This window comes from Bufo bufo, chromosome 4 (genome assembly GCF_905171765.1).
Source record: "Bufo bufo chromosome 4, aBufBuf1.1, whole genome shotgun sequence".
Taxonomy (NCBI): domain Eukaryota; kingdom Metazoa; phylum Chordata; class Amphibia; order Anura; family Bufonidae; genus Bufo; species Bufo bufo.
The window spans coordinates 341,894,742-341,966,830 of NC_053392.1; positions in this window are offsets into that span (position 1 = coordinate 341,894,742).

The following is a 72,089-nucleotide window of genomic DNA, read 5'->3' on the forward strand; positions in this document are numbered from 1 at the left end:
CTCTGTTGTGAAGCACTTTTTTCAAGTCAAGCGGAGACTTCCGAGAAAGCATGTGGGTGGTGGATTTGTTTTAATCTTATTTTTTCAACCCCTTCAAATGTATAAATACCATAGTATTCATTTCATGAATGATGTGTATTTTTATTATAATGATGTAACCAAATGTTTGCAAAGCAACAATAATACATAGCACAATGAAAACCTCCATTCATTACCTCCAATTAAGCAACAGACATCAGTTATATGCACAGGTAACTGAGTTAAGACCTGTTCCTGGCTGAAAGATCTTCCAATAGAATATAATTAGTGAAAGCCAACACGTTTTTTTATTCGTGTACATAGCACTTCCATATTCCAAAGTGCTGTGAAGAGAATGTTATCATCCACATCAATCCCTGTCCCCATTGGGACTCTCCATCTAAATTCCAAATTAACCTGTTTCTGTAGTGTGGAAAAACTGGAATATCTGAGGGAAACCCATTCATGTGGAAAACATACAAACTCTATTGCCATTGGTTGGAATCAAACACAGTACTGCAGCATTTTAGTGACCTTTTAAAAACATTAGTTAATTTACATAACTATCAATCTGGGCAGCAGCAGAACCTCTGCGCTTGTGCGGCTACTCAGAGCAGCGACACAGTAGGGAGACTGTCAGGGTTGCGCGAGATATCCAGCCTTGTCAATCAAGAGGCGGGGAAGTCTTTTTTTGTAGCAGGGACAGCCCCTTGCAGCTCAAGAGCTCTTATGAACGAATCAATATGTATAAATCGATTCCCTCACCTCTAGTAAACAGCACTACTAAAGGAGATCACAATCATGTAATAAATAAAGCTGCTGTATTAGATCAGGTCCATGGAGACAGGACTATTGAACTGGTATAATAGACATCGTTGCTGGAATAACTGTAAGAGTACGGCCACACAGTCAGGTTTCAGTATGCAGTTTTGGAATCCAAAATCAGAAGTGCATCATAAAAGGAAAGAAAGTATTAAGGACATATATGACTTCTCTGAAGTGTGAATTCCCTGATCATGTTGCCATACACTTATTAACAGAATAAACAACAGAGCTAAAGTGCTCGAGCCTAAGACCAGTCATACACAATTCTATTATTGTTGTATGTTCATAGATATCGATAGAAATTGTGTGCATGTCCTCCACTATATTTTTTAAATCAATTCAAAAAGCTATCCATAAATTCTAAAAAAATAACAAAACAACACCTCTTTTCCTAATTTTGCATATAAAATAAGTAAAGGAATAAGTAAAAGTAAAAGTATCTTGGCTGAATAAACACCTGACATCTATTTTTAGCCCCCCTAGATTGCATATACTTCATTGATTTACCATTGCAGTCTAGGCAATCTTTTTGTCTTTTTGACCTGACATCTACGATACATGTGCGGTGGATGTTGGAAGGGAGTTAATTACATTGTTATCATTTCACACCCAATAATATCATGAGACAAAACATGAAATGTGGCATAGCTCAAAAAAATGATAAACCTTGGCAGCCAGTGACTAGCTGTACTGTAAGCTTCAGTTTGGTTTCTGCTTCCTGGATTTCATGGACCCTTTTTAAGACTGGGTCCCAATATCTGTTAAAGCCTCTGCAATTCTAACCCTTTATATGTATTTTAGCAACTACTGCATAGAAGTCACATTTACAACTTAGGCTACTTTCACACTAGCGTTTTGGCTTTCCGTTTGTGAGATCTGTCTTGGGCTCTCACAAGCGTCTTGAGCTCTCAGTTTTGCCCTAATGCATTCTGAATGGAAAAGGATCCGCTCTGAATGCATCAGTTTGCCTCCGTTCAGTCACCATTCCACTCTGGAGGCGGACACCAAAACGCTGCCTGCAGCGTTTTGCTGGCTGCCTGACGAAGTGGAGCCAAACGGATCCGTCCTGGCACACAATGTAAGTCAATGGGGACGGATCCGTTTTCTCTGACACAATCTGGCACAATAGAAAACAGATCCATCCCCCATTGACTTTCAATGGTGTTCAAGACGGATCCGTCATGGCTATAGAAGACATAATACAACCGGATCCATTTATGACGGATGCATGCGATTTTAATATTGTAACAGAAGCGTTTTTGCAGATCCATGACAGATCCGCAAAAAACGCTTGTGTAAAAGTAGCCTAAGGAACAAAGTCCAATAACGTCAATCTGTTATTTGTTGATATGCTATGTTTATCAAGGATATAAGAAGTACATAATTTTGGATCTAATTAAATTTGCAAGGGTTGGAGTTTCTGCCTTAAATATATTATCAGAATAGACCCTTCAACCCAAGATTCTATATGGCAGTGTACGGAGAACATGTACATTTCTTCCTGATCTATCCTGGTGACAGATGACAGTGGGGATGGTGGTTTACAAAGAGAATTTTTTATATCAGTTGTAAGAAGGTAAAAGGAATTATCGTGGATGATAGGTACATGTCACCGAGGTTCCTGGCCTCGGTGGAGTAAGAGCCAGTTTTTATGTGTCAGCAGCAGTTGCTGTTTGACACCTTGGTACTTAGCATGGCTGTAATAGCTATTCCGGGATGGCTCTTACTGGGAGTAGTCAAAGTGCTGGGTGGGTGACTACTCCCCACGTTCCAGGCCAGGTTTTGCCAGGCATAAAAACCAGCCAGCACTGCCAGGTAGAGGGGATTACCTCCGTCTGACAGTGGAGCTCAGGAGGTCTGTGTGCTGGGATCTGGGGCCTGTGCTGGACCGGAGACCCGTGTGTCAGAGGAACAGGACGCCTAAAGCCTGTATTTGAACTTTCTGAGGCAGAACTGCCACCAAGGTGACTTTTGTTTTATTAACTTGCCATTGGGTGTGAAGTAACACCAACACTGCAAAAGTGATTTTTTTGTTTTTGGTATCATGTGTGAATAGACACAGAATTTTGAATTACTAACTTGTATTTTGCCTCTGTACTGCGCCCGCCTATCCTAACTACCAGAACGAATCCCCACACAGTATTATCAGCCGACTGGTATAGGTCTAGATTTTGATGTACGTAAAAGGGAGTCTAGTGCTCCCACTTTGCAGCAAATGTTTTGTCAAAATTATGCAGCTGAGAATGAAACATTGAGGTATCTTTGCTGAGGCTCTTCCTTAAAGGAGTTGAGACATAAAACATATTCTAAATTTTTCAAACCAGCACATGGATCTAAATACTTTTGTAATTGCATGTGATTAAAAATGTATTATAGACAGTGAGTTATTCAATAAAATATATCTGTATAGCGCCACCTGTTTGTTCTTTTGCTTCATTTTTTGTCTGTCTCACCGAGCTGGTCAAACATGCTCAGTTTAAATCTTCATCTGCCACCAGCCATATGTTCTGTTAGAAGCTATGATAGTTACAGGGAGAGCTGCAGCAGAAAGGACACTACCCCTGACCTGCCAAGATGCAGATTACCTGGCAGAGCAACTGGAGCAATGAATAGTGAAATCTCTGGACTCATGTGAGGTACAGGTATGGTTCTAGCTTTGTTAGAACAAGATTGCCATGTACTATATGATGTCTGAGTTTAATCTTTTTACATCAATCATGGAGTTACACGCTCATGCATGCGATCGCAAAACACGCAAAAAATGCAGATGACGTCCGTGTGCATTCCGTATTTTGCGGAACGGACCAACTGGCCCCTAATAGAACAGTACTATGCTTGTCTGTAATGCGGACAATAATAGGACATGTTCTATTTTTTGCAGAACAGACATACAAATATACGGAAAAGGAATGCACACGTAATTTCCAGTTTTTTTGCAAACCCATAGAAATTAATGGCTCAGCATACGGTCAGCAGAAAAACGGAATGGGCATGGAAAGAAAATATGTTCATTTGCATAAGCCCTTAAACTAGTTGTCCAACCCATTATAGGCCAGCACTATCTAATCAACAGAGATCCAACTCTCCCCATCCCCACAATGACCTGTTCTGCTGTAACTCCAGGGCTGAAACTTGGTGCTGGAACTACACCAATAATTCATTTGTCGTGCAGTGGTTACTGCAGCACTGCTCCCATTCACTTCAATGGGAGTGACACTGCAGTATCCAGTTCCCTCTATTTAACCATGTACAGAAATTTGTAGTTCAGGTGTCAAGTTATGGTGCTGGAGCTTCTGGATACTGATGGCTTATTCTAAGGATAGATCATCACTTGTGATGAGTTGGACAATCCCTTTTAGTACTCAGGGACATTCAACCATTTTAAAGCCTATTAAGGTGTACCTTTAAAAACTTTTGATATGTCATAGCAACATATGAAAGGTTTGACTTGTGGGGATCTGAGTGCTAAGACCCCACAATTTGCTAGAACGAGGAAAAAGAAGCACTCTCTGTAGGAGACAAGCTCAATAGATAGTCTATGAACCTGTCTCCAGCAGCGAGGAGAGAGTGCTCTCTGTTTGAGCTCCTCCTTCTCCTCATTCTAGTAATCTACGTTAGCCTGAGCATTCAAATCCCAACTGATGAAAAACATTTGATGTGTCATTATAAGGTATTAAAAGTTTTTAGTCTTTTTTTTTAAAGTACAGCTACCTTTCTCAGTGACTCACAGGATGATACCAATACATAGAAAAAAAATCTTTACTCTCTTCTTCTTTTGGCCCACATCTGTGCATTTCTGATGTAAATCTTAATAAGCAATCTTGCTGGCATATGATGCATCAATATTTAAAAGGCACATGTCTCTAAATAATTGTGGCACATCCTCGAGAGATCTGTGTGTCAATGAGCAAGAGCTGGGGTAGATCTCAGTCTAATATGCATCAGTTTTCTGTCAACATATAAAATTTGTCAGGCCGCAGATGTCATTCATCAGCTCACTTTTTATAGAAAGTGGTGAGGGTATCAGAATAGGGGGGAAAATTGCAAATTATGAGACAAAAGGGTGTTTGCTCCAAAATTTTAGACTTTTCTACACCAGCACTGGCATAGCAATATATTCCCCCAACCTACTCTGATATGCCTACTTGCATTAGAATAGAATGGGACAACACTCCTCAAATATGGTATCCATCCACTATAGAAGACAGAAATACAAAGTCCTGTTAAGATTTTCACATGTGGAGCAAAGGCTAGCCATACGGTCTGATCACACAGAAGAGGTGAAAAGTTTCTCCAATTCAGTGAATTTCTCTTATTGTCCTTTTTAAAGGGGTTCTGTAGTTTTAACTGATGATCTATCCTCTGGATGGATCATCAGCATCTGATCGACGGGGGTCCAAGACCTGGGACCGCCGCCGTTCAGCTGTTTGAGAAGGCAACGGCGCTCCAGGAGCGTTGCAGCCTTCTCTCTGTTTCCCTCAGGCCCAGTGACATCACGACTAGTATCAATTGAATGGAGCTTGCCTCCTCAAACAGCTGATCGGCACGGGTCCTGGGTGCCAGAGGACAGATCATCAGTTTAAAAGAACTGCAGAACCCCTTTAAGGAAACATATTTTACCATTTAAGACAACAAAGGATAAACTTGAAATCTGTTAGGACACATACAGTACATCTCTAACATAACAAAATTGATTAATTTTAATCATCAAATGTTTTATATTTCACCATTTCACACTCAAATTACTATGGGTATTACAGTGGTCCTTACTGTACTTCAGATAACTTTCATAAGCATGCCATTAGCACTTCATTTTAATCATTGTGACAAGCAGGCATGAAATATGCTTACAGTTTTTAAAAGCATCACTGTGACTTCTAAGATCATGTAATAAAAAAAAAATGGAAATCACTGCTTACTTTAGCGTGTTGATGTCAGTGAATAAGAGCATATCATTTTGAGATTAGTAAAATAATCTAGACATGGTAATGTACACACATGCTCCGGGAAGCAAATATTAAACATTCATGTTGGGAACAGAAGCTAAAAATTATGCTGCTCACTTTTATTTTTTAACTTATATTTTATTTAAATGACAAATGGTGTTTGGTGCAATTTTTGTAAATGCTTGACAATTTGACAATGTACATTTTTGTACCATAAAAGACTTTAGAGGGATTTTTCATAACAGGAAGTTAGTTTTGCCTTTTGAGTCTGAGCTGGCATAATTTGGCTAAATTTATTAAACATTGTATGTTGTTTGATAAATTTGGTGCATCTTTAAATGCTGCAACAAATTTAAGAAACGCTCACCAATAACACCGCGAAACAATGATTTTTTTACTGAGAGAAAAACATGTGATTTATACTAAAATGAGTGTGCTGATTCCAAATATGAACTCGGAATTTGCCTGACATGTCTAGATTTTAAGTTATACATGCAAAGCCTATTCAGTTAAAATATTAATGCATTATATTGGAGATATTCCAATGGACATGTCCAGATCTGTTTGGACGCACTCAGGCTGATATCAGCAGTAAGTATATAAGGCAAGCTGGACAGATTTTGATAAAGTGGTCTGTTATAGTGATATCAGTTTTGAAACTTAAGATGGATAAACGCAAATATGTGTCACGGGTAATAGGGAAGGGGAAAACACCAGATACACACAAAAGAAATAGACAACAGTCTAGGCCTCAAAAGCTAAGGGAGAGGGAGGGTGACCTCCTAGTAACCCCTAGGCCTTTCCCTAACTCCTGCCAGTGTGAGCAGATCCTGATGGTGGAAATGCTCATACGCCGGATACCTATGCCCTGCTAAAACTGACGAGCCCTAGGTAGCAGGAGATGAGACAGCTGGTTCCTTTCCAGATAAAGAAACCCGCATCTCCCTGAGGCCTAGAACCAAAACACACCAGAGAACAAGAAACAGAACAGGCAACTAGTACTTAGCTTTAAGATGAATGGAGAAGCAGGAGATCCAAGACAAACAAGCTCTAGCAACTCCAAGAGGAAATATCAACCACATGGTCAGCAGGGTGAGGCGGACCTAAATAGAGCCTCATCACTGATAACAAGCAGAACTTGAGGAGAGGTGAGATCCTGCCAAACAACAACATACAAATAGGAAAACAGAGAGACGTGTCAGATAGCCTCACGTGCAGCAAGTCTATCCGATCTTCTCACCTCTGTCACAGGAGGGACCGTGACAATGTGTTAACGATCCAGACAATTTCTGCTACATATGTGGCAAAAACAAAAACTAAAAATGTCACATAATCTACCACCTCAGATGAACGCCGTAAAAATTCTTTTTTAGCAAAACATGCAATTTTTTTGTCACCTTACATCACAAAAAGTGTAATTCCAAGTGATCAAAATGAGACCCCAAAATAGTACCAATCAAACCATCATCTCTTCCTGCAAAAAATTAGACTCTACCTAAGACAATCGTCCAAAAAAAAAAAAAAATTGCTTTCAGAAAATAGAGACACTAAAATATGATATTTTTTCCCTTCAAAAATGCTTTTATAGTGTAAAACTGAAATAAATAAAAAAAAAGTATACATATTAGGCATCGTTGCTTCCGTAATAACCAGTTCTTTAAAAATATCACATGGCCTATTCCCTCAGGTGAACACCATAAAAAAATAAAAATAAAAACTACCAAAAGTGCAATTTTTTGTCACCATACATCAGAAAAAGTGTAATTCCAAGCGATCAAAAAGACATGTGTACCCCAATATAGTACCAATCAAACCATCATCTCTTCCCACAAAAAATTATTTATTTTCTTCAAAAATGCCTTTATTGAGTAAAACTGAAATACATAATTAGGTATTGCCGCATCTGTAAAAACCTGTTCTATAAAAATATCACATGATCTACCCCCTCAGTTTAATGCTGTTAAAAATAAATAAATAAAAACTGCCAAAATAGCCATTTTTTAGGTCACCTTGCCCCAAAAAAGAGTCATATTGAATTATCAAAAAATCATATGTATCCAAAAAGGTACCAATAAAAATGTCAGCTCTTCCTGCAAAAAAAGATTCCCTGCACAAGACAATTGACAGAAAATGAAATGAAATGTAGCTTTCAGAAAATGAAGACACAAAAACAATAATTTTGTTTTAAAAAATGCTTTATTATGTAAAACTGAAACAACAAAAAAAAAAATACACATATTTGGTATTGTCTCATCCGTATCAACCTGCTTTAAAAAAGTAACACATGACAATTTTGGAGTACATATAATTTTTGATTGCTCAATATTATCCTTTTGTGAGGCAAGGTAACCCAAAATGGCTATTTTTTTAAATTTTTTACAGAGTTCTCCTGATAGGATATATCAGGAGAACTCTGTAAAAAAAAAAAAAAAAAATAGCCATTTTGGGTTACCTTGCCTCACAAAAGCATAATATTGAGCAATCAAAAATTATATGTACTCCAAAATTGTACCAAAAAAACTGTCACCTCATCCCGTAGTTTACAACATCGGGTAACTTTTTGGGAGTTTCTACTTTAGGGGTGCATAAAGGGGTCTTCAAATGTGACATTGCAACTTAAAATTATCCTAGTGAAATCTGCCCTCCAAAACCCATATGGCGCTCCTTGCCTTCTGCACCCTGCTGTGTGCCTGTACAGCAGTTTATGACCACATATGGGGTGTTTCTATAAACTGCAGAATCAGGGTAATAAATATTGAATTTTCTTTGGCTGTTAAACCTTGCTATGTTACAGGGAAAAATAGATTAAAATGGAAAATCTGCAAAAACAGTAAAGATTTTGAAATTTCACCTCCATTTTCCTTTCATTCTTGTGGAACACCTAAAGGGTTAACAAAGTTTATAAAGTCATTTTGAATAACTTGAAGGGTGTAGTTTTTAAAATGGGTTCATTTATGGGTGGTTTCTACTATGTAAGCCCCCACATAGTGACTTCATAATTGAACTGGTCCTTAAAAAAGAGGGTTTTCAAAATTGTATTATAAATTTTAAGAATTGCTTCTAAAATTCTAACGTCCTAAAAAATAAAATTATGTTTACAAAATGATGCCAACATGAAGTAGACATCTGGGAAAGGTACAGTAACAACTCTTTTATGAGGTATCACAATCTGCTTTAACCTGTTAGAGACACAGGGTGTACAGGTACGGCCTGATGTCCTGGTACTTAAGGACACAGGGCGTACCTGTACATCCTGTGTAGTTCCGATCACCGCCACCCGGCGGGCGGTGATCGGAACAAGGTGCCTGTTCAAATCATTGAGCAGGCACTTTGGGTCAATGCGTGGAGGGGTCAGACCTGCAGTTTGCGGCTTTTACTGGAGGTTGCGGCGGGTGGTCCTAGGTGCCATCGGGTCCCAGTGCGGCTGTAGGGGGAACCCGATGGCATGGAAGGCAGCGCAATGCCTTCCTTAGGCATCGGTGCTGCCTTCCGGTGACGAGCCTTTGAGATCCAACCCCCTGGATCTCACAGGCCGGAAGTTGTATGAGTAATACACACTGTATTACTCATATAGCCAATGCATTCCAATACAGAAGTATTGGAATGCATTGTAAAGGGGATCATACCCCAAAAGTTGAAGTCACAAAGTGGGACAAAAAATAAAGTGAAAAAAAAGTTGGAAAAATAAAGTTTTCCCCCCCGATAAAATGTAAAGTTTCAAGTAAAGAAAAAAAAAACGTCATTTCCCCCAAATAAAGTAAATTGGTAAAAAATAGGGAGAAAAAAAAGTTTACATATTAGGTATCGCCGCGTCCATATCGACCGGCTCTATAAACATATCACATGACCTAACCCCTCAGAGGAACACCGTAAAAAAATAAAAAATAAAAACTGTGCTAAATAAACAATTTTTTGTTACCTTACATCACAAAAAGTACAACAGTAAGCGATCAAAAAGGCGTATGCCCACCAAAATAGTACCAATCTAACCGTCACATCATCCCGCAAAAATTGAGCCCCTACCTAAGACAATTGCCCAAAAAAAAAAAAACGATATACATATTAGGTATCGCCGCATCCGGAATAACCTGCTCTATAAAAATATCACATGACCTAACCCCTCAGGTGACCACCGTAAAAATTAACAATAAATACAGTGTAAAATAAGCAATTTTTTGTCATCTTACATCACAAAAAGTGTAATAGCAAGCGATCAAAAAGTCATATGCACCCCAAAATAGTGCCAATCAAAACGACATCTCATCCCGCAAAAAATTAGACCCTACCTAAGATTATCGCCCAAAAACTGAAAAAAACTATGGCTCTCAGACTATGGAGACACTAAAACATTATTTTTTTTGTTTCAAAAATTACATTATTGTGTAAAACTTACATAAATAAAAAAAGTATACATATTAGGTATCGCCGCATCCGTAATAAAATGCTCTATGAAAATATCACATGATCTAACCTGTCAGATGAATGTTGTAAATAACAAAAAAATAACGGTGCCAAAACAGCTATTTCTTGTTACCTTGGCTCACAACAAGTGTAATATAGAGCAACCAAAAATCATATATACCCTAAACTAGTACCAAGAAAACTGCCACCCTATCCCGTAGTTTCTAAAATGGGGTCACTGTTTTGTATTTTCTACTCTGGGGGTACATCAGGGGGGCTTCAAATGGGACATGGTGTCAAAAAAACAGTCCAGCAAAATTTGCCTTCCAAAAACCGTATGGCATTCCTTTCCTTCTGTGCCCTGCCGTGTGCCCGTACAACAGTTTACGACCACATATGGGTTGTTTCTGTAAACTAAAGAATCAGGGCCATAAATATTGTGTTTTGTTTGGCTGTTAACCCTTGCTTTGTAACTGGAAAAAAAATATAAAAATGGAAAATCTGCCAAAAAAGTAAAATTTGGAAATTGTATGTCTATTTTCAATTAATTCTTGTGGAACACCTAAAGGGTTAACAAAGTTAGTAAAATCAGTTTCGAATACCTTGAGGGGTGTAGTTTCTAAAATGGGGTCACTTTTTGGGAGTTTCTACTCTAGGGGTGCATCAGGGGGGCTTCAATTGGGACATGGTGTCAAAAAACCAGTCCAGCAATATCTGCCTTCCAAAAACCGTATGGCAATCCTTTCCTTCTGCGCCCTGCCGTGTGCCTGTACAGCAGTTTACGACCACATATGGGGTGTTTCTGTAAACTACAGAATCAGGGCCATAAATATTGAGTTTTGTTTGGCTGTTAACCCTTGCTTTGTAACTGGAAAAAAAATATTAAAATGGAAAATCTGCCAAAAAAGTGAAATTTTGAAATTGTATCTCTATTTTCCATTAATTCTTGTGGAACACCTAAAGGGTTAACAACGTTTGTAAAAATCAGTTTTGAATACCTTGAGGAGTGTAGTTTCTAGAATGGGGTCATTTTTGGGGGGTTTCTATTATGTACGCCTCACAAAGTGACTTCAGACCTGAACTGGTCCTTAAAAAGTGGGTTTTTGAAAATTTCAGAAAAATTTCAAGACTTGCTTCTAAACTTCTAAGCCTTGTAATATCCCCAAAAAATAAAATATCACTCCCAAAATGATCCAAAAAACGGAACAGCACCTTCTGAGACAAATCGCAGGTGCAAGCTACCCGGCAAAAATACAGCAAACAAAAAAAAGTAGCAGCATACCACTATATGCGCTAAGACTAAGTGAACAGGTTAATGTGTGAACAGGGTCAAATACATGACGCCATATAGTTACTGCAAAGCAGTGAAGAAGCTCTTAGCGCATATTATTGATCAAAAATATGTCGGGCCCACCTACCAGACGACAAGGTAGCTTCTTATCAGGTGGGACCTACTCTAACACGGAATGTCCAGCTCCATTGTTTCTCTGATTAAAAACACCAAGGGGTGGGGGATGGGCGGGGAGTGCTAAGTTCCAAAGAGGATGCCTAGTCCTCTATACTATATATATATCCAAAAAAAGGAACAGCACCTCCTGAGACAAATCGCAGGTGCAAGTTACCCGGCAATAATACAGCAAACAAAAAACAGTAGCAGCACACCACTATATGCGCTAAGACTAAGTGAACAGGTGAATGTGTGAACAGGGTCAAATACATGACGCCATATAGTTACTGCAAAGCAGTGAAGAAGCTCTTAGCACATATTATTGATCAAAAATATGTCGGGCCCACCTACCAGACGACAAGGTAGCTTCTTATCAGGTGGGACCTACTCTAACACAGAATGTCCAGCTCCATTGTTTCTCTGATTAAAAACACCAAGGGGTGAGGGATGGGCGGGGAGTGCTAAGTTCCAAAGAGGATGCCTAGTCCTCTATACTATATATATATCCAAAAAACGGAACATGAAGTAGACATATGGAGAATGTAAAGTAATAACTATTTTTGGAGGTATTACTATGTAATATAGAAGTAGAGAAATTTTTAATTTTTTTTTGTAAATTTGGTATTTTTTATAAATAAAAATGAATTTTTTGGACTCTGTTTTACCAGTGTCATGCAGTACAATATGTGACGAAAAAACTATCTCAGAATGGCCTGGATAAGTCAAAGCGTTTTAAAGTTTTTACCACATAAAGTGACACTGGTCAGATTTGCAAAAAATGGCCTGGTCCTTAAAGTGAAATATGGCCGTGTCCTTAAGGGGTTAAAAGCAGAGACATTCAAATTTAAAAATTAGTGATTTTTTCCAAATGTTCTTTAAATTTTTGCATTTTCTATAAAAAAAGGTGAAAAATCTTGACTCAAATTTACCACTAACATGACGTACAATATGTCACGAGAAAACAATGTCATAGAAACATAGAATGTGTCGGCAGATAAGACCCATTTGGCCCATCTAGTCTGCCCAATATACTGAATACTATGAATAGCCCCTGGTCCTATCTTATATGAAGGATGGGCTTATGCCTATCCCATGCATGCTTATATAAGTAAAAGCATTCCAGAGTTATTAACACATAAAGTGAAACATGTCAGATTTACAAAATGTGGCTAGGTCCTTATGGTGAAAACTGGCTTGGTCTTGATGGGGTTAAGCTGCACCCCCCTCCTCCCACTGCACCTCCTGGAGTGCAGGAAGCTGCGGTCCTGTCACTCACCTACCACTCAGCTCCCTGCGCTTCTCCCCTCCTTCAGGCCAGTGGCTCACAGAATGGTGAAGCAAGGAGACTTCTCCCTGCTCCACCATTCAGCCTGCTGCCGGCAGATCGTGCTGCCAGCCTGTGTGGGAGGAGCCTGCATCCTGGGAATCTGCATAAGCTCTTCCCACACAGGGCTGCAAAGCGATCTGTGTCTGCAGGGGAGAGAGGACTGCAAGCTTCAGGAACAGGACAGATGAGTAGGTACTGTTTTTTTTCCTTCTTTTTTTTTTTTTAAACAGATAGGGCATTGCTACTGCAAAGGACGCACAGAGCACAGTGTATTACTACTACAAAGGGGGCACAGTGGGCATTACTACCATAAGGGGGGCACAGAGGGCATTGCTACTACAACTGGGGCACAGAGCAGAGGGCATTACTACTACAAAGGTGGCAAAGTGGGCATTATTACCATAAGGGGGCGCAGAGGGCATTGCTACTACAAAGGGGGCACAGAGAAGAGGGCATTACTACTACAAAGGGGGCACGGTGTGCATTACTACCATAATGGGGCACAGAGGGCATTACTACTGCAAAGGGGGTACAGAGGACATTACTATCATAAATAGGCACAGAGGACATTACTACTATAAAAGGGCACAGAGGGCATTGCTACTATAAAGGGGGCACAGTGGGAATTACTACTATAAAAGTGCACAGAAGGCATTACTACTATAAAGGGGGCACAGAGGGCATTACTGCTGTGAAGGGGCAAAGTGGGCATTACTACTATAAAGGGGCACAATAAGTATTATTACTATGGAGAGTGTCAATGGACATTACTACAGTGAAGGGGCATAATGGGCATTACTACTGTGAAGGGGGCACAATGAGCATTACTACTGTGAAGGGGGCACAATGGGCATTACTACTGTGAAGGGGCACAGAAGGCATTATTACTGTGAAGGGGGTACAGTGGTCATTACTACTATGAAGGAGGCACAATGGGCATAACTACTGTGAAGGCAGCTCAGATTGCATTACTAATGTGAAGGGGGCACAAAGAGGACATAACTACTGTGAGGGGGCATAACTATTATGAAGGAGGCACAATGGGCATAACTACTGTGAAGGCGGCCCAGATTGCATTACTAATGTGAAGGGGGCACAGAGTGGGCATTACTACTGTGAAGGGAGCACAATGGGCATTACTACTGTGAAGGCGGCACAATGGACATTACTACTGTGAAGGGTCCACAGAGTGCATTACTACTGTGAAGGGGGCACAGAGAGGGTATAACTACTGTGAGGGGGCACAAAGAAGGTATTACCACTCTGAAGAGGGCACAGATGTGTCTGTCCTTGTGTGTGTCTATCCCTGTGTGTGTGTGTTCCTGTGTGCGTCTGTTCCTGTGTGTGTCACCATCACCATGCCCACAGTGTTCCTAATGTATGTCTTGACGCAGCTGCATCAGAACGTTCTGTGCGGGGCAAGAAGAAGGAGGAGGAGGCAGTGCCACCAGCATGGGGTCCCATGGGAGAAGCACAGGGAGGCACACTAAGGATGTAGGTAACACTACCACATTATCAGCACTAGTGTTTTCTGTGGTTTTACATAGGACTGCAGGTAACACTACCACATGATCTGCACTAGTATGGTTTTACATAGGACTGCAGGTAACACTACCACATTATCAGCACTAGTGTTATCTGTGCTGTTACATAGGATTGCAGGTAACATCTACTATAGTATCTGTACTCAGAGATTTATCACTGTGTTAGGCTATATGCACACGAACGTTGTTTGTTTCCATGTCCGTTCGTTTTTTTTGCGGATAGGATGCGGACCCATTCATTTCAATGGGTCCACAAAAAATGCAGACAGCACACCGTGTTGCTGTCCCCATCAGTATGTCCGTTTCGTAGCCCCGCAAAAAAAAAAAATAGAACATGTCCTATTCTTGTCCGTTTTAGGCATTGTTACAATGGATCCACAAAAAAAAACGGATGGCATACGGATGTCATCCATTTTTTTTGCGGATCCGCAATTTGTGGACCGCAAAACACATACGGTCATGTGCATGTAGCCTTAGGGTACTTTCACAATAGCGTTTTTCTTTTCCGGCGCTGAGTTCCGTCCTAGGGGCTCAAATCCGGAAAAGAACTGATCAGTTTTATCCTAATGCATTCTGAATGGAGAGTAATCCGTTCAGGATGCATCAGGATGTCTTCAGTTCAGTCTTTTTGACTGATCAGGCTTTTTAGAAAACCGTAGCATGTTGTATTTTTACCTCCGGCCAAAAATCCTGAACACTTTGACTGAACGCCGGATCCGGTCTTTTTCCCATTGACTTGCATTAACGCCGGATCTGGTGCCGTGTGTTCAGTCAAACCGGATCCTGCTTTTGCTTGTTAAACCCGAAAAATGTGAAAAAAAGTTAAAGTCCATAAATGGCGGATCTGTTTTTTCCAATGCATTTTTTCATTGTTATCAAAATCCTGATCAGGATTCAAATGTAATCCGTTTTCACACGTTTTTCCAGATCCGGCAGGCAGTTCCGGTGTCGGAATTGAACGCCGGATTTAAACAACGCTAGTGTGAAAGTTGCCTAACCTGTGGTGTTACATAGGACTGCAGGTGATATCAACAACATTATCTGTACTTGTACTGCCCCAGATCTGGCAGGACAGTCTTGGAGTTCGGTGGCTACTTGGCTTTCTTACTATTTTTTAATGGGAGGGGGGGCACCATTTAAATTTTTGCCTCAGGCAGCAGAAGAGCTAGAATCGGCCCTGAGCTTGACATATTGTTTTTGTGTGTCATAGTTGGTACTGTCCAATTAACCATATTTTTTTTATTTAAAATTGTTTCATAGTTAATTAAAAAAAAACTGACACACATCATCGAACGGTTCAGTTGTACTTGGGCTGTGCACTTTCTCCAGCAGATATACTGTACACTGATTCCAGACCCAATGGACTCTACGATCAGCCAGTTGGACCAATGGCAGGAACTGGTCCAGTTCACCATCAGTGTACTTGTCTTGTCCTTCCTCCATTGTGCTGTCAAAGAGGGTATGCAGTGCACCATGCGGCGTCATCACGACAAAGTGAAAAAAAAAAGGTCCTCAACAAGTGGGAAAAGCATTACATTTGTGAAAACAAATCAGGCATGACAAACCTCTGGCTGATACCAGTGTATAGATCTGCCATCGACACAATGATGCTACTGCCACTGTCTGCCTGTCCACCATGTGCCATACTGTACTGCGGCAGCTACTGCTATCCTTGCTGCCTCTCCTGCCTTGTCTATCATGTTTCATACTGGGTTGCTGTTTCCAATACTATTAACCTTGAATACAGTCCTTGAAGTCACCAGAATGTCATCCATGACTCTTCAGGGCAATTCGGGCACCTTGGAATCAGGTCAAATGTGTTTGAAACTGAATCTTATCTGATGAACGAATCAATAGAATCGAAATAACATTTGCTAATCTCTATTTGCACTGCATTTATAATTCTGCCTCATTATGTCTCTGTGTCCAGCAGTCAATGGTAAAAAGGGGGTTCTCTATTTGTACTGATTGTGGAACTGAAGAGGATAACAGTCAGCTTTTGCTGGAGTCTATGAATTGCAGTCAATATTCCATCAGTGTTCAGGTGACCACACTGGTTGACCATCCTCACCTTCATGTACTCCAACGGTGCCAAAGGCCTATGGTAATTTGAGCACTTTGACATACCTTTATATCAAAATGTGGAAAAGAGTTAATAGAACCTGGTAAAATTGGAATTCTTACTGGACACGTCTTAGTATGGCTTGGATTACTTTTTCTATTAAAGGGAATGTGTCATCAGAAAATGGCCTATTGTTTAAATCACATTTTTTATGTTTAACATATTTTTAAATAATTTTTGATGATGTTATTTTTAGTTTTCCATGTCAACATCTATATTTACACAAAAACCATAAAATCCTGCAGTTTTCCCACTGGCCACTAATTCTAATAATTGGCGCCACTTCTTGGTCTGTACAGATCACTTTACTACAGTTATACTGTATATTATTCTAAACCTGCCTGTAATGATAAGGAGATATCACCTCTGTGCATAGATGAGAAAGGATCCTCCATTCACAATAGGTGATTGCCCAATCTTATCTATTATTTTATTGTACAATGACCTCTGCACAGGTCACAGAGTATGCCTAGAAGACTTTCCCATAGAAGTCAATAGGGCCCCCTCCTGACCATTGTGTCTATGACCCATGTGGCTGCCGTGAAGCAATTTTTTTTAATGCTGTATAAATGCTGTCAAGAACAGTTCAGGCAAGATGGCCGCCCCCAAAATAATGTTCAGGAAACAGAATAAAACAACCTGCAATCAGAAAATAAAAATTGATTAGACAAAAACTATCTGGTTTTAACTGGCAAATACAATTTCTGGTGACACAATTCCTTTAAGCTTAACACCCCGGGGACCTTTTGTACAGACCCCCTAGCATGTCAGGACCTTTGGTTCTAATCATACTTACCTAATCCTCGCCTCTGGGCTCTGGTTTCATTACTGCCTTGTTGACTGTGCATTACCCACGTCTTCCAGCCTCAACATACAGTTTTATGTGGGTCATGTGATCGCTGCAGCCTATAACTCGCCACATCGGTGATGTATCATCCATGCGTCATGTCGATAGGTCACGTGACACATGTGTGACACGTCACTGCTGCAGCCAGTCATTGGCTGCCAAGGTCACGTGACCCACATCAAACTGGATTTTGACACTGGGAGACTCTAGAGCTGCAGAGCTGACAGGGCAGAGATGGAGCCACAACCCAGCATCAGGGATCAGGTAAGGATACTTTCACATCTGCGTTTTTGCTGGATCTGTCATTTATCAGCAAAAACATTTCCGTCATGATAATACAACCGTCTGCATCCATTATGAATGGATCCGGTTGTATTATCTCTAAAATAACCATAACGGATCCGTCTCTAAAACCATTGAAAGTCAATGGGAGATGGATCCGTTTTCTCTTGTGTCAGAGAAAACGTATCTGTCACCATTGACTAACATTGTGAGTCATGACAGATCCGCCTTGCTCCGCATTCCAGGACGCACTCAAAAACGCTGCTTGCAGTGCTTTTGTGCGTGTCATGGGAACCCAATGAAATGGAACGGAATGCATTCTGGTGCACTCTTTTCCCTTCAGTTCAGTTATGTCCCCATTGACAATGAATAGGGACAAAACTGAAGCGTTTTCCACCCGCTATTGAGATCCTATGATGGATCTCAATAGCGGAAAGGGAAAGCGCAGGTGTTAAAGTAGCCTAAGTATGATTACCACTATGGGTCCAGCCAACCTGACTATTCTGTAGAAAAAGTCCCCATCAGTGAACAATCCCTTTAATAGATAGGAACTCAAGCAAATAGGTTAGAAATTCTGTTCATCACATATCATATTCATATAAAACAGATTTATTCCCTGTTACTTAAACCTATGTTTAGCAAAAACATTATAATTCAAAAATGTGGTGACATTTATTTTATGGAGTTATTGATTTATTATTCTGCAAATCTTTGCATACATTCCTTGGCTTATATGAAAAACAATATTGGCTGCATTGTATTTCTGTTCCCAGATAATCTGCATTACCTTGGAAGACCTTAGCATATTGTAATACATAGCTCAATATTCTAATTTGTAAGATGAATGTTATATTGTGTGGCTCATGGACTAACTAACAAATACGTTGCCTACAAAAGACAAAAAGGACAATATGCGGACACCTGACCATCACACCAATTTCATTACATCTTATTCCAGAATCATGGGCATTGATATGGAGTTGAGCACTTATACGAAGCTATTTCAAAAAAAATTTGAGTACATTCAGCCTAAAGAGTATTTGTGAAGTCAGGCACTGATGTTCGATGAGAAGGTTTGGCTTTCAGTCACTGTTATGATTTATCTCAAAGATGTTTGACAGGTCAGGGCTCTGTGAAGGCCATTCAAGTTCCTCCACACCAGGTTCATCAACCCATAGCTGTGGAGATGTTATGGCTGTGTGCTTGTCTTTATGCACTTGTTTGCAATGGATGTGGCCGAAACACCTGAACTCTATAATCAGAAGGGGTGCCCGCATACTTTTGTTTTGGCCATATAGTGTACATGTGCATCGGATCAAATCAATGTTATAACAAACTCTTCAATTATAAGCAGCTATTTCAAACAATTTTTGCTTGTATCTGTGGGACTTTTTGCCCATTCAGGCAAAAGAGCATTGAGCACTAGTGTTGAGCGCGAATATTCGAATATCAATTTTTTTTAGCGAATATCGGCACTTCGCTAATTCGCAAATATTTCTAATATAGTGCTATAAATTCGATATTTCGAATATATATATTTTTTTATTGTTATATTTTTTTCTTTCCCACTTCCCAAAAGTAGTTCTTACCTGTCCTTAGGATTCCTGGCTTCCTGGCTGCTCCAGTCAGTGCCCGTTGCCGCTTCTGACGACTTCCGTGCTCATGGAGCGTCCCTATAACCATGGGAACGTCTCCATACTAGAATGTACTGTCGGATTTGAGAATTACGTTGAAATCGCAATTCGATTAATTCAAGTTATAATAATCGAATTTCGATTTCAACTTAGCACTGCTATATTCCATATTCGTTAATTCTAGCCTAATATGAATATAGCAGTGCTAAGTTGAAATCGAAATTTGATTATTACAACTTGAATTAATCGCATTGCTATTTCAACTTGGACCTGGTTTACTATGGTTGGCTTGGTAGAATTAGCGAATATGACGAATGTATTTGTCATATTCCTCAAAACGAAGATAACGAAGTACTCTCCATCTTCGTTTTAGCTACCTATTCGTCAACTTCGCTAATTCTAGCAATCAAATAGGAAGGTTGACTATAGAGACAGCTGTGTTTAATTCGCTATGCGATTATATTACTTTGCTTTTTTTTTTTTTGAAATAGAATCATTATAATAATCAAGTATTTAACTATTATTTTTTTTTAAAAAAAGCAAAGTAATATAATGGCATAGCGAATTAAACTTAGCTGTCTCTATAGTCAACTTTCCTATTTGATTGCTAGAATTACCGAAGTTGGCGAATAGGTAGCTAAAACGAAGATGTAGAATACTTCGTTATCTTCGTTTTGAGGAATATGACGAATACATTCGTCATATTCGTCATCTTCGCTAATTCTAGGTATCAAACCAATAGGAAAGTAGCCTTAAGTTAAAATCGCAATACGCGATTATTTAAATCGCATAATAATCTCGATAGCTAGAATAATGACGACTATTCGATTTCGACGAATATGAAACGAATATTCTATCGAATATTCGCGAATTTCGTCGAAATCGAATATGGCACCTGCCGCTCATCACTATTGAGCACCACTTGAGTTCTTCCACAGATGGCACATCAAGTTGTGGAGGTAGTATGGTTGTGTGCTTGCATTTATAAAAATGAAAGATCAGCACTCCTTTAAAATTGTCGAAAATATATTATCACATCTCTAAAAACATTAAAAGCAGAAGTAGCAGACACGAGCAAAGAAACACTTGTTATTATTCATAGCACACAATAATATAATAGTCTTTATTTATATAGCGGCAACATATTCCACAGCACTTTACAATCAGAGGGTTTATGGTACAAACAATATCATACATTACGTAGTAACAAACAAGTCAACCATTAAAACAAGAGTAATGAGGGCACAATGTATGAGAAAATGGTTATGGCACAAAGGTAAAAAGTGCTTGTTTTGTACAGTGGTCCAGCTTCATGATCCAGTCACCAGCCGATATCTGTAGTGGTTCCAAGTGCATGGGTTGTGGTGACAGTGACATCCACAGCGCATGCACAGCACCCCCATAACAGTGATATCCACAGTGTCCCCATAACAGTGACATCCACAGTGTCCCCGTAACAGTGACATCCACAGTGCTCTCATAACAGTGACATCTACAGCATCCCCATAACTGTGATATCTACAGATCCCCCATAACAGTGACATCCACAGTGCCCCCATAACAGTGCCATTCACAGTGCCCCCATACCAAAAACATCCAAAGCATCCCCATAACAGTGACATGCACAGTGTCCCCCATGGACCATCCACAGTGCCCCTATTGCTATCCAGTGCCCCATGTGCTATCCACAGTGCCCCTATTGCCATCCAAATTTCCCCTATTGCCATACACAGTGCCCCCATGTGCCATCCACAGTGCCCATATTGCCACCAAGTGTTCCCATTGCCATAGAGTGCCCTTATTGCCCTCCATAGTGCCCCCAGTGACATCCACAGTGCCCCTATTACCTTCTACAGTGCCCCTATTGCCATCCAGTGCCCCATGAGCCATCCAGAGTGCCCCAAGTGACATCCAGTGTGCCCCCATATGCCATCCACAGTGCCCATATTGCCATCAATGTTGCCCCTATTGCCATCCACAGTGCTCCCATTGCCATCCTGTGCCCTATGTGCCATCCAAAGTGCCTCTATTTACATCCATAGTGCCCCTATTGCCATCCAGTGCCCCCATTGCCATCAAGAGCCCTCATTGCCATCCACAGTAGCCCCAGTGGCATCCACAGTGCCCCCATTGCCACACAGTGCCCTAAGTGACATCTAGTGCCCCCCATGTCCTATCCACAGTGCCCCTATTGCCATCCAGTGCCCCCATGCCATTGAGTGCCCTAATTGCCATCCACAATGCCCCCAGTGACATTCACAGTGCCCCATTGCCATCCAATGCCACCATTGCCATCAAGAGCCCTCATTGCCATCCACAGTAGCCCCAGTGGCATCCACAGTGCCCCCATTGCCACACAGTGCCCTAAGTGACATCTAGTGCCCCCCATGTCCTATCCACAGTGCCCCTATTGCCATCCAGTGCCCCCATGCCATTGAGTGCCCTAATTGCCATCCACAATGCCCCCAGTGACATTCACAGTGCCCCATTGCCATCCAGTGCCACCATTGCCATCAACAGTGCCCTAAGTGACATCCAGTGCCCATATGTGCCATCCACAGTGCCCCTAGTGACATTCAGTGGCCCCATGTGCCATCCTCAGTGCCTCTATTATCTTTCACAGTGCCCCTATTGCCATCCACAGTGCACCATGTGCCATTCTCAGTGCCTCTGTTGCCACCCACATTGCCCCTATTGCCATCCAGTGCCCCCATTGTTATCAGGTGCTCTCATTGCCATCCACAGTAGCCCCAGTGACATCCACAGTGCCCCAAGTGACACCCAGTGCCCCACATGTGCCATCCACAGTTTCCCTATTGCCATCTACTGTGCCCCTATTGCCATTCAGTGCTCCCATGTCATCGAGTAGCCTAATTGCCATCCACAATGCCTCTATTACCATCCATAGTGTCCTTATTGCCATCCACAGTGCCTCTATTGCCATCCAGTCTCCCCATTGCCATCCACAGTACCCCGAGTGATATCCAGTGCCCCACATGTGCTATCCACAGTGGCCCTATTGCAATTTACTGTGCCCCTATTACGATCCAGTGCCCCCATTGCCATCGACAGTGCCCCCAGTGACATTCAGTGCCCCCAGTGACATTCAGTGCCCCCATGTGCCATCCTCAGTGCCTCTATTATCTTTCACAGTGCCCCTATTGTAATACACAGTGCCCCTGTGTGCCATCCACAATGCCCCTATTGCCATTGAGTGCTCTTATTGCAATCCCCAGGTCCCCCAGTGATCTTCACAGTGCCCCTCTTGTGCCATCCACAGTGCCCCTCTTGTGCCATCCACAGTGCCCCTATTACCTTCCACAGTGACCCTATTGCATCCAGGGCCCCCATGTGCCATCCACAATGCCGCCAGTGACATTCAGTTTCCCCCCCATGTGCCATTCACAGTGCTACTGTGACCATCCACTGTGCCCCTATTGCCATCCACTGTGCCTTCATTGCCTTCCAGTGTCCCCATTGGCATCCACAGTGCCTCCAGTGACATTCAGTGCCCCCCATGTGCCATTCACAATGCCCCTACTACCTTTCACAGTGCCCCTATTGCCATCCAGTGCTCCCATGTGCTATCCACAGGGCCCCCAGTGACATTCACTGCACCCCCATGTGCAATCCACAGTGTCCCAATTGCCATCCACAGTGCCCCTATTGCCATCCACAGTGCCTCTATTGCCATCCAGTCTCCCCATTGCCATCCACAGTACCCCGAGTGATATCCAGTGCCCCACATGTGCTATCCACAGTGCCCCTATTGCAATTTACAGTGCCCCTATTACGATCCAGTGCCCCCATTGCCATCGACAGTGCCCCCAGTGACATTCAGTGCCCCCAGTGACATTCAGTGCCCCCATGTGCCATCCTCAGTGCCTCTATTATCTTTCACAGTGCCCCTATTGTAATACACAGTGCCCCTGTGTGCCATCCACAATGCCCCTATTGCCATTGAGTGCTCTTATTGCAATCCCCAGGTCCCCCAGTGATCTTCACAGTGCCCCTCTTGTGCCATCCACAGTGCCCCTCTTGTGCCATCCACAGTGCCCCTATTACCTTCCACAGTGACCCTATTGCATCCAGGGCCCCCATGTGCCATCCACAATGCTGCCAGTGACATTCAGTTTCCCCCCCATGTGCCATTCACAGTGCTACTGTGACCATCCACTGTGCCCCTATTGCCATCCACTGTGCCTTCATTGCCTTCCAGTGTCCCCATTGGCATCCACAGTGCCTCCAGTGACATTCAGTGCCCCCCATGTGCCATTCACAATGCCCCTTCTACCTTTCACAGTGCCCCTATTGCCATCCAGTGCTCCCATGTGCTATCCACAGGGCCCCCAGTGACATTCACTGCACCCCCATGTGCAATCCACAGTGTCCCAATTGCCATCCACAGTGCCCCTATTGCCATCCACAGTGCCTTCATGTGCCATTCACAAAGCCCCTATTGCCATTAAGTGCCCTCATTCCTATCATCCCCAGGGCCCCCGTGATATCCATAGTGCTGGTTGTGCACGGTGATTATCACTGATTATTTCACCGCGCTCTCGGCGAGCGTGATCACATGGTCTTTGTGCTTGCAGCAGGTCTTTAGGTGGGTTTTCTTTAATCAGGATGAAGTGGACGCCCTCTCCATGATCAAGTGAATGAGGTGAGTATAATTTTTTTTATTTTTAGCCACCATTTTAGGAAAAATCTATTTTTTACCATGAAGTGCGAGGAAATTCAGCTTTGCGGCAAATCAATTTTTTCCTAAACTTCTGATCAAATTCCGCTTCATATACTTCAATTTGATCAACACTAATAGAAATGTACATACACATACAATCTGAAAATATTCTCATTGAATGAGAATAGATATCCCATTGTTCTTTAGGTTGCAGTACTAAAATAAATATATTAAACTGGTATGGTCACACATAGCAGCCACCACATGGCCAAGCAAAAGCCTTCATGCAACTCAAAACAGCAGGGCCACACAGATTTCTAATGACAGAACCACCCGTAATAAATTCCCCACAGTACAGGAAAAGTGGAATATCTGGAAGGCGTTATACCTAAATTCAGGATTATATAATGTTTTGAGATATATTTATCATAGGGGAATTTTTTAAGTCAGTTCTGCATTGAGAATATGCATTGATAATACAGTCCTGATCAAAAGTTTAAGACCACTTGAAAAATGGCAAAAAATCATATTTAGCATGGCTGGATCTTAACAAGGTTCCAAGTAGAGCTTCAACAAGAAATGGGAGTGAGACAAAACATTTTTTGAGCATTCAATTTAATGAAAACAATGAATAAACTGAAACAGGCTGTTTTTCAGCTGATCAAAATTTTAGGACCACTAGCCTTTAAAAGGCCAAATCTGTGCAAAGATGTGGATTCATTGTCATTTTCTGTCAGTTAGTCACACGTTGTGATGGCAAAGGCAAAAAAACTCTCCCTTTTTGAACGTGGTCGGGTTGTTGAACTGCATAAGCTGGGTCTCTCACAGCGCGCCATCGCTGCTGAGGTGGGACGCAGTAAGACAGTCATTTGGAATTTCTTAAATGATCCTGAGAGACACTAGACGATCCTCGACCCAAATTAAGGACCTTACTGGTGCTGACTGCAGCCCCATAACCATCAGACGGCATCTGAGACTGAAGGGCTTCAAAAACAAAAAACGTCTTTAAAGACCTCGTCTCCTTGAACATAACTGCTCGTTTGGACTTTGCAAGAGAGCACCAAACATGGGACATTCAAAGGTGGAAGAAAGTTTTATTCTCTGAAGAGAAAAAATTTAACCTTGATGGTCCTGATGGTTTCCAACGTTACTGGCATGACAAGCAGATCCCACCTGAGATGTTTTCTACGCGCCACAGTGGAGGGGGCGCCATAATGGTCTGGGGTGCTTTTTTCTTCAGTGGAACAATGGAGCTTCAGGAAGTGCAGAGGCAGCCGCTGGCTATGTTCAGATGTTGCAGAGAGCATTCTTTAAAACTGAGGGACCTCGTCTGTGTGGTAACGACTGGGTTTTTCAACAGGACAATGCTACAGTACACAATGCCCACAGGACAAGGGACTTCTTCGAGGAGAATAACATCACTCTTTTGGCCCATCCTGCATGTTCCCCTGATCTAAATCCAATTGAGAACCTTTGGGGATGGATGGCAAGGGAAGTTTACAAAAATGGACAACAGTTCCAGACAGTAGATGGCCTTCGTGCGGCCGTCTTCACCACTTGGAGAAATGTTCCCACTCACCTCATGGAAACGCTTGCATCAAGCATGCCGAAACAAATTTTTGAAGTGATAAACAATAATGGCGGAGCTACTCATTACTGAGTTCATGTTTGGAAGTTGGATTTCTGTTTTGGGGGGGTTTAGTTTTTTTTTGGAGGTGTGGTCCTAAACTTTTGATCAGCTGAAAAAAAGCCTGTTTCAGTTTATTCGTTGTTTTCATTAAATTGAATGCTCAAAAAATGTTTTGTCTCACTCCCATTTCTTCTTGTTGCATGTTGAAGCTCTACTTGGAACCTTGTTAAGATCCAGCCATTTTTCAAGTGGTCTTAAACTTTTGATCAGGACTGTATGTGCCAAATTTATCAAACTTTGGCACATCTTTAAAAAAGCACTTTTTTTTTTTCTAGCCATGTTACTCCATTGTTTGGGTCCGCATCCGAGCCACATTTTTTATGGTTTGGATGCTTACCCATTCACTTCAATGGGGCCGCAAAAGATGCGGACAGTACTCAGTGTGCCGTCCGAATCTGTTGCTCCGTTCCGTGGGCCCACAAAAAATAAATAAATAGAACATGTCCTATTCTTGTCCGTTTTGCAGACAGGAATTGGCATTTCTATCATCTGCCGCCCGTTCTGTTCCAGAAATTGCAGAACACACATGGCCGGCATCCATGTTTTGCCAATCCGCAGTTTGTGGACCACAAAACAAGACGCGGTCGTGTGCATGAGCCCTAATATTGGGACTTTTTTGTGACTGTTTAATAAGTCGTAGCTGATAAATCTGCCATATACCAAATTAACATAGCTAACCATTTACCAAACCCTTGTTCCTACCCACTTTGCAGAAGTGGACTGAGTTACAAAATTACTAAATATCACAAAAAGTCAAAAATATTTGCACAAAAATGATGCATAGGAGTAATACAGTTATTACCTGTTTTTATCTGACTTATTATAGATAGTAAAAATGTAATGTGACAATAACTTAATTGTGTCCGGTTTCAGCGACCCACTGCTAAGCCTACGGAGATACAATACTTATTTAGAAATGCTTAGATAATTTAGAAGAAAGATGACCTACAAATGACAAAAATACTCAGTATAAATAGATAATAGATAATATTAGAACTCCACGCTAATCTATAGTAAATCATAAAAGTAATGAAATGTTCTTTGTATCTACAGCAAGGATGATGTTCACATCTATAGATACTGTAGGTTAAGGACCAGTACTGTAAGTAAGGAAAAGTGACAAACTCAAATTTCTCTCTCTCATCTACATTGCACGGCATGTGATGTGCCTAAGGCTTAGTTTCCAATGCCTAAGGAAATAGAGCAACTTTGAGTTTTTCTCTGTTTGCCAGGTCAGCAGTCTGAAGTGTATATTTCCATTGAACATTTCTGCCTGATCACTGAGAACCAAGTGATTTATACTGTATTCCAAGTTGTACAAGCATACATGTATTTTTCAGAATATTACATTGATGTAAATTCATACTTAAAAGTCCAGCACACTCACTTGAGTCAGTAATCCAGACCATAGCAAGGTAATGCAGAAATAGAAGAAATAGGATCCAGTGTGTAAATAAAATCCAAAAATTTATTGAAGTAAATCCATTACAAAACATTCCCCTTGTCACAAACCAGTGGGTGTGAACCCACTGTGCAACGTGTCCTACCTCCTCCAAGGGTGTTGTCTAAGTGAACCCCTCAATCTTCACAGTACCCCTGATGATGAGGATAGACTTTCCCAAGGGGAACACCAGGTTGCTACCTCTTGAGGAGGCTTGGCACACGAGGCAGCTGGTCCAGGAGATACCTGAGAAAGGTACCAGAGGTACAGGCATTGTCAGCAGGCTGAGTCGTTACCAGGCGCAACAGTTCAGGAGAGTCAAGGCAAGCAGGCAGGGATCAAACAGGTAGCAGAGTCCAGGAATACAAGTACGAGTCAGGAACACAAGCAGATATCAGAAACCTTAGCAGGACACAAAGACACTGAGCCATCTGGGAAAGGGTCTGAGCCACTTATATATGTGCAGAATGGCTAGGATTGGTCAGCAAGGTCACATGACCTAACCCATAAAGCACAGGAGGTAACGCATGCCGGTCCTTAAGGTAGTGCTGCAGGAAATGAGCAGCAAACATGCTGTGGCCAGGGCTGAGAGGAAACTGTGAAGCGGATCCCAGAAAAACAGTACCTACACAGACAGACCCCAGGACTTCAGAGGTGAATGGGAAGCACTGGCCACAGATCACCACTGAACACGGCGCCCGGGACAGCGGCGATAAGCAGGGGAACAGCAGCGCACAGAAGCCGCTGCTACACCCCTCCTGTACATCACTGACATATTTCGACCGACTGTTATGACTAAGACCGATATAGTCTGTCAAAACATGTCAGCAATGTACGTGTGGGGATGTGTTTTTAATGGATTTACTTCAATACATTTTTGGATTTTATTAACATGCTGGATCCTATTTCTTCTATTTCTGCATTACATTGATGCCCTGTCCTTAGGATAAATATCAATGTATGATCTATGTGGGTTCTACCCCAGGACCACCATGATCCGTAGATCAAAGTTGCAGAGACTGCTGCAACATACTATGGTGACATTCTGACAACTGTGGCAATGCGTAGTACTGCAACTAGTCTATTCAAGCATGATTAAGCTGCTGTATCAAGCACAGTTGAATGCCTGGTACAAAAAGATGTTAAAGCAAAAATATGCAAAACAATTCTAAAATAAATGGCCAAAAACAACAATAAGACGCAAACAATTCTTGGAGTGAACTTTGTGTATTGCTACCATATTATAATGACCATGGGAAACATGTGACATGACTGACACTTCAACTGCCCTATATGGCCAAAAGTATGTAGACACCCTCCAAATCATTGAGTTTAGCTGTATCAGCCACAAACAGGTACATAAAAAGTCTCTATAGATAAACATATTATGGGTTGAACTGAAGACCTCAGCAACTTCAAACATGTCACTTTTATATGCCATATAATGCAGTGGCCGTGGATCCACTGTGTCACTGAACAGATTAGGCATAGAGCATTATCTAAGTGACCCCTAAGATTACAGTATGCAAAATCAAGCATTTGCTGGAGAGGTAAAAAGCACATTACCAAAGGTGCTTACAGATGAGCTCATTTCCTAAAATTCGCTTTGACCAGATTTATCTGAATCATCCAAGAAATGTAACCCAATTGGAAGTGCTTGTGAAATTTTACAAAATGTTACCTATATTTTACTAACATACCAATATACTAAAAAAATTGTCATTGTCTATATTACTTATCCAATATTTTGTTATTAATGTGGAACAGAGGAGTTCTTTAAATTGCTATTTTGGTATAAAATGTTGCTGTCAGGTTTCTTTTTTTATCGTGAATGCGTCACGTTGTATAAAGCCTGAATTGAAAGTATTAAGTTTTCTGTTTTATGTATCAAATTCTGCAACTCTCTTAATCAGATTGGCTGTGTATAAAGATATTTTCTGACCATAAAGCCCCTGAATTTGTCAATTACAGTACACCGCTGTATGTGAGCATTAGAAGCAGTCTGCATTATACCAATGTTACTACATACTCAAGAGATTTCTTTAAATGCAGATGTTTCTGGGTGGGACCATTAAACTTGACAGAGAATTTTGGATAATCTGTGGTGTAATACATTCCAGATGCTGAAAGGTAATTATTTGAAGGCTGCGAAAAAAAGGAAATATGATAGTACACTATCATAACAGAGGAGGGGCTTTTACTTCTTATTCAATTCATTATGGCTGATGCAAGCGTGTGCTTATGTGGCTTTAATAAAGTAATAAGATATAGAGATCTGATAATGAATCCTTGTTTCGTTTAGCAACTTTCCAAGAAAGAATTATAGTTTTTAATTTAAACCAGATGCGTTTCCTAAGACCACATTTCTTTGATAAATTATTATTTACACAAGTTGACATTCAGCGCAGGCATTTGTAGGCAAATCTTAACTCTGCTTCCTGTAGGCAATGTTTCACAGGAGGGCTAGGTGTTGAGCTATATGTTTACATGGTCTAAATCCTAAACAGTAATGCTATCAGCACCAACAGTCAGCCAGGGGGTGAGCCACATATAAACGCGGCGGACGGTGCATCTGGTGGCTGATTCTCTAATGAAGCACAGATCCTATCTGTATTCTTCTTTTTTACTGCTGACATTTCACTTTTTAATTTTAATAATTTACTAAATGCATTTAAAGGATTAGAAAAGCTGATCCACCTCACTGCTTACCATTTGAAATCGGGGTCAGATAGGTAGATCAATAAGGCTTCTTTTCACACTTGCTGCCAGGTGTTCCGGTCATCAGATCCGGCAGATAATGCCGGGAATCGTCCAGACAAAAATCACTGTGTGAAGCAGTTTTTGTCCGGCCAATTCTCAGTGTATTTGCCCGGGTAGTGGCCAGATCGTGCCCCGTTATAGTCAATGGGGTTAGGCGGGAAGGTGGTAGCATCTGGCAATGCTGGATCCGGAGAACTCTGGCAGGCTTTTCTCTACCAGAACTGTCTGCCGGAGTTCTCTGCCACAAGTGGGAAACTAGCCTAAATCAGTTAAATCAAGGGACAATTATTTTGCAGAAACTAAAATAGTTTCGGTTATATTTACATCTCTGATGTGTACTCTGGTTGTCTGTTCCGGCAGGGGAACAGACTACCCAAGTACTCTATACCTGGCATAGCCAGACATTGCCGCACACCGCCGGATCCTCATTGATTGTAACAGTATCTGGCCCAAATCACTGTCAGATTCCATTATAGTCAAGGGGAATCACTGGTGCCCAGCAGTGTGCGGTGTGGTAGTGGAGCTGCCAGAGGGCCATATGAGAGCCATTTAAATGGTGTATCTCACCCAGAGGAAGCTGGATGAGAAAAAGTCTGGGAAAATAGGGTTTCCCCCTGTGTGTATCAGCCAGGCTGGTAATGAGAGGTAATTAGCAGCCAGCTGAGGAGCTCAGATAAAGGTGTGCTGGGCTCCTCAATCAGGGCTTCCCGTCTGGGGAAGGAGCAGGCTGTGCCAAGGCCTCTGGGAGCCAGGACCCTCTATCCCTGTGTGGGGTAAGCACTGAGTTGTGTTTTGGGGAGCTGGGCAGTGCAATCAGATTCTGATAGAGAGGGAAACTACTGTGTAGATAGTGGCCAGACGGCCGAAGATTTATGTTTATGGGTTATGTTTTGATGTCTGTAAAAAGTGACAATAAAGCTGGTCGTGGCCAGTTTGCACCTAAATCTACAGTGTTGGAGTGGCTTCTTTAGGTGTGCCAACTGTCTAAGCTGAGAAGACGGCGATCCTGGAGAGCTAAGTGACCCCGAGTTTTCACAGCGGATATGGTGTATTCCGGTAGTCTGTTCTTCTGCTGGAACACACTACCAAAGTTCACATTGGAGATGTGAACACAGCCTTACCTTTTACAGTATGATGTCATGATTTCTTGAAATCTCACTGGTTGGTCCAAGCATGATTAAAGGAGTAGTCTTATCAGAATAACCACTGACCATATGCCCTGTTAGTGCTTTAAGACATCGAAAAGAGGTGTCCCCCACTCAGGACCCCAGTCTATAAGAAAGAGAGGGGAAGATGTAATAATCAGCAGTTCTCACTCCACAAGATTCATGCATGCTGTATATTACATAGACGTTCATGCAATATATGTCCATATATAATAATACATTTCAAATTAAAGAGGATGTCTGGTTTTAAGAGGAAACAGGCAACACATGCAGTCCGCGTAAAAAAAAGAATAGATCATTTTTCTTACCTGACAGATCCAGTGCCACTGCTATGGTTCTTTCAGCCAGGCTCTATTTAGCCAGCTGCAGTGTGACCACTGCAGGTAATAACTGGCCTCTTTGGTGCACTGCTGAGGCCAGTGATTGGTTGCAGTGGTCACGTGTTGTCGACACTGCTGTAGCCAAGGAGAACCAGAGCAGAAACAGAACCATAAAACTGACTACATACACAAGATATGGTCACACCATTAGTAGTGTTAGCTAATACTTTCTTCTCTAGAAGCCATCTCTTTTTGTTGAAGGTAACTATATACTGTATGTGCTGAAGACATATGCATACATACATACATATACATGATGTACAGTTTATTTTCTGATTGTGCTGAACATGCTGACCCCCTAGTTGATTAATGCTTGTGACCATATGTTATTTTGTCATCTTCTTCTGCTGGTCTTATCAGTGTTTTCTCACCTGATGACAGAAAGTGAAGTGCCATTACATACCGCCTCGAGGAAGAATTTCTCTTGATTGTTGCTTTGAACAAATAACTATATTTTATGTCAGAAGGACCTGAACCACAACTGCTGTTAGGAAAAAAAATTCTAATTTCCTATCTCCCACAGACCATCTCAATCAATGCAAACACAGGAATAGGACTGAGACAAAAATTCCTAATTTATCTTCAACCATAACTAAACCTTTGGCCCTAAGATATGGTTCATTGCTAAAGTGTGTTATACAAATAATGAGTTATCTGCTATTAAAGTGAACTGTTGTATGGCCAGCAAATAAATGAGCCTGTTCTGTACTACAGGCGTGTTTCTTGTCTTAACCCCCACTCTTCACAATGTGATCAATTTAATGCTTGCTTTCCGTTTCATCTCTGTTGAACATGTCAATTTGGTTACTGTTTTTAAATGCACATTGACAATTTCCTACCAAGAAGAAAGGAACAGAACTAAATGTTATTACATTACACTCTAAATAAAAGCCAGAAAAGATAGCAGAGATATACATACACTGTGCCGGGAATGCTCCTAGACTAACTGAGTTATCCGGAATTGTACAAAAAGGGTCAATTTTTTCTTAGAAATACTTCCATTCTTGTCCATAAGCTGAGTATGGTATTGCAGCGTAGACACATTCACTTAGATGGGGAACAGCTACAATACTAAACATAATCCATAGACAAGGCTGTAGCTTGTTTATAACCTGTCCTTGAACAACCGCCCTAGTCTTCTCATTTACCTGTAAATTGCTGCCACAATAACCACCACACACCATACCACAGGAATGTCATGGACTCAAGTGCATTCTCTTCTCACCCAACTAACCCAGTTGAGTTCAGAAGTGCAAGTGTGGGTCATCACATACCCAACACAGTACTTCAGTTCTGTAAGGAAACAGGAGAGTCAGTATTAAAACACATGTCATAGTCTTAAATCAGCACTTAGGAGAAGCAGGTTAATGCCATAGCCTCCCTCCATGATGACCAAGACAAAACTTGAAGCTTCTGGGTTCCACTGCAAGATCTGTAATAGGGCCCATACCTACCATGTTCCATTTATAAAACTGACATCTTATGTGGAATAGGAGCCTTTGGGTGCAACCTCCAAGGCCTTCTTCATATGTCTGTGTCCATATTGCGGATGCAAATACTCATACCAAGCTACATTCTAACAAGAATATGTCAATTAACACTAAAATCAATGCTTATGGTTGCTGTCCATGGACAACATGTAGAGCACACGTTCGTCATTCACTTATGAGTAAATAAGCCCTATGTCTTCATTGCTACGCCTGTTCTCCATTATTGGTCTGTTACTGAAAGCTAAATAGGTTAACATTGATTTATAGCTACACAAGGAGGCAAAATGGGCTCCTGTGAACAAGGCAGACATAGCAGAGCTAGAGAGGGTTCAGAGGAGGGCAACTAAAGTAATAACTGGAATGGGGGGACTACAGTACCCTGAAACATTATCAAAATTAGGATTATTCACTTTAGAAAAAAGACGACTGAGGGGAGATCTAATAACTATGTATAAATATATCAGCAGTCAGTGCAGAGATCTATCCCATCATCTATTTATTCCCAGGACTGTGACTGTGACGAGGGGACATCCTCTGCGTCTGGAGGAAAGAAGCTTTCTACACAACCATAGAAGAGGAATCTTTACGGTAAGAGCAGTGAGACCATGGAGCTCTCTGTCTGAGGAGGTGGTGATGGTGAGTTCACTAAAAGAGTTCAAGAGGGGCCTAGATGTATTTCTGGAGTGTAATAATATTACAGGCTATAGCTACTATGAAAGGGTCGTTGATCCAGGGAGTTATTCTGATTGCTTGATTGGAGTCAGGAAGGAATTTGTTTTTCCCCTTAAGTGGGGAAAATTGGTTTCTACCTCTTTTTTTTTTTTTGCCTTCCTCTGGATCAACTTGCAGGATAACAGGCCGAACTGGATGGACAGATGTCTTTTTTTCGGCCTTATAAACTACAGTATGTTACTATGTTACTAGTTATTACAAATGTCTATGCTAAAAGTTTTGATTTGCATTTGAAGCATAGGAAATTTTTATTAGTTATGGCTTAAAGGGGCTTGTGCAAGGTTTTAAAAATATTCTAAAAGCAGGGATTATGGTAAAATGTAAAAAAAAAACAAGGTTCCTGCTTGTCTGTGTCCACTTTGTTTCAGCATGTGATGCCTGTATTCATGGCACAAGACTGTTGAAGGCAATATTTGTCTGCAGTGGTCATACGAGCAAGTAAAGCATGTTATCACTGCAGGAGTCAACTAGTCAATAAAGACTGGCAAGACCACCAGAGTGGCAGTACTGGAGTGCCAGGGGATTAACCAGGTGGGTAAAAGTACTTTTTTAATTATACCACTTTCCCTGTTTACAGTATATATTTTTTTAAAACAACTTCTATAAATGTGGTTTGTTATTCTACAAATATTTTCTTAGGCTCTGTTCACAATAGCCTCATGATTTCCACAGCACAATGGATTACAAAAACCCTACAAGCTTTTAATCGGGTCTGTGAATTTCCTCTCAGGGTTCCAGAACATTTGATAAGAAAAGAACTGCAGTCTACATAAGCCAATCTGAATGCAGCCTAATAGTTAATGTCTCTCCTAAGCTATTCTTCAAAAGAATATATTTTAATTACACAGAACTATCTTTTTTCCAGATTAAAACCAAGCAAGATATAGATGATTCACCGACCTGGGCACCGAATCTTCTTATAACCAAACTCATTAAAGTGAACTTATAAAGGATGAAAACTATTCCGCATTTTATTTCAATCTCTAAAGCGCCAGTAAAATAACAACCAACCCGGATAATATTTTAATATAATTCTGAGCCCCAAAGTATTATAATATTCCATAGCTAAGCTTGGACATAACTGATTCACATTCTTTCCGAGCCGTTTTGATGAATGTCTGTTGATGAATGACCACATGAGGTGCAAGGCCAAAAATGACACCACTGTGCTGTACAAGCTTGTGAAGATTTAGCATGCACAACTGTAAAACAGACACACACATGTTTAAACAATCTGTATGTGAAACCTCTCTCATGTCTGCAATGCCCTGCAGATGCTCTATGGAAAGCCATAGAGGCTGGGAATACATAAATCTCTCAAGGTTCAACTCTACTTTGTCCCTCTGAAACTGAAACTGAAGCATGATTTTCCACTGTGCTGTAATCCCTCAGTTATAATGACCATTGGAATAACATTTGGAAATTCCACACTAAACTATGGATTGATACGAAACTGTACTGTATTTGCAATGAAAACAAAAAGACAAGTTCAGCACTAAATTAACTATGAGGTTTTATCTACTGTCTAGTCCCAGATTGTTCAAGTCATTCTTTTTTTTTCTGTTTGGCAGCAGGCATTAGTGATAGAAATTGGGATATAGAAGTACGTGATCCTTTCTCTACCTACCTTTAGATCCACCATAGTTTATTGATCTGTTTTTTTATTAATACAATGACTGCTTTCACCCACACACCCAGTTTAAAAAGCTCTGATCACAAAGTTTCCTTCAAAGGGAGCCTGTCTTCAGATTTTGCCTATGAAGTTAATGACAAAACCCTGCTGCTTACTTCATATGTTTTTCATTTGTATTTTAAATAAAATAGTTTTCAGAGCCAAACTGCAGAAATTACATTTTGAAAAAGTTGCTGACTTGACCAAAATGTGTAATCTGGGGTGTCTCCTTGCAATTGCTGAGTCATGGAGTTACAATGGGAAGCCTGAACTCCAAGCTCTGATTGATAGCATATTTAGTCCCAGGGGGTACCTGGAAATGTTTGGTTTGTATTATTATATCATGTTTGCACTGTACACCAGCAGGTGAGGTATGGTTGGCATCAGGAATAGGGCTAACCACCCCATTTCTTCCCTCTTGCTAAAAGTGGGCTAATAATACTTCCTGCCAAGAGGGGGAGTGTTAGCTAGGACTGTGAGGAGTAAGGAAGCACACCCTAATGCTTCTGCTCCAAGAGCCTTAGGGACTAGAGAAGCAACTCATCTGTGAGACCACTACTGAAGAGAGACATCAAAGATTAAAATATAGATATTCCACAAAGCTACAGCAGTAGTCAGCAGAATGACCAGCATCCATAGCTTGACGGTGGGATGCCAGGGAGGGGAGATACACATACTTGTAGCCAGAACCCAGGCGGGTCTGTTGGTCCCAGAACCATCTCCCTGGGACCTTCTGGTCTGAAGCTGTGAGCGCTAAAGTGTTTTGTGGGTCGTTGGGCTGCCAGGATCGGCAGGAAGGGGGGACCCTTCCCAGAGGTGGGAAGAGGAGGGGCCGGCTACAGTTTAAAAGGCTTGTGCCAGCAAGCGGCGTGTCTTTCTCTGAAGGGAAGTCACATCATGCCATGTGTTTAGAGGGAAATGCAACCAGCTGACATCACTGCTTCCCATGTCACCACAGCCAAGAACTCATCACAACCCAAAGGAGTCCTAAACCTGGTAACCTGACTTTTGTTCTGCTTAACCCTGTTTGTACCATGCCATCTGTATTTGTAACCTCAGAACACTGTATATATTCTTTGTGTGTATATTGTGTTACGTCTAGTGCGCCCTTAAGGCAATTAAATATATAATTTAATCTTGTGCTGTCCTTGTATCTCGATCACGAATCCTCACGTCCGTGTTTCGGCCTAGTTATACGCTATCACGGGTTGGTTTCTTACCCTATATAATCCCGGTATTAGACCGGTCTTATATCAAACAAGAAACTGATGGCAGTCATTCTGGGCTGAGAATGCACTGTTTCACTGGGGCAGTGAAATGGCTCTCTCAGTTTGTTGCCTCTCTGTGCCCGCGTGGACAGGAGGTGTCTGTGTAAACTGTATCAAGCTGACCTTACCTGCTCATCCAGGAGGGCGTAACGTTATGCCTTGGTAACCAGTGACCATACTGTATCTCACTGGCTCTACGCAGTTGACGTCCGACGTCAGTCGGGGTACGGTATTCATCACAGCTAGGAAGTACCGTTCATATGCAATATTTCAGAGGTGCCTACGATGATGTAGATGAGCTAGGGGATGTCAATTGGAGCTAGAGGGACAAGCCTGCAGTGGTGACTCCATGGCTAGGCAGTTGCAAGATGACACCCCAATGACTCCAGGCTACTTATTTTAGTCAAGTCAGCAACTTTTTCCAAAATTGATTTCTGCAAAACAGGAAAATGTATGTTATGGGGACATGTGATTTAAAGGAGTTGTTTATGCCAGTTTCTGTCTCGAACTGCAGCAAAAAAAGTTCAAACCTGATGCGTGACACGTTTACGGTAAGATTTGTGAATTTTCTTTTTACTCATCAAATTTGAAAAGTGACAAGAAAGGTATATGTGGTCTCCAAGGAGACATAGTTAAGTTATATTATAAAAGGAGCATATTTCTCTTTATAGCAAATATAGATTAGCTTTTTTTTACAGTTTCTAAAAAGTTAAGAAGCATGTGCATGTTAATACATTTGGCTCAGATCACTCTATCTCTCTCTACCATTTAAATAGACAACCATAGTAATTGTGGTCCGGGGTGTCTTTGACTTTACTAGATTTGGAAACCTCATTACTGTGGCAGCGTTAGCACAAGTATATTTAAATGCTAGGCTAAGAGTGGCTTGATAGTACTGTGCTGTGATTGGCTGCTGTAGTCACGTGACCACTTCACAATGGATGAAAGTTTTGCATTTTAAATAGAGACTGAGGCAGCAAGAGCAATGGACAGCTACAATGAAGGGCATCATTTTTACAATGGCAACGAAGTTACCTATTATTTGACTAAAAATCCTTCCTGTATTGAAATTGATGATCCTACGATGAAATAATATTCCTCTCCCAGCTCATGTTTCAGGAATATGAACTATTATTGTAGATGACACCTAAAGGTCACACTTTGTTTTGCGCGAGCATCTAACGAACAAGCTTTTCAAGCAGTAGGTAAGAATTAAAGTGACCCTTAGACAGTTTTATTGAAAGGCTAAAAACTGAAACACAGACAAGCAGAGAATAAATCTCAGAGAGGAACGCACATACTTACACTGCAGATGTCTCGTCCATTAGAGGACTGACTACATAAGAACAAACTGCAACATAAATCCTGCAACTTTTATATCCACAGTATTGCTGAAGATTTTACTCACAGAGGTTTGCTGCTTCATTCTCCTGGGGGACTGAATTAGAGCCTCCTTAAAATACCTGAATCAGTGGTATTTCTAATTAAAGGTCACAAAAGCAGAAAACCACATCACAAGAAGACTTTGAAAATATCTGTGTTCATGCATTTTCTGATTCATTACATGGAAGTTTTCTTAGGATGCATTTTTTAGCAAATAAATACTTGATGTGTGGGTCACTGCATGGAACAGTCTTTGATAGCTGAGTTTGGAAAGCTTTCTTCTAATCAGTAGCCATTTTAGTCACCCATCCTCAACCTTATCTTCAAGTGGTTTCTTAATCCAATATTGCCCATCATGCAGCCCAGATGCTGTTCTTAGTATGTGTCCAGCCTTTTCAGGATGCCCCAGTAGCTACAATTAATCTCCTGCCTCAGGATTTTCCAGTGCAGTAGTTTCTTAGACATTATTTGTGCTTTTAAATCTTTCAAATGATTCAAATCCTCTTCCTCCACACTGAGATCCCTAGGGGAAATCTATGTCAAATGGTCAATGGTAGGATCAGGAGTACATTCTGTTTGTACTTACTGTTGTTCTTGGCCAATGCTTGGTATATGTATAATTCACATGGTTGATGTTTGGTTTACACTGATTTTAATTGCTTCTACCCATGTATTCCCAGACAGAGCCACACAATTTTTGTATATTATGAAGGTTTATTGTCCAGCATGTAAGGTGGCCACACACACTAGATAAACTACAGCCAAACCCACCAATTTCAGCAGAACCAGTCCGTCATCTAATGTCTAATGTTTACAGAACCTTAGTTTGTCATTTGCTGTGGTGCGTCATGATATTACCAGATATTGTGATACTATATATTGTGGGGATTAACTCTGGTAGTTGGGATAACCGGGTGCAGTACAGAGGCAAAGTACAAGTTCGTAATTCAAATGTCCATGATTATTCACACATAAGGTCAAACAAAAACACTCATTGCAAGGTTGGTGTTTGTTCACACCGAGTAGAAAGTTCGAGCATAAAAAAAAGTCACCTTGTCGGCGGTTCTGCCTCCAGCAGTCCAAATGCAGGCTTTAGGTGGCCTGCACTCCCAACACACAGGTCTCAGCTTTCCAGCCCAGCACAGAGCTCAGTTCCCACACCAGCGATTGCCAGAGCTACTCTGTCAGAGAGAGGTAATCAGTCCCAGCTGACACTGGCGGGTGTTTTTTTTTATAGACCAGTCAAGACCCGGCCTGGAACGTGGGGAGTAGTCACCCACCCAGCACTTTGCCTACTCCCAGTAAGAGCTGTCCCGGATAAGCTATAAGCCATACTAAAATAGTAAAGTGTCAATCAGAATTAGCTGCCGCTGACACCTGAAAATACTGACTCTTACATCACCAAGGCCAGGAACCTCGGTGACACATACCTTCCGTCAACGACGGACCCTTGCGCCTTCTTACATACCTCCCCCTTTGTCCAACCCTGAGGGTGTGAACAGTTGTCAGACAGAGAACCTGGAACAGGGCATCTGTGTTTCCCTGCAAGCTGCCTGCCCTGTGTTCCACTGAGAACATGAAGTTCTATAATGACAAGAACCATCCGGTGACCCGAGCATTCCTCTCTTTGGCCTGGCTCATCCACTTGAGAGGGGAGTGGTCACCAGATGGAACTTTCTCCCCAACAGATAATAGCGGAGAGACTCGAATGCATCTTTGATGGCCAGGCACTGTCTCTCCACTATACTGTCCCTAGTCTCAGCTGTGGTGTGTTTGCGGCTCAGGAAAATGTTCCTCCCTATTGATTTCCTGAGAGAGTACAGCTCCGAGGCCTACTTCAGAGGCATCGGTCTGTACCACAAACTCCCTCTTGAACTCGGGCGTCACCAAAACCGGTGACCCGCACAGGACCGACTTCAACGCGGAAAAAGCCTCTTCCGCCTGGTCATTCCAGCGGACCATCAAGGACTTCCATTCCTTCAAGAGCCCTGTCAACGGAGCCGCTAAAGTGGCAAAATGGGGAATAATCCTCATATAATAGCCTACCATTCCCAGGAACGACTTAACTTGCCTCGTAGTGACAGGTCGTGGCCAATTCCGAATCGCCTCTATTTTATTTACTTGGGGTTTGATAACTCCATGTCCAATGATGCACCCCAATTATTTAGTCTCCTCTAACCTTATCGCACATTTCTTTGGGTTACCGGTCAGTCCAGCCTTCCTAAGGGAGTCCACTACAGCCTGCATTTAGGAAGATGACTTTCCCAGTTGGTACTGTGGATGATGATATCATCCAGGTAAGCCGACGTGTACCGATGATGTGGGCGAAGTACAATGTCCATGAGTCATTGTAACGTGGCGGGGGCACTATGCAGACCAAAGGGTAACACTTTATACTGATACAGCCTCTCAGGGGGGACAAAGGCAGTTTTCTCTTTGGCAGTCTCCGTTAAGGGCACCTTAAAAAATATCGGGCTTGTCCTAACCTCTCGATAAGCTCATCTACCCGGGGCATGGGATACGCAACGAACTTGGAAACTTCGTTTAGTTTGCGAAAATCGTTACAGAACCGTAACGTCCCGTCCGGCTTTGGTATTAAGACTATCGGACTGGCCCATTCACTTTTGGACTCCTCAATGAAGCTGCACTTCCTCTGCGATGGCTTGTCGATGAGCCTCGGGTACACAATATGATTTTAACCGGACTTTTGCCTGAGGCTCAGTGACAATGTCATGCTGGATTATGGAAGTGCGTCCAGGGAGGTCCAAGAACACATCCATGTTCTGACTAATGAATTCCCTTGGTTCCTGAGCCTGTTTAGAGGAGAGGCTGTTAGCAATTTTTACTGTGGCAACTGCTTCTCTAGCATCAGACCGAGGAGCCTGAACCTTTTCTCCTACAAAACCTTGCCACGGGCTGTCTTCAGTCATGGACTCCCTATATTTCCATGGTTTTAGTATCTCTATACCAGGCCATCCTTTTACGGATGATACTCGACGTCCGTAGCTGTTTTATGTGGAGAAACGTACAGAGTTCCCTTATGAATTTGGACATAAAAGGGGTCCCTTGGTCAGTCATAACCTTTTTAGTTAGACCCACTCAGGAAAACATCTCCAATAACCCCTTAAGGACTTAGGACGTATCGGTACGGCATGGGTCCCGAGTCCTTAAGGACCCATGACGTACCGGTACGTCATAACTTGAAATCTGTATTCCGGCGCCCCAGGGGTTAATCGGAACGGGATTTCGGCTGAAATCATTCAGCCGGCATCCCGTAACAATGCAGGAGGGGGTCATTTGACCCCCCCGCATTGGCGATCGCAGAAAACCGCAGGTCAATTCAGACCTGCGGTTTGCTGCGCTTTGTGCAGTTTCTGATCCCCGCGGGCCCTGACCGCGGGGATCAGAAGCTTTAGTGTCCCTAAAATATATATTTTACACCCCCCCTGCACCCCTGCATGATTTTTTGCCGGCGGGTGGTGCAGGGGGGGAGTTGTGGGCGGTGGGGGCGGTGCGGGAGGCGGGCGGTGCGGCAGGCGGGATCGCGATCCCCCGCCCGCCTCCCCTTGTATAATCGTTGGTCTCTAGTGGGTATACCAGGGTGCCAGCACATTGCTGGCACCCTGGTATAAACGGCTGACATCGATGATGCGATGTCAGCCGTTTAACCCTTTCCATACAGCGGTCCGTACGGACCGCTGTATGGAAAAAGTTAACAGTAAGAGGGAGCTCCCTCCCTCTCCCATCGGGGGGCTGCTGTGCCTTTGCAGCCCCCCGATGGAGAGGGAGAGAGCCCCCAGACAGCCCCCCTCAGCCCTGTGCTTACCCTTCCCCGTCTGCGAAGTTCTGACAACTACTGAGCAGACGGGGAAGGTTCCCATGGCAACAGGACGCCTCTCAGGCATCCTGCTGTCCATGGTGCTGAACAGATCTGTGCTAAAGGCAGAGATCTGTTCAGACAAAGTGTAAGTAAAATACAGTACAGAACAATATATATTGTTCTGTACTGTATTATACAGACATGAGACCCACTGGATCTTCAAGAACCAAGTGGGTCTGGGTCAAAAAAAAAGTGAAAAAAAGTGAAAAAAAAGTAAAAATCCAAAAACACATTTATCACTGATTAAAAATGAAAAAAATAAAATTCCCTACACATGTTTGGTATCGCCGCGTCCATAACGACCTGATCTATAAAACGGTCATGTTACTTTCCCCGCACGGTGAACGCCATAAAAATAAAAAAATAAAAACTATTAGGAAATTGAAATTTTGCCCACCTTACTTCCCAAAAAAGGTAATAAAAGTGATCAAAAAAGTCGCATGTACGCCAAAATAGTACCAATCAAACCATCATCTCATCCCGCAAAAATCATACCCTATCCAAGATAATCGCCCAAAAACTGAAAAAACTATGGCTCTTAGACTATGGAAATACTAAAACATGATTCTTTTGGTTTCAAAAATGAAATCATTGTGTAAAACTTAAATAAATAAATAAAAAGTATACATATTAGGTATTGCCGCGTCCGTATCGACCGGCTCTATAAAAATATCACATGACCTAACCCCTCAGGTGACCACCGTAAAAAAATTAAAATAAAAACGGTGTAAAAAAAGCTATTTTTTTGTCATCTTACGTCACAAAAAGTGTAATAGCAAGTGATCAAAAAGTCATATGCACCCCAAAATAGAGCCACTCAAACCATCATCTCATCCCGCAAAAAATGAGACCCTACTTAAGATAATCGCCCAAAAACTGAAAAAACTATGGCTCTTAGACTATGGAGACACTAAAACATTTTTTTTGTTTTAAAAATGAAATCATTGTGCAAAACTTACATAAATAAAAAAAATTGTATACATATTAGGTATCGCCGCGTCCGTGACAACCTGCTCTATAAAATTACCACATGATCTAACCTGTCAGATGAATGTTGTAAATAACAAAAAAAAAACGTGCCAAAAAAGCTATTTCTTGTTACCTTGCCGCACAAAAAAGTGTAATATAGAGCAACCAAAAATCATATGTACCCTAAACTAGTACCAACAAAACTGCCACCCTATCCCGTAGTTTCTAAAATGGGGTCACTTTTTTGGAGTTTCTACTCTAGGGGTGCATCAGGGGGGCTTCAAATGGGACATGGTGTCAAAAAAACCAGTCCAGCAAAATCTGCCTTCCAAAAACCGTATGGCATTCCTTTCCTTCTGCGCCCTGCCGTGTGCCCGTACAGCGGTTTACGACCACATATAGGGTGTTTCTGTAAACTACAGAATCAGGGCCATAAAAAATGAGTTTTGTTTGGCTGTTAACCCTTGCTTTGTAACTGGAAAAAAAATATTAAAATGGAAAATCTGCCAAAAAAGTGAAATTTTGAAATTGTATCTCTATTTTCCATTAAATCTTGTGCAATACCTAAAGGGTTAACAAAGTTTGTAAAATCTGTTTTGAATACCTTGAGGGGTGTAGTTTCTTAGATGGGGTCACTTTTATGGAGTTTCTACTCTAGGGGTGCATCAGGGGGGGCTTCAAATGGGACATGGTGTCAAAAAACCAGTCCAGCAAAATCTGGCTTCCAAAAACCATACGGCGCACCTTTCCCTCTACGCCCTGCTGTGTGCCCGTACAGTAGTTTACGGCCACATATGGGGTGTTTCTGTAAACTACAGAATCAGGGCCATAAATAATGAGTTTTGTTTGGCTGTTAACCCTTGCTTTGTAACTGGAAAAAAAATATTAAAATGGAAAATCTGCCAAAAAAGTGAAATTTTGAAATTGTATCTCTATTTTCCATTAAATCTTGTGCAACACCTAAAGGGTAAACAAAGTTTGTAAAATCTGTTTTGAATACCTTGAGGGGTGTAGTTTCTTAGATGGCGTCACTTTTATGGAGTTTCTACTCTAGGGGTGCATCAGGGGGGCTTCAAATGGGACATGGTGTCAAAAAAACAGTCCAGCAAAATCTGGCTTCCAAAAACCATACGGCGCACTTTTCACTCTACGCCCCGCTGTGTGGCCGTACAGTAGTTTACGGTCACATATGGGGTGTTTCTGTAAACGGCAGAGTCAGGGCAATAAAGATACAGTCTTGTTTGGCTGTTAACCCTTGCTTTGTTAGTGGAAAAAATGGGTTAAAATGGAAAATTAGGCAAAAAAAAGAAATTCGCAAATTTCATCCCCATTTGCCAATAACTCTTGTGCAACACCTAAAGTGTTAACGAAGTTTGTAAAATCAGTTTTGAATACCTTGAGGGGTGTAGTTTATAGAATGGGTTCATTTGGGGCGTGGCTTCGGCATGGCGGCGTGAGGACGTGTGTGAAGAGAGCTCCGTGACCAGATTCAGGAGAACACGCAAAGACTGCTCCCCTACTCGCCTTTCCTGGCCATGACTAAAGGGAGACGATCGAGGAATCAGCCTGCGGTCCCCCCTGAGCAAACCATCGGCCGCTTCCTCCGTTCCAACCAGCAGGGAGGTTGTGACTCACCCACAATGGCCGCCGCCGCTCCTCCGTCACTGTGCCCAGCGGCACCGCCGTTCTCACCAGCGCCAGCATTGAAGACCGCCCGGCCGCAAGATCGACACCTGGGGGTTGAGAGCACTTACCATGCTGCCTCTGCAGTGAGTAGCCAGGTCGCCTGCCCGGTTTCTTCAGGGCGCCGCGCTGAATCCTCCCAGCCGGACCCTGCAATTACCGCCAACCAGGCCAGTTCTGGGCCTATTCAATCGGAGGGCCTGCGTCCCGCTGCCGCTTCTCCCTATGAGGCAAACCGATACCCTGCCGAATCTAGGCAGCCTATAGACAGGGCCCCTGCCCACTTGGTGTCCCCTGTCACTACTTCCAAGGAGAGCCCTGCGGTAGATAAGACGCCGCCCTTGATGGCAGCTATTCCCACTCCAGGCCACACTCCAGGCCGCATGAGCCCGGTCCCAGCTACCCAGTCCCTTAGCCAAAACGTGCCGGCCATCTTTTCCACGCAGTTAAAGCAATCAGAGGAGCCACTGGGGTCCCCTTTACCCCCACCCTCCATTGACTGCACGCTGGCAGAACTCTGGGAAATGATTAGGGCCCTACCCACTAAATCAGACCTGGAGGCTCAGTTGGCCCGTATTGAAAACAAACAGGCTCAAGCCCTGCAAGCTGTCCGGGATGACGTCCATCATCTGGATGACCGTTTATCATCGCTGGAGCACCGCTATGCAGTTACCGCTTCCGTGGTTCATTCCCACTCAGAGTCACTATCTGCACATACTCTTCAAATGCAAGATTTCTCTTTACACCTCGACGATGTGGAAAATAGAGGCCGCCGGAATAATCTTAAGCTTCGCAACATCCCAGAGTCTGTTCCTAATGACCAATTACATTCCGTCGTGGTCAGCATCTTTAATTCAGTCTTGGACAATTCTCCTCAGACCAAAATTGAACTGGACAGAGTCCATAGGACTGCAGGACCCAGAAACCGTGATGTAGACAGACCGCGTGACGTCATATGCCGGGTCCATTTTTATACAGTCAAAGAAAGTATCCTGCGCAAGGCCTGGGAAAAGAAGGAGATTTACTTTGAGGATATACCAATCTCCATTCTGCCTGATGTATCCCGTCTGACCTTATCGATGAGAAGAATGGTCAGGCCCCTGTTGGAAGCAATCAAGGACGCAGGAGCATCCTATCGTTGGGGACACCCATTCCATATTATTGTCAGATACCCTAACGGCCAATCCATACAGGTCCGTTCTCTGGCTGACCTCCCGGAACTGTTCAGGTTCCTTGATGTCCGCCCCTTCACGGTTCCTGACTGGACACTACCTCCGTCCCTGCAAGGTCTGCATCAGGAACTGGACTTTTCGCAAAGAGCACCCTCCACATCCCCGAGACGGTCATCTCCTGGCCGTTCCAATTCCCTCCGCGGCTGCCTCTCCGGACCACAATATCAGCCTCCACGGCGCCTTCCTCCACCTTTTCGCTGATCCGCCGGGGTATCCTCAACTGATGTGACTGTCGGTCTGCAATATTAAGAGTGGCCCAGTGCAGCTCATCTTGGCGTCACTTCATTCTTCATGGACTTATGTGGTCTTGTGATAATCTTTGCACCTTCTCCTCTGTGTTCTCGTCCTATACTTAGGATGACTCCTGTCCCCTTTTCTTATGGACCTCTGCTCTTATCACTAACTTTCTTTACTCCACCTAGCTAAAGTACCTTACCCTCTGGGGAAGGAGTCTTTGTTCGCTATTCTGTCCTGGTTTACTTCTCTGGTCAAGGATAGCTCTCCGTGTGATATGTGGTCTTCTCCTTTGAAGACGCCAGCTGTTCCTCTCCCCCCATTAGGGCACTGTGAGTTCTTGCCTCTGTGAATTCTAACAGACAGGTTACTCACAGTTATTTCTACCTTGTTAGGTTTTTTGCCCCTCGGCTGAGGGTTAGATTTCCTCCTTCTTTCCGTCCCGGTGTTCCTACCCCCCTCCCTCTCCTCTCCCTTAACCCTGCTGTCAGCATTCCTTACTTTTACTGAGAAACTCTGATTGTCGCTAGTCTCTGTCTCGCAGTACTGCACCATGTCTGATGTTTTGTTGGTCTCCCTTAATGTACAGGGGCTGAACTTGCCTGAGAAGAGATCGTCCCTTCTGCGTCTCCTCTGGAAGAAACGCGCGCATGTGGCGTTCATCCAGGAAACTCATTTTCGTTTGTCTTCCACTCCGAAGCTCTCGGACAGGCGCTTTCCACATGTCTACCATAGTACTGATCCTGACACCAAGACGAAAGGTGTTTCCATTCTCATCTCCAATGATATCTCATGGGATCCGATTGATTCTCGCACTGATGGAGCAGGCAGGTACCTTTTCGTAAAGGGTAATTTAGCGGGTTCTAAGGTTACACTAGCATCTGTTTATGCCCCCAACAATGGTCAGGTGGGATTTTTGTCTAGAACCCTCAGGGCCTTGGAGGATTTCACGGAGGGTCTACTAATTCTCGGTGGTGATTTTAACATTGTCCTGAATCCTCGCTTGGACTCCTCCAAGGGCCAGGTTTCCTTCCCACTCTCCGCCATCTCCAGAATTAAGGAAATTTTATTTTCCCACCAACTCGCTGATACCTGGCGTATCCTTCATTCAACATCACGGGACTACACATTCTTTTCAAATCCCCACAATTCCTACTCCAGACTGGACTATTTCTTCCTGAACCATGCTAGTCTAGACCTCCTCTCTAAAGCAGAGATTGACCCTATTACATTCTCGGACCACGCCCTGATCTCCATTTCCCTTTCCCTCCCAGCACACCAATCCAGAGCCTGGCATTGGCAGTTAAATGAGTCGCTTCTCCAGGATCTCCAGGTCACCTCGGAAGTCCAGAGAGACCTGACTGAGTATTTCACGACTAATATAACTCCCGAGAGCGACCCTCTTACCATATGGGAGGCCCATAAATGTTATATCAGAGGCACCTTTATTAAACTAGGGTCTCGTTTGAAGAAGGAAAGGGCTGCAAAGATATCTACTCTCCTAGCACGCATACATGCGATTGAACAGCAGCACAAGGAGACACTGGACTTGCAGCTGGGAGCGGAACTTACCCAGCTGAGGGACCAGATTCGCTCTTTGTGCCTTTCAAAAGCCAAAGCGACCTTGATTAAGTGCCGTAGACATTTCTATGAACACGGTAACAAACCAGGCAGAACCTTAGCACGTGCGTTACAAAAAACAAGGCTGCGATCCTTTGTCCCCCAGGTATCTCTCCCCTCCGGTAGAAAGACCTCTCTCCCGAAGGAAATAGCAGAAGCATTTAGATCCTACTACCATACCCTGTACAATCTTGACGACTCTCATCAATCCGTTAGCCCTGAATCCAGACCCTCAGTGAGAACGTATCTTGAATCTGCGGGCTTGCCATCTATGCCCCCAGAAGCGGTTTCTGACTTGAAGACACCCATATCACTGTCTGAGTTACAGGCAGCTATTAAGGACTCCCAGACAGGAAAGGCCCCGGGTCCAGATGGACTCACGCTTTCCTACTATAAACAGTTTAAGGACATTTTGCCTGCCCATTTCATAGCTGCCTTTAACTCATTGGATGGGGCCCGCACGCTTCCAAATGACACCCTTAGGGCACATATCACAGTAGTCCCCAAGGAAGGGAAGGACCCCTTAAGTTGCCAGAGCTACCGTCCCATTTCCCTGATCAATGTGGATCTAAAATTGTTTTCCAAAATTCTGGCCACTCGCCTGCTACCTCATTTACAGAGATTAATCCACTTAGACCAAACGGGTTTTTTACCTCTAAGGGAAGCCCGCGACAGTACCACGAGAGCAATTAACATGATCTACCGTGCCGTTACTTCCAAGACTCCAACTTTATTCCTATCTACCGACGCCGAGAAGGCGTTCGATAGGGTCAATTGGGAATTTATGTTCGAGACCCTACGCTGTGTAGGTTTGGGGGACAAAATGATGGCTCGAATTACTAACCTCTACTCCAACCCCTCGGCGGTGGTCAAGGTGAATGGTCAGTTTTCCATGCCCCTGTCCATCCGTAATGGTACGAGACAGGGCTGCCCCCTATCCCCTCTAATATTCGTGATTTGTCTAGAGCCGCTTCTATGTCACATAAGGGGGAACCCCGATATTTCAGGGCTACGGATTCATGAGACTTCGCACAAGGTTGCAGCTTATGCTGATGATCTTCTGTTCTTTCTTACCAACCCCAGAGTTACCCTTCCAAACCTTCTTCAGGAGCTTAAAATATATGCTCACTTCTCGAACTTTAAAATTAATTATCAAAAATCGGAGGCCCTAAACATAACCCTTCCCCCCTCCTTGGTTCAATCTATTTCAGAGAACTTTCCATTCAAGTGGGCTCGTTCATCCTTGAAATACCTAGGGATTCTACTGACCCCCACACTCGCGGAGCTCTACCAGGTCAACTATCCACCACTTCTTCGAACCATAAAAGCAGACTTGGACAGGTGGCATATTGGTACGTTCTCTTGGTTTGGAAGGATCTCTATTTTTAAAATGAATATTCTGCCAAAGATTCTATTTTTCTTCCAAGCCCTACCGATCCACATCCCCAGACTCTTCTTCCACTCTCTCCTGAAAATGCTGACCCATTTTATATGGGCAGGCAAACCGTCCAGAATAGCCAGGTCAATACTTTTTCGTCCTAAGCTGGAGGGTGGTCTTGGGCTCCCTGATTTCCTTTCCTATCATAGGGCATCGCATCTTCTTAGGATAGTTGATTGGTGCCGACACCAGGCATATAAACAATGGGTCTCAGTTGAGCAGTCCTTCCTGTCTGCTCCACTGTCAGCCATTCCTTGGTTGTCCACCCAGGTCCCATTGGAGGCTCGCTTACACCCAACAATTGGCCCTTCCTTGAAAGCCTTAGCCAGCATTCAGAATCGCCCAGGTATTTCTCCATCCCCCTCTCCCATGTTCCCTATTTTCGGGAACCCTCAATTTCCCTCAGGGTTGGAGCGAGGCCCTTTCAAAGAGTTAATGAACCGCAACAAATTTAGAGCCCACCATTTGATTACCTCGGATCAATGGCTCACACCACAACAGATCTCGGAGTCTGTGGGTCTGCCTACCCTCAACCCCTGGCAATCTAGACAACTCACGCACTTTCTGTCTACACTTCCTCCTGCGTCTACATACATTCGTGCTAAGACAGATTTTGAGGCCCTCTGTGAGCAGTCTGGTGTGACTAGACGTACCCTTTCCCGCACATATAGTCTGCTAACATCCCCGCCGGACCAACCTCCCCCTAATTTTATCTCCCAATGGGAAACTGATTTAGCAATAACTCTTTCTTCAGAACAACGGTTGAGGTTATATACATGTATTCACAAATCTTCTATGGCCAGTAATGTCCAGGAGGCGGGTTTTAAACTTATGTCACGTTGGTACAGGGTCCCAACTAGGCTCAACTCCATCTTTCCATCTACCTCGCCCATGTGTTGGCGTTGTGGCTCTGACAGGGGTACATTATTACATGTATTTTGGTCTTGTCCCCTTCTCTCGGCATTCTGGGATTCTGTGTGGGCGATTACATCGAAATTTACTACATACACCCTCCCGAAGGAGCCGGCCTTTTTTCTGCTCCATCAGTGCGAGATTCCTCTGTCATCCTACAACAAATCTGTGGTAAGACATTTGGTGAACGCGGCGAGAGCTTGCATCCCGTGCCTATGGAGGCAATCTTCCGCTCCCTCCGTAGCAATGTGGATCAGTAGAGTCCAGGAGATTATGAGAATGGAGGATCTTACTTCTTCTTTGAGACACACAGAGAAAAGATTCTCTAAAACTTGGAGTCACTGGTTGATCTTCTATGAATCGGCTGAATGTAAGTCGCTATTGCTACCTGAGTGAAAGTAGGGTTTGCGAATGCTGTCCCCCTTTCCTTTACCCTCCCTCCCCTTTCCCCCTCTTCCCTCCCCTTTCCCCCTCTTCCCTCCCCTGTTTCCCCATCTTCGTGTCTACAATTTGTTTGTATTTCATTTACATAATATTGTTCCACAGTCGTTTGTGGGTTCTCCCGAGTAGGGATATAGAATTTTACGACCCATTGATTGGCATTTATTTTACCTTTGCTGTGTTACTGAGATTTATTCAACATCTGTCTCGTTACTTGTCATGATTTGAGGTCATTTATTTTATTAATGCTATGATACTGAGATGTATTCAACATCAGTCTCAATGCTTATCATGCTTTGTTCTATTGAAAATTGAAAATTAAAATAAAGAATTTATAAAAAAAAAAAAAGAATGGGTTCATTTTTGGGCGGTTTCTATTATGTGAGCCTCGCAAAGTGACTTCAGACCTGTAGTGGTCCCTAAAAATTGGGTTTTTGTAAATTTCAGAAAAATTTCAAGATTTGCTACTAAACTTCTAAGCCTTGTAACATCCCCAAAAAATAAAATATCATTCCCAAAATGCTACAAACATGAAGTAGACATATGGGGAATGTAAAGTAATCACAATTTTTGGGGGTATTACTTTGTATTACTGAAGTAGAGAAACTGAAAGTTTGAAATTTGCTAATTTTTCAAAATTTTTGGTAAATATGGTATTTTTTTATGCAAAAAAATTAACTTTTTTGACCCAATTTTTGCAGTGTCATGAAGTACAATATGTGACGAAAAAACTATCTCAGAACGGCCTGGATAAGTCAATGCGTTTTAAAGTTATGAGCACTTAAAGTGACACTGGTCAGATTTGCAAAAAATGGCCAAGTCCTTAAGGTGAAATAGGGCTGAGTCCTTAAGGGGTTAACTCCTTAGCTATGAGCTTGGCTGATATATGTCACAGTGGCACCGCCTCCGGGTACCAAGTGACGTAGTCGAGGAGGACCAAGATGTATTGGTGCCCTCTAGCGGACTTCGGTACTGGGCCCATGAGATCCATAGCAATTCACTCAAACGAGACCTCGATAATCGGGAGAGGCACCAGGGGGCTCCAGAAATGTGTCTGGGGGCTATTTATCTGGCAGGTTGGGCAAGACTTACAAAACTCTTCTACCTCTCTGAACACACTGGGCCAGTAAAACCGCTGTAGTATATGGTCATGCGTTTTATGCCACCACAAGTGACCCCCAAGAACATGTTGGTGGGCAAGCTCCAATATGAGCTTGCGATACGCCTGGGACACCACCAGCTGTTCAATATGCTCACCCCATAGTTGGTTTACCTGATACAGCATTTCCTGTTGAACGACAAAATGGGGAAACATTGACTCAGCCCCAGGTTTTTGTGGTTTACCATAAATTATTACAACATTCTCCCAGGCCCAGGATAAGATTGGGTCCCGGTGTTGTGCGGTTCCAAAATTTTCATCTGAGACATTGAGGTCTACCAATTTAAGGCCCGGCGGCAAGTCCTCAACGTCTCCTACCAATACACTCAGCGGGGTTGTCTCCCCCTCTTTCACCGAAGTGGTGGTCACCCCTACCGCTGGCCCTTCAGTCTCGGGCTCCCAGGGTTCTGGCCTCCCGCGCGAGCCAGGCCACTCTGCTGAAGTTACCCCTGACTCAGGGGCATTAACAACTCTCAAAGCCGGCCACAGGGCCAGGAAGCCCAAAAAGTCTCTCCCTATTATTAGTTCATAAGGTAAAGTGGAGGCAATGGCCACCTTGAGGGTCCACTTGACACCTCCTGTGGATAGAGACCCCAGGGCAGTGGGATAGCCCTTTAAATCTCCATGTAATGCACACGACCCAGATTTTTCAGCCAGTATACTTGTCGGGCCGCACCAGGGTAGCTCTTACCAGGGACACTAGACTCCCTGACTCCAACAAAGCCATTACCAGAGTGTCTCCCACTTCTACCTGGCACAGGTGGTTATTGTCTATAGTCTCTGGGATACCTGATGTACACAGCTTCCTGGTGTACAACGAGTTGCGGTATCCATAGTTAGTCTACATGGGTACGCCACGATGGGGACAGTCAGCCCTTACATGGCCAGGCTCCTGAAACTGCCAGCATACTATCGGAGCCAGATCTATTTGGGGTACACCCTGGGCAAGCTTGGTTGGCAAAAATCTCTGTGTCTGGGATGGAGATTGCTGGGGTTTGGCTGCCCCTCTCCCAAACGAACCCCCTTTCAAATTCCTGGTAGCCTCATAGAGTTCCACCAGGTCCACCATCTCAAGGGCATTACCAGGAGACACCTGGCCAATCCAGTGCAGGAGGGGGTACTGCAAAGCCATCCAGAACACATCAGCCAACAGATGGTCCAACATAGCAGTTGGACTCAGCATGTCAGGTTACAGCCATTTTTGCAGCAGGTGTAATAGGGTATAATACTGGGGCCTCGCGGGCTCAGCCGGGTTAAACACCCACTGATGCACCCCCAGTCTTGCCGCACTGCACGCATCATCCACCAATTGTGGGGATTTTCTCTGGTAGTTGGGATAAGCGGGTGCAGTACAGAGGCAAAGTACAAGTTTGTAATTCAAATGTCCATATTTATTTACACATAAGGTCAAACAAAAACACTTTGCAAGGTTGTTGTTTGTTCACACCAAGTATGAAGTTTGTGCATAAAAAAAGTCACCTTGTTGGCGGCTCTGCCTCCGGCAGTCCAAATGCAGGCTTTAGGTGGCCTGCACTCCCAACACACAGATCTTAGCTTTCCAGCCCAGCACAGAGCTCAGTTCCCACACCAGCGATTGCCAGAGCTACTCTGTCAGAGAGAGGTAATCAATCCCAGATGACACTGCTGGGTGTTTTTTGTTTATAGACCAGTCAAGACCCGGCCTGGAACGTGCGGAGTAGTCACCCACCCAGCACTTTGCCTACTCCCAGTAAGAGCCGTCCCGGATCAGCTATAGAGCCATACTAAAATAGTAAAGTGTCAATCAGCATTAGCTGCTGCTGACACCTGAAAATACCGGCTCTTACTTCACCAAGGCCAGGAACCTCGGTGACACATACCTTCCATCAACAACAGACCCTTTCGCCTTCCTACAATATATATATATATATATATATAATACCACAAATGTTGCAGCAGCACAGTCAGAAGTTGTGCACTGGGTGCAAAAAATCCTCACAGAGGCAGGCTTTTCCTCCAAGATATATATTCAACGAATGAAGAGGCAGCACTTCCAGCTGGCAGCTCTTCATTCGTTGAATATATATAAATATATATATATATATATATATATATATATATATAGTACAGACCAAAAGTTTGGACACACCTTCTCATTCAAAGAGTTTTCTTTATTTTCATGACTATGAAAATTGTAGATTCACACTGAAGGCATCAAAACTATGAATTAACACATGTGGAATTATATACATAACAAACAAGTGTGAAACAACTGAAAATATGTCATATTCTAGGTTCTTCAAAGTAGCCACCTTTTGCTTTGATTACTGCTTTGCACACTCTTGGCATTCTCTTGATGAGCTTCAAGAGGTAGTCCCCTGAAATGGTTTTCACTTCACAGGTGTGCCCTGTCAGGTTTAATAAGTGGGATTTCTTGCTTTATAAATGGGGTTGGGACCATCAGTGGCGTTGAGGAGAAGTCAGGTGGATACACAGCTGATAGTCCTACTGAATAGACTGTTAGAATTTGTATTATGGCAAGAAAAAAGCAGCTAAGTAAAGAAAAACGAGTGGCCATCATTACTTTAAGAAATGAAGGTCAGTCAGTCAGCCGAAAAATTGGGAAAACTTTGAAAGTAAGGGCTATTTGACCATGAAGGAGAGTGATGGGGTGCTGCGCCAGATGACCTGGCCTCCACAGTCACCGGACCTGAACCCAATCGAGATGGTTTGGGGTGAGCTGGACCGCAGAGTGAAGGCAAAAGGGCCAACAAGTGCTAAGCATCTCTGGGAACTCCTTCAAGACTGTTGGAAGACCATTTCAGGTGACTACCTCTTGAAGCTCATCAAGAGAATGCCAAGAGTGTGCAAAGCAGTAATCAAAGCAAAAGGTGGCTACTTTGAAGAACCTAGAATATGACATATTTTCAGTTGTTTCACACTTGTTTGTTATGTATATAATTCCACGTGTTAATTCATAGTTTTAATGCCTTCATAGTCATGAAAATAAAGAAAACTCTTTGAATGAGAAGGTGTGTCCAAACTTTTGGTCTGTACTGTATATATATAAAACCTTAAACCTACGTACATTGAGCAGGTTTCTATATCAAAAAAAAAATTAAAGAAATCAAGTAAAAGTTATTTGCCAATATTTATTAAACTTGTTAAGTGTGTCACGATAAGGATTGCTACATTACTATATACAGTAATATAGTGACTTATCACCATCATGTCTCCTTAGCGTTGTCTTTGGTCCCCTTTGGTGTGATTGAACTTGCCATGCCCCTGTAGGTACTTCTCTGCCACCCATAATGAAAAAATAATGAACTTATATGACTTTAGTAATTGTTTGAAGCTAGAAATGATTTATAGCCATAATACTATGATTAAATAATAGTTTTGTTAACTGTGGCAATTTGTGCTGGGCAGACAGGGGCATTTCAGACCTCATCCTACAGAACATTGTTGAATTGTACAGTAATTGGTCCATATTTGCTTCCTTGGACAACATCAGCCAGAGACATTGATTTGATTATCTGTCTGTATTGCATTCTGGAAGAAATTAACACATCTTGTATAGAAAGTAATTTAATATCCATTTTTATGAATTGCTGTTTAGCCTTAAGGAACAAGCTTTGGATCTAATAATCATTCCTGACAGGGTGTGGGTACACCTATTAGGATGCTGATGAAATGTAATACATTTGAGAAAGCATGTCTCTTAAATGAAAGACATAATATCCATTTAGTAGTTAAAGTACTTATGTATTTTATAGGAGCTTATTTTGCAACCAATCATTCAATAAAAAATGTCCACTTTAATAAATGAGGTCAGGAACAAGTAGGGAATATTCCATTACCACAGTTGCAAAAAAGATTATGTGGAAATGTCACCTATACAAAAGCTGTAATGACTGAGCTGGAATAAATGTGATTAAAAGAGGCAACACGTTTTACAGTGTACATTTTTGACTCCTGGGACATAGAGGGAAGCAGTAAATATAAATGCCATTTACTATGGCCGGCACTGTTCTGGGGCACTGAAGGACATACTGTTAAGCTCTGTGATTGATTGGAATATCTAATGTTCTTAATAGTTTATATTTTTATATACTTTTATATATAATTGTCTATTTTAAATGAATGTGTGAAACTGCATGGGCTTGTACTACAATTCCAACTGCAATGTCTGCAACCAGTGCCAGCTAAGATGCCCACTATAGCATCCATTCTCAATTCCTCAATAACAGTGCCATCTACAACTTTTCTTTTCAGTTTATATTTTTGAACCTCTAACAGAGTCAAGGACTGACCCTGTGGCTGAATAACTAATGTTCCGAAATACTATAATTCAACATTGTGCTGTTTATTAGTCTTTTTGCCATTGGAGCATACCAAAAGTTACAATATTAATTTGAATTGTAATTTGAGGACTACTATATTGTCCTTACAATAAATTTGCCCCCACTGACTAGAAATACTGTTGTCATGCATTAAGTATCACTAACAATATGTAATAAATTGAAACACTTCAAAATGAAATATATATGAAATTGAGGAAGCAAAGTGAGTATTTTTATTAAAGGGGTTATCAAATATCATAACCAGCACCCCCATGTGCCAGGCCCCTCACACGGAATATACTTACCCCGCTCACTGTGCCGCTCCTGGTCCCCGCACCGCTGCTGCTTCTCCCTGTAAACGGATGAAAACATCTGGTGTCGGGGAAGGGGGGGGGGGGGGGGGGGGAAGGAAGCAGCCAATGGCAGGCGGCAGGGCCGGACTGGGGATAAAAACCAGCCCTGGAAAAAGTTGCATACCAGCCCCACAGCTTTGCGTCATTATTTACTTGTTTATAAAAGGGGAAAGCATTCATTTTAAAACACATGTGTAAACACAAATATGAATTTTGCCCCACAATAGCTCTTTTGTAGAACCCCCATTGTTTATATTATCACAGTAGACCAGCTTTTCCCAAACAAGATGCGATAACGATATGCGATGCAATATTTTAAGGGAATTGTGCTAGAGGTCTATTTTCAGTGTTATGGGGGATCTGTGGATGGCACTGTTATGGGGGATCTGTGGATGGCACTGTTATCGAGGGGATCTGTGGATGACACTGTTATCGAGGGGATCTGTGGATGACACTGCTATCAAGGGGATCTGTGGATGACACTGTTATCGAGGGGATCTGTGGATGACACTGTTATCGAGGGGATCTGTGGATGACACTGTTATGGAGGGGATCTGTGGATGACACTGTTATCGAGGGGATCTGTGGATAACACTGTTATGGAGGGGATCTATGGATGACACTGTTATGGAGGGGATCTATGGATGACACTGTTATGGAGGGGATCTATGGATGACACTGTTATGGAGGGGATCTATGGATGACACTGTTATGGAGGGGATCTGTGGATGGCACTGTTATGGAGGGGATCTGTGGGTGGCACTGTTATGGAGGGGATCTGTGGATGGCACTGTTATGGGGATCTGTGGATGGCACTGTTATGGAGGATCTGTGGTTGGCACTGTTATAAAGGATCTGTGGATGGCACTGTTATGGGGAGCTGTGATTGGCACTGTTATGGATATCTGTGGTTGGCACTGTTATGGAGGGGATATGTGGATGACACTGTTATGGAGGGGATCTGTGGATGACACTGTTATGGAAGGGATCTGTGGATGACACTGTTATGGGGGATCTTTGGATGACACTGTTATGGAGTGGATCTGTGGATGACACTGTTATGGAGGGGATCTGTGGATGGCACTGTTATGGGGGATCTGTGGATGGCACTGTTATGGGGGATCTGTGGATGGCACTGTTATGGGGATCTGTGGATGGCACTGTTATGGGGGATCTGTGGATGGCACTGTTATGGGGATCTGCAGTTGGCACTGTTATGGAGGGGATATGTGGATGACACTGTTATGGAGGGGATCTGTGGATGACACTGTTATGGAAGGGATCTGTGGATGACACTGTTATGGGGGATCTGTGGATGACACTGTTATGGAGGGGATCTGTGGATGGCACTGTTATGGAGGGGATCTGTGGATGGCACTGTTATGGGGATCTGTGGATGGCACTGTTATGGGGGATCTGTGGATGGCACTGTGATGGGGGTTCTGTGGATTGCACTGTTATGGGGATCTGTGGATGGCACTGTTATGGGGGATCTGTGGATGGCACTGTTATGAGGGATCTGTGGATGGCACTGTTATGGGGGATCTGTGGTTGGCACTGTTATAAAGGATCTGTGGATGGCACTGTTATGAAGGATCTGTGGTTGGCACTGTTATGGGGATCTGTGGTTGGCACTGTTATGGGGATCTGTGGTTGGCACTGTTATGGGGATCTGTGGATGGCACTGTTATGGAGATCTGTGGATGGCACTGTTATGGGGGACCTATGGATGATGCACTGTTATAGGGGATGTGTGCTATGACACATAGGGCCATGAGGGGGGCCTGCATAAGATGCTATATGTGTGAATGACACACATATAGCATATTATGCTGGCCCCTCTCATGGCCCTATGTGTCACAGCATTACTTTATTAATGTCCCCTCATGTGTCCTAAACCGCGCACATAACTGTCTTTGCATGCAAAGTCTTTCTTTACTGCTGAAACAATCGCTCTAATATTGAAACTCCTATTGATATAAAAAATCACCAGCCTCTCTGTATTCAGTCTCCTACCTGACACACAGCCCTGAACAGCCGGATGACAGCTCTGCACAAGCAGCAGCTAGCAGGCTAAAGGACCTTCCGTGATGTCATGATCATGTGATCAGTCACATGTGTGGGAGGAGTCAGGCCACGGGCAATGTCCGTGCTGGAGCCTGCTGTTGGGGGCGGGGTGAAGGGCTCCTCTCTCTGTCAGTCACTCTGTGTAATATACTGCACCAGCCAAGGAGCCTCCTCGCTGTCGGCACGGCCGGCCGTGCGGCAGTCAAGGCTAACAGCCTAACGGGAATTTTCCCGGTATCCATGTAGGCCAGTCCGGCCCTGGCAGGTGGGGATGGGTACGAGCCTCCCTAGCATCGCGGGTGACGCTAGTATGAGTATATTCCGTGTGAGGGGCCCGGCACATGGGGGAGCTGTTTATGATATTGGATAACCCCTTTAACTATTTCAGATTACCCCATTATGTTTGATGACAAAAATATCAATATACAGTTACATTAAATGGATGATATATTGTACATTAGTGCTTAGTCTGCAGAATTTTGACACCAGGAATACAACTATTATTCATTGAAACAAGGAAGGTAAAGCAGCTCTCACCCACCATCCACCTGCCTTGAGCACGGATGGCGGATGGCCTCCAGACTTGATTGCTGTGAATTTTCAAGACCAAGAAAAATCCAGCTTCCAAGATGCAAAAGGTGGAATCTTTATTGTGCGTTTAAAATCCAATACAAGACATCAGAGGTTACAGTAATGCGATTCAAGTAAATCAGAGTCATTCATCATGACGATTGGTCATGATAAAGGACCCTGATTTACTTGCGGTCTGAAACGCGTTACTGTAACCTCTGATGTCTTGTATTGGATTTTAAACGCACAATAAAGATTCCACCTTTTGCATCTTGGAAGCTGGATTTTTCTTGGTCTTAACTATTATTCATTGTAACCAATAAGTTTCTATGCTTGGATTCCTATTCTGCTCTAAAGATTGTTATTTAGTATATTTGCACTTAGCTGTGAAACATGGCCCCATGCTTACTTCTGAACACCACATACAGTCCTGATCAAAAGTTTAAGACCACTTAAAAAATTTAAAAAAATCATATTTAGCATGGCTGGATCTTAACAAGGTTCCAAGTAGAGCTTCAACATGCAACAAGAAGAAATGGGAGTGAGACAAAACATTTTTTGAGCATTCAATTTAATGAAAACAACGAATAAACTGAAACAGGCTGTTTTTCAGCTGATCAAAAGTTTAGGACCACACCTCCAAAAAAAAAAACGAAAGACCCCCAAAACAGAAATCCAACTTCCAAACATGAACTTAGTAATGAGTAGCTCCGCCGTTATTGTTTATCACTTCAAAAATTTGTTTTGGCATGCTTGATGCAAGCGTTTCCATGAGGTGAGTGGTAACATTTCTCCAAGTGGTGAAGACGGCCGCACGAAGGCCATCTACTGTCTGGAACTGTTGTCCATTTTTGTAAACTTCCCTTGCCATCCATCCCCAAAGGTTCTCAATTGGATTTAGATCAGGGGAACACGCAGGATGGGCCAAAAGAGTGATGTTATTCTCCTGGAAGAAGTCCCTTGTCCTGCGGGCATTGTGTACTGTAGCGTTGTCCTGTAGAAAAACCCAGTCGTTACTAGTGTTGGTCGCGAATATTCGTGATGCGAATATTTCGCGCGAATATCGCATATTTAGAATATCGTTCTATATATTCGCGAAATCGAATATTCTTTTTTTTTCTTTTTTTTTTTATTGTATTTTTTTCTTTCCCACTTCCCTAAAGTTGTTCTTACCTGTCCTTTGGATTCCTGGCTTCCTGGCTGCTCCAGTCAGTGGCGTTTTCAACTTACTGCTATATTCCATATTAGCTAAATTACAATCTAATCTATATGTGTATTTTACGAAATTTCGCAATAGTCGCAATTGCGATGCGAGTAATATAACACGAAATATTCGCATGAAGATTTCAACTTAGCACTGCTATACTCCATATTCTAGCCTAATATGGAATATAGCTGTGCTAAGTTAGCACTGCTATATTCCATATTAGGCTAGAATATGGAGTATAGCAGTGCTAAGTTGAAATCTCCATGCGAATATTTCGTGTTATATAAGTCGCATCGCAATTTCGACTTTTTCAAATGTTCTTAATATTGCTCTAACTTCGTCTTTTAGAAATTTCGTAATATTGCTCTAACTTCGTCTCTTAGAATATTACGAATATTCTAAAAGACGAAGTTAGAGCAATATTACGAAATTTCGTAAAATACACATATAGATTGTAATTTAGCTAATATAGTGCTATAATCCCTTTTTTTTCCTGTAATTTTTTTTTGCCTCTTCTGAACTTAAGTTTTGTAAAATATGTACACTATTAAAAATTATTACTATAGCAGTATATTAGCTTAAATACAATCTATGTGTATTTTACGAAATTTCGTAATATTGCTCTAACTTCGTCTTTTAGAATATTACGAATATTCTAAAAGACGAAGTTAGAGCAATATTAAGAACATTTGCAAAAGTCGAAATTGCGATGCGAGTAATATAACACGAAATAGTCGCATGAAGATTTCAACTTAGCACAGCTATATTCCATATTCTAGCCTAATATGGAATATAGCAGTGCTAACTTAGCACAGCTATATTCCATATTAGGCTAGAATATGGAATATAGCAGTGCTAAGTTTAAATCTTCATGCGACTATTTCGTGTTATATTACTCGCATCGCAATTTCGACTTTTGCAAATGTTCTTAATATTGCTCTAACTTCGTCTTTTAGAATATTCGTAATATTCTAAGAGACGAAGTTAGAGCAATATTACGAAATTTCGTAAAATACACATATTAGCCTAGCCATAGTCAAGTCATTAGCATAGGAACGTTGCCTTATACTATCAAGATAAATTTTCGCAATATGCGAAAAAATAATTTCGCGATAATTGGAATAATTGCGAATATTCGATTTCGACGAATATAACACGAATATTCATGCGAATATTCGCGAAATATCGCGAAATCGAATATGGGACCTCCCGCTCATCACTAGTCGTTACCACACAGACGGGGGCCCTCAGTCATGAGGAATGCTCTCTGCAACATCTGGACATAGCCAGCGGCCATTTGATGCCCGTGCACTTCCTGAAGCTCCATTGTTCCACTGAAGGAAAAAGCACCCCAGACCATTATGGCGCCCCCTTCACTGTGGGGCGTAGAAAACATCTCAGATGGGATCTGCTTGTCATGCCAGTAATGTTGGAAACCATCAGGACCATCAAGGTTAAATTTTTTATCATCAGAGAATAAAACTTTTTTCCACCTTTGAATCTCCCATGTTTGGTGCTTTCTTGCAAAGTCCAAACGAGCAGTTCTGTGGCGTTCAAGGAGACGAGGTCTTTGAAGACGTTTTTTGTTTTTGAAGCCCTTCAGTCTCAGATGCCGTCTGATGGTTATGGGGCTGCAGTCAGCACCAGTAAAGGCCTTAATTTGGGTCGAGAATCGTCCAGTGTCTTGACGGACAGCCAATTGGATCCTCCAGCTCAGTGCTGATGACATTTTTTTGGGTCTTCCACTTGACTTTTTTGTTCCATAACCCTCAGGATCATTTACGAAATTCCAAATTACTGTCTTACTGCATCCGACCTCAACAGCGATGGCGCGCTGTGAGAGACCCTGCTTATGCAGTTCAACAACCCGACAACGTTCAAAAAGGGAGAGTTTTTTTTGCCTTTGCCATTACAACGTGTGACTACCTGACAGAAAATGACAATGAATCCCCATCTTTGCACAGATTTGGCCTTTTAAAGGCATGTGGTCCTAAAATTTGGATCAGCTGAAAAAGAGCCTGTTTCAGTTTAATCGTTATTTTAAATTAATTGAATGCTCAAAAAATGTTTTGTCTCACTCTCATTTCTTCTTGTTGCATGTTGAAGCTCCACTTGGAACCTTGTTAAGATCCAACAATGTAAAATATGATTTTTTGCCATTTTAAGTGGTCTTAAACTTTTGATCAGGACTGTATTAAGCAATTCTGATACTTATTCTGTATATTTAATTTAAGGCATATTTGCCGACTCATCTGGGAGGCTCCCAAATAAAGGGGAGACCTACTGGACTCACAGAACAGTTGTCAAGTCTCCTGCAGTCTCTGAAAATCTACAAACCGGATTCCAAAAAAGTTGGGACACTAAACAAATTGTGAATAAAAACTGAATGCAATGATGTGGAGATGGCAAATGTCAATATTTTATTTGTAATAGAACGTAGATGACAGATCAAACGTTTAATCCGAGTAAATGTATCATTTTAAAGGAAAAATACGTTGATTCCAATTTTCACGGTGTCAACAAATCCCAAAAAGGTTGGGACAAGTAGCAATAAGAGGCTGGAAAAAGTAAATTTGAGCATAACGAAGAGCTGGAAGACCAATTAACACTAATTAGGTCAATTGGCAACATGATTGGGTTTAAAAAGAGCTTCTCAGAGTGGCAGTGTCTCTCAGAAGCCAAGATTGGTAGAGGATCACCAATTCCCACAATGTTGCGCAGAAAGATAATGGAGCAATATCAGAAAGGTGTTACCCAGCAAAAAATTGCAAAGACTTTGCATCTATCATCATCAACTGTGCATAACATCATCCGAAGATTCAGAGAATCTGGAACAATCTCTGTGCGTAAGGGTCAAGGCCGTAAAACCATACTGGATGCTCGTGATCTCCAGGCCCTTAAACGACACTGCACCACAAACGGGAATGCTACTGTAAAGGAAATCACAGAATGGGCTCAGGAATACTTCCAGAAACCATTGTTAGTGAACACAATCCACCGTGCCATCCGCCGTTGCCAGCTGAAACTCTATAGTGCAAAGAAGAAGCCATTTCTAAGCCAGATCCACAAGCTCAGGCGTTTTCACTGGGCCAGGGATCATTTAAAATGGAGTGTGGCAAAATGGAAGACTGTTCTGTGGTCAGACGAGTCACGATTCAAAGTTCTTTTTGGAAATCTGGGACGCCATGTCATCCGGACCAAAGAGGACAAGGACAAGCCAAGTTGTTATCAACGCTCAGTTCAGAAGCCTGCATCTCTGATGGTATGGGGTTGCATGAGTGCGTGTGGCATGGGCAGCTTGCATGTCTGGAAAGGCACCATCAATGCAGAAAAATATATTCAGGTTCTAGAACAACATATGCTCCCATCCAGACATCATCTCTTTCAGGGAAGACCCTGCATTTTTCAACAAGATAATGCCAGACCACATTCTGCATCAATCACAACATCATGGCTGCGTAGGAGAAGGATCCGGGTACTGAAATGGCCAGTCTGCAGTCCAGATCTTTCACCTATAGAGAACATTTGGCGCATCATAAAGAGGAAGGTGCAACAAAGAAGGCCCAAGACGATTGAACAGTTAGAGGCCTGTATTAGACAAGAATGGGAGAGCATTCCTATTTCTAAACTTGAGAAACTGGTCTCCTCGGTCCCCAGACGTCTGTTGAGTGTTGTAAGAAGAAGGGGAGATGCCACACAGTGGTGAAAATGGCCTTGTCCCAACTTTTTTGGGATTTGTTGACACCATGAAATTCTGATTCAACATATTTTTTCCTTAAAATGGTACATTTTCTCAGTTTGAACTTTTGTTCCGTGATTTATGTTCTATTCTGAATAAAATATTAAAAGTTGGCACCTCCACATCATTGCATTCAGTTTTTATTCACGATTTGAATAGTGTCGCAACTTTTTTGGAATCCGGTTTGTAGAAGAAGGCTAATACCTCATGAACATTCCTTCTGCCCTGAAACATATGCTCATGGGTTTTTAGTAAAAAGATTGCTCAACCACCGTAACACCTAATTGGTGCTGAGTGCTTGGTGGATGAGAGTGAGAAATGACTAAGGAATGCTCCAGGGGATGTTGCTGCATCACAAGGAGACATGTAAAGATGGAAGAGTTAGGCAGAGTTAGCAACGACATGCTAAGGCTACTTTCACATTGCCGTTTCTGGGTCCGCCTGTGAGATCCGTTTCAAGGCTCTCACAAGCAGCCCAAAATGGATCAGTTCAGCCCCAATGCATTCTGAATGGATAAGGATCCGTTCAGAATGCATCAGTTTGCCTCTGTTCAGCCTCTATTCCGCTCTGGAGGCGGACACCAAAACGCTGCCTGCAGCGTTTTGATGTCCGTCTGACGAAACTGAGCCAAACGGATCCGTCCTGACTTACAATGTAAGTGACACAATATGGTGCAATTGAAAACGGATCCGCCTCCCATTGACTTTCAATGTAAGTCAAAACAGATCCGTTTGCATTATCATGAAAAAAAAAATATATATATATAATTTTTTTTTGTTCATGGTAATGCAAACGGATCCGTTCTGAATGGATACAAGCGTTTGCATTTTAGGTGCGGATCCGTCTGTGCAGATACCAGACGGATCCGCACCTAAACGCAGGTGTGAAAGTAGCCTAATGTGTGGTTGTAAGGAGAACTACTGTTAATAGGGAAAAGTAATTTCCTACAGAAATTCTCACTAACCAGCGGGTGTGAACCCACTGTGCCACGTATCTTACCTCCTCTCAGGGCGTTGTCTGGATCTTCACAGTAGCCCTGATGGTGGGGATAGACTTTCTCTAGGGGAACACGAGGTTGCTACCTCATGAGGAGGATAGACACACAAGGCAGCTGGTCCAGGCGAACCAGGAGGTACCTGAAAAAGGTACCAGAGGTGCAGGACCAAAGGATGAGGCAGAGGCGTAGTCAGACATGCAAAAGGTCAGGGCAGGCGGCACAGGTACATGTCAGACAATCCGGATAAGCAACAGGAGAGTCAAGGCAAGCAGGTAGAGATGTAACAGGTAGCAGAGTCCAGGAATACAGATACGAGTCAAGAACACAAGAACACAAGCTGAAAACAGGAACCTTAGCAGGACACAAGAACCTTGACACTGAGGCATCTGGGATGGCGGCTGAGCCACTTATATATGCGCAGGAGGGCTAGGATAGGTCAGCGAGGTCACATGACCTAACTCATAAAGCCCAGGAAGTGACACACGCCAACCCTTAAGGAAGTGCTGCAGAAAAGAAACAGTAATCCTGCTGTGGCCAGGGCTTAGAGCAAACTGTGGAGTGGATCCCAGAACAACAGCACCCACACAGAACGGCAGCCGTGAATGGGAAGCACCGGCCGCAGATCACCGCTGAACACGGTGCCCGGAACTGCGGCAGTAAGCAGGGGAACAGCGACGCACAGCAGCAGCTGTTACAAAAGGTCAGTTACACCAGATCAATAATTCATCCAGTAGCTTGTGATGAAATGCAGAACCTGTGGAACATTAATCAAACTATTTAGAAGAGTGTCTCCAACCTTATGACTCCTTAAACTACAGTGTTCAAAGTTATTTTTTCATGTTATGCAGATTCTGCCAGAATATGGAAGAAGATCTTCATAAACCTGTTTTCATCCTGGATAAGAGGTTGTTGACAGTTATTTAAATCTTTATGACAGTTACACTGGACACTAAAATATTAACTAGCACAATGGGCACAATGATGAGGAATGGCGCTTAGTCCCCCATCATTGAACCTCTTGCAACGTTGATCGCGGCCATCTTGATTGAAGACGACACGATCAAATAAATAAGGTCAGTATGTATTTTTTTACCACCATTTCAGGAAAAATTGATTCGTTAACATGAAGTGCCAAGAAATTCAGATTAGTGGTGAATCAAATTTTTCAAATTCTACTTCATTAACCTTGATTCGCTCAACACTTAAATCTATATGCATCATTTCTACCATGTGTAATGTGAACTGTATAACAGCCCATACACATGAGATTACTTATTTATAGAGTTGAGCGAACACCTGGATGTTCGGGTTCGAGAAGTTCGGCCGAACTTCCCGGAAATGTTCGGGTTCGGGATCCGAACCCGATCCGAACTTCGTCCCGAACCCGAACCCCATTGAAGTCAATGGGGACCCGAACTTTTCGGCACTAAAAAGGCTGTAAAACAGCCCAGGAAAGAGCTAGAGGGCTGCAAAAGGCAGCAACATGTAGGTAAATCCCCTGCAAACAAATGTGGATAGGGAAATGAATTAAAATAAAAAAAAAAAAAAATGACCCAATATCAATTGGACAGAGGTCCCATAGCAGAGAATCTGGTTTCACGTCAGCAGAGAATCAGTCTCTTCATGCCATAGCAAAGAATCTGGCTTCATGTCAGCACAGAATCAGTCTCTTCATGCCATAGCAGAGAATCTGGCTTCATGTCAGCACAGAATCTGGCTTCATGTCATAGCAGAGAATCAGGCTTCACGTCACCCACCATTGGAACAGGCCACTGTCACACATTTAGGCCCCGGCACCCAGACAGAGGAGAGCGGTCCCGTAACAGAGAATCTGGCCTTATGTCAGCGCAGAATCTGTCTTCATGTCATAGCAGAGAATCAAGCTTCACGTCACCCACCACTGGAACAGGCCACTGTCACACATTTAGGCCCAGGCACCCAGTCAGAGGAGAGAGGTCCCGTAACAGAGAATCTGGCCTTATGTCAACACAGAATCTGTCTTCATGTCATAGCAGAGAATCAGGCTTCACGTCACCCACCACTGGAACAGGCCACTGTCACACATTTAGGCCCAGGCACCCAGGCAGAGGAGAGAGGTCCCGTAACAGAGAATCTGGCCTGATGTCAGCACAGAATCTGTCTTCATGTCATAGCAGAGAATCAGGCTTCACGTCACCCACCACTGGAACAGGCCACTGTCACACATTTAGGCCCAGGCACCCAGTCAGAGGAGAGAGGTCCCGTAACAGAGAATCTGGCCTTATGTCAACACAGAATCTGTCTTCATGTCATAGCAGAGAATCAGGCTTCACGTCACCCACCACTGGAACAGGCCACTGTCACACATTTAGGCCCAGGCACCCAGGCAGAGGAGAGAGGTCCCGTAACAGAGAATCTGGCCTTATGTCAGCACAGAATCTGTCTTCATGTCATAGCAGAGAATCAGGCTTCACGTCACCCACCACTGGAACAAGCCACTGTCACATATTTAGGCCCCGGCACCCAGACAGAGGAGAGAGGTCCCGTAACAGAAAATCTGGCCTTATGTCAGCGCAGAATCTGTATTCATGTCATAGCAGAGAATCAGGCTTCACGTCACCCACCACTGGAACAGGCCACTGTCACATATTTAGGCCCAGGCACCCAGGCAGAGGAGAGAGGTCCCGTAACAGAGAATCTGGCCTTATGTCAGCGCAGAAGAGGCCGAGGCAGCAGCAGAAGAGGCAGCAGGGGGAGCCTGAGTGACTTCCTTGTTTTTAAGGTGTTTACTCCACTGCAGTTCATGCTTTGCATGCAGGTGCCTGGTCATGCAGGTTGTGCTAAGGTTCAGAACGTTAATGCCTTGCTTCAGGCTCTGATGGCACAGCGTGCAAACCACTCGGGTCTTGTCGTCAGCACATTGTTTGAAGAAGTGCCATGCCAGGGAACTCCTTGAAGCTGCCTTTGGGGTGCTCGGTCCCAGATGGCGGCGGTCAGTAGCAGGCGAAGTCTCTTGGCGGCGGGTGTTCTGATTTTGCCCACTGCTCCCTCTTTTGCTACGCTGTTGGCTCGGTCTCACCACTGCCTCTTCCTCCGAACTGTGAAAGTCAGTGGCACGACCTTCATTCCATGTGGGGTCTAGGACCTCATCGTCCCCTGCATCGTCTTCCACCCAGTCTTGACCCCTGACCTCCTGTTCAGTCTGCACACTGCAGAAAGACGCAGCAGTTGGCACCTGTGTTTCGTAATCATCAGAGACGTGCTGAGGTGGTATTCCCATGTCCCCATCATCAGGAAAAATAAGTGGTTGTGCGTTAGTGCATTCTATCTCTTCCACCCCTGGGGAAGGGCTAGGTGGATGCCCTTGGGAAACCCTGGCAGCAGAGTCTTCAAACAGCATAAGAGACTGCTGCATAACTTGAGGCTCGGACAGTTTCCCTGATATGCATGGGGGTGATGTGACAGACCGATGGGCTTGGTTTTCATGCGCCATCTGTGCGCTTTCTGCAGAAGACTGGGTGGGAGATAATGTGAACGTGCTGGATCCACTGTCGGCCACCCAATTGACTAATGCCTGCACCTGCTCAGGCCTTACCATCCTTAGAACGGCAATGGGCCCCACCAAATATCGCTGTAAATTCTGCTGGCTACTGGGAACTGAGGTAGTTGGTTCACTAGGACGTGTGGCTGTGGCAGAACGGCCACGTCCTCTCCCAGCATCAGAGGGTACACTAACACCACCACGACCATGTCCACGTCCGCGTCCCTTATTAGATGTTTTCCTCATTGTTCCCGTTCACAACAATTTTGAGAATGGCAAATTTTGGAATGCTTTTTCAACCCAGAACAAAAAGTCTGCTTTTACGGTCACTACAAATAACTTGACCAGCTAAAACTGTGCAGATTTGGTTGAATAGAGATGTGAGACCTGTTTTTTCTTGCGCTGTGTGACAGTTATAGGTTTAATCACAGAATGACACTTCTATCAGCACGCTAGCGTGTGTCTTAGGTTTTTCTGAATGACACTATCAATACCTTCAATGTAAGATTTTCTTTTTGGGATAGATTTCAAGTAGGCCTCAAATACCACAAACTAGTTATTTTCAGAATGGCAAATTTGGGAATGCTTTTTCAACCCAGAACAAAAAGTCTGCTTTTACGGTCACTACAAATAACTTGACCAGCTAAAACTGTGCAGATTTGGTTGAATAGAGATGTGAGACCTGTTTTTTTTTTGCACTGTGTGACAGTTATAGGTTTAATCACAGAATGACACTTCTATCAGCACGCTAGCGTGTGTCTTAGGTTTTTCTGAATCACACTATTAATACCTTCAATGTAAGATTTTCTTTTTGGGATAGATTTCAAGTAGGCCTCAAATACCACAAACTAGTTATTTTCAGAATGGCAAATTTGGGAATGCTTTTTCAACCCAGAACAAAAAGTCTGCTTTTACGGTCACTACAAATAACTTGACCAGCTAAAACTGTGCAGATTTGGTTGAATAGAGATGTGAGACCTGTTTTTTTTTTGCGCTGTGTGACAGTTATAGGTTTAATCACAGAATGACACTTCTATCAGCACGCTAGCGTGTGTCTTAGGTTTTTCTGAATCACACTATCAATACCTTCAATGTAAGATTTTCTTTTTGGGATAGATTTCAAGTAGGCCTCAAATACCACAAACTAGTTATTTTCAGAATGGCAAATTTGTGAATGCTTTTTCAACCCAGAACAAAAAGTCTGCTTTTACGGTCACTACAAATAACTTGACCAGCTAAAACTGTGCAGATTTGGTTGAATAGAGATGTGAGACCTGTTTTTTTTTTGCGCTGTGTGACAGTTATAGGTTTAATCACAGAATGACACTTCTATCAGCACGCTAGCGTGTGTCTTAGGTTTTTCTGAATCACACTATCAATACCTTCAATGTAAGATTTTCTTTTTGGGATAGATTTCAAGTAGGCCTCAAATACCACAAACTAGTTATTTTCAGAATGGCAAATTTGGGAATGCTTTTTCAACCCAGAACAAAAAGTCTGCTTTTACGGTCACTACAAATAACTTGACCAGCTAAAACTGTGCAGATTTGGTTGAATCGAAATGTCAGGTCTATTTTTTAGGCGCTGGGTGACAGGCTCAACTTGCCCCTGATGTAATATATGGCCAAAAAATAACCACACTGTTGATGGTTAAATGCACTTGGGTGACACAGGCTCAGCCTGCAGCTGATGTAGTATATGGCCAAAAAATAATCAGACTGTTGATGGTTAAATGCACTTGGGTGACACAGGCTCAGCCTGCAGCTGATGTAGGATATAGCACAAAATAACCACACTATCGATGGTTAAATACACTTGGTGATAGCTCGTGCTGGCGCACCACAAGTCACAAAATGGCCGCCGATCACCCCAGAAAAAAAGTGATCTAAAAACGCTCTGGGCAGCCTCAAAAAAGTGAGCAAGTCAATAATAGCACTTCAATGATCCACAGCTGCAGATCGATTACAGAATCAAGTCTTTTGGAGGAGTTAATCTGCCTAATCTCGCCCTAACGTCGCAGCTGCTACCTCTCCCTATACTGATCATAGCAGAGTGACGTGCGGCGCTACGTGACTCCAGCTTAAATAGAGGCTGGGTCACATGGTGCACTGGCCAATCACAGCCATGCCAATAGTAGGCATGGCTGTGATGGCCTCTTGGGCCAAGTAGTATGACGCTTGTTGATTGGCTGCTTTGCAGCCTTTCAAAAAGCGCCAAGAAAGCACCGAACACCGAACCCGAACACAGACTTTTACAAAAATGTTCGGGTCCGTGTCACGGACACCCCAAAATTCGGTACGAACCCGAACTATACAGTTCGGGTTCGCTCATCCCTACTTATTTAGTCTGCCAGCAAGAAGCCTGAAAATCATGGTGGTCTGTTCTTGGTGGACTATAAGATCAGCCATGGTTAATTTATTTATTCTATTTTGTAAAGCCCATCCTATGTTCCTCTGTGACTTTTTGAGGTCACACTACCACTAGTTGTTTCCATTGTTCTGCTGTTACGCGGAAGGGAAGAGTGCAGCCCTGAATTCCACCCACACCTCTATCCCTGCCTACTTGTGCACAGCCTGTCCTAACTGACGGCATACGTGCAGGGGCCTACTAAAGAGAGCAAAAACGTAACAGTGTCAAGGAAGCAAGATTCAAGGCGAGAAGGTCACGCAGTACACGGGAAGAAGGCAAAGCAAGGTCAAAAACAATCCGAAGTCAGAAGGCAAGTGGTAACGTAAAATCCAAGGAGGTCGCAAAGTCAAGGTCAAAAACTAGCTGAGGTCAAAACACACAATAGGAAATCCAAATACGCAGGTCAGGGTAGAAAGACCAATCACAGGCAACCTGTGGTCGGCAGGCTGCCTGTTTAAATAGACCCTACAGGTTAGTCACGTGACGTGGCCAGCGTCACATGACTCACATTACACGCCACACAGCTGAGCGCCGATTCATTGCCATCGGCGCTAAGATCCCCTGCTGCTCGTTGGCTAGGGGATGGAAGACGCCGGCCGCGCTGAGGAGGCGCGTGCGGCCAGATCCTCCCCGCCTCCTGGTTGCTGTGGAGACAAGGACGATGCCGGCCGCATCCCAGCTCCCTCACAAGCATGGGATGCCGGCGGCGCTGTGAAGGGGAAGCGTGTCGCCGGCTTCTCGTTACATCTGCTTTGGTTGGGGAGTAGAACAACAAAAATAACAGAAGTGCCATATTTGGCACATAACTGAGAGGAACACAGCTGAATGGACTCCATTGACTACAATGAAGTCTGTTCAATTTCCATTCAGGATAATTTTTTCTTCTTCACGGAATCTACAACAGAGGCCCCTATGCAGATGTGAACAAGTACTTAGCTCCTACTGCAGTTTAGAAAAGTTGGTTGGGAAGTCGACGTGATTAACTATGTTAATTAGCTTTACTCCAAATTTAAATGAGCTTTTTCATAAAAAAATTGTTGCAATCTTACCCCACTAAAGGAGTGGCGATAAAAGTGAAGTAACATCTCAAGTCATGTAAGAGTTTTTAGACTTTTGATAAATTTGTCAAATTACAGCACTGCAGACTCATACAAAAATGACTTCCCAGGATGATAAAATCTCCCCATTGAGTTGGGAAAAGACATCTCCAGGAAATGCAAGCTTTACTATATATATTTGCACACAACACAATTTTTGCACACAACACAGTTTTACTATTC